The sequence below is a fragment of the Somniosus microcephalus genome, unplaced genomic scaffold (genome assembly GCF_052327205.1).
Source record: "Somniosus microcephalus isolate GS21.2 unplaced genomic scaffold, FLI_Smic_1.0 unresolved_chr2, whole genome shotgun sequence".
Lineage (NCBI taxonomy): Eukaryota > Metazoa > Chordata > Chondrichthyes > Squaliformes > Somniosidae > Somniosus > Somniosus microcephalus.
In genome coordinates, this window is record NW_028225180.1 from 15,293,767 (window position 1) to 15,365,577 (window position 71,811).

The 71,811-nt window shown below is 49.4% G+C and overlaps 1 protein-coding gene across 4 annotated transcripts; it reads left to right on the top strand.

Moving 5' to 3' along the window:
- Nucleotides 1–4,638: 4,638 nt before the first annotated feature.
- Nucleotides 4,639–27,293, top strand: LOC147092178 (serine protease FAM111A-like). Of its 4 annotated transcripts, none has more exons than XM_085975859.1 (4): nt 4,639–4,736; nt 6,975–7,083; nt 14,179–14,328; nt 24,904–27,293. In XM_085975859.1, exon 4 carries the CDS (start codon nt 25,325–25,327, stop codon nt 26,036–26,038), a length of 714 nt encoding a protein of 237 aa, XP_085831985.1. In that variant the 5' UTR covers nt 4,639–4,736; nt 6,975–7,083; nt 14,179–14,328; nt 24,904–25,324; the 3' UTR covers nt 26,039–27,293. The 4 variants fall into 4 exon arrangements, with proteins under 4 accessions (XP_085831985.1, XP_085831986.1, XP_085831987.1 ...); XM_085975860.1 differs by lacking the exon at nt 4,639–4,736 and adding an exon at nt 4,772–5,178; XM_085975861.1 differs by lacking the exons at nt 4,639–4,736; nt 6,975–7,083; nt 14,179–14,328 and adding an exon at nt 17,279–17,724.
- Nucleotides 27,294–71,811: the final 44,518 nt, after the last annotated feature.

Below are 71,811 nucleotides of genomic sequence, written 5' to 3' on the forward strand. Positions count from 1 at the left end.
GATTGATCCATCGCCCTTAGCCAAATATCCGGAGCCGATGCTACCCCGAACACCAGCCGGTTGTATTGATAAAGACCTTTATGAGTGTTGATCGTAAGGTATTGTTTTGAGGCTTCTGCTACCTCCATTTGCAAGTACGCCTGGGCTAGATCAATTTTGGTGAAGCGTTTACCTCCAGATAGCGAGGCGAAAATATCCTCAATTCGTGGAAGCGGATATTGTACCGTGTGAAGGATTGGGTTCACTGTCACCTTAAAATCCCCACAGATGCGGAACTTCTTTGGTTCCCCAGGCGTATTACTCAATGACCTCTTCATTACAGGAATGATGGGTGTAGCCCACTCGTTCCAGTCTACTTTGGACAGTACTCCTGAACGTTCTAACCCTTCCAGCTCTGCTTCGACAGCTGGTCTGATCGCATAAGGCACTGGTCTGGCCTTAAGAAACTTTGGGCTTACATTTTCCTCTATTTTAATCGTTGCTGTTATGCCTTTTAGTGTTCCGAGTCCCTCCTGGAACACTTCTTTTGCGTCAGTTAGCATTTTTGACAGTCGTCCAGGTGTGACGTCGTCATCCTTTTTGGCCTCAACCTTCAGTGCCTGTATGGAATGCCAATCTAATTGTATCTTCCGGATCCATTCACGTCCTAGCAGTGGTGGTCCTCCATCTGGCAATACATATATATCCATTTTAGGTATTTCCTGGCCTTTATATATCACCTTCACCCTTATTTTTCCTTTGGGGTAGACTTTTTGCCCCGTGTACGTCTTCAAGACAATCTCTGTAGCTTTCAAGGATATGTGTGAAAATAGCCGCTTGTAGTCCCTTTGGTTTATTACTGTTCGGGCTGATCCTGTGTCCAATTCCATTTTCACTTGGACTCCGTCTATCTTGAGTGTAACCCAGATAGTCTGGTGATCCTCCATTTTCGTTACCTTATGTAGTTTCAGTCAACCCAGCTCCTTGCTTCCGGAGTCTGTGTCACTTTTCTGTTCGTCTGAACTACTGTCAATCACCTGGTGTACCTTTTTGTACTTCTCCTGTGGAGATTTTTTACTGTTGGTTTTCTTCCCAGACCTGCAGACTCTTGCTATGTGTCCTGCTTTTCCACACTGTCTGCACACTTGGTCCTTGAACCAACAATCCTTCTGGTCATGTGTTGTTCTGCCGCAGCGATAGCACTTCCCTGTTCCATAGGACATTTCTTGGTGCCATATTCTTGCGGTCTCCGTTGTATCTCTGCAGCGCCCCTTGCGGCTGCTTCATGTGATACTGCCATACTGAAAGCCTTGTCCAGCGTAAGATCCTTTTCTGATGGAAGCCGTTTCTGGGTTCCTTCACTTTGCAGCCCACACACAAACTTGTCCCTTAACGTATCTGCTAGTCCCGCTCCAAACTGGCAGTGTTTCGATAGCTTGCGCAGTTCCGTTAGGTACTCAGCATTGCTTTCGTCTTTGTGTTGGTTCCTTTTATGGAACTTAAATCGTACTGCTATCAGCAGCAGTGTGAGGTTTAAGTGGTCCTGTAGGATTTCTACTATGCTTTCGAAATTCTTGTTCACCGGCTTCTCTGGGGTTATTAGATTTCGCAGTAACCCATAAGTTTTTGCACCCATGGAATTTAACAAAACCAGTGCTTTCTTAGCATCTGGCACTTGATTCGCCCTGCAGTACACCTCAATACGTTCCACATATGTCGCCCAATCTTCGACTTCATTGTCGAACGTAGAGATACTGCCACTCTTCGGCATCCCTGGGTGTGATTGAACTGTCAAAAATGGTGTCTCCCGCGCTTCCCCTTCTTCTCCGCTGGCACAAAATGGCATCTCCCGCGCTTTCCTTCCTTCCCGCGCTCGCCCTTCTTCTCCGCTGCGGCTTCTAAAAATGGCGTCTCCCGCGCTCTCCCTTCTGCTCCCCGCGGACACTGTTCAGCCCTTGAGCCCTGGCTGTGCTCTGCGCATTCTTTTTTTTTGTGCGCCTTTCCCGTTTCGTCCGCTCGGTCCTGAACCCGGCTGCTGCTTTACCCTCTCTCTCCCCGTTTTGTTTTTCCTCGACGCCGCTCGGTTTTCAACCCCCGGCTGCGCCCTGTGCGCTTCACCCTCTGTCTTACCCCGTTGATGCTGCTCGGCTTTCTCTCCGCCGTCGGTCGGCTCCAGCCGCCGCTGTCCGGGAAGGGTCTGCGCTGTACCTGTCGTCAGTCTATTGCTGATCGTCATGGCTGGGGAACCAAGCCCGGCTCTCCACAGCCTCCCCTGCAATGTTCACTCTCTGCCGGACGACTGGGCGGTTGCTCGTGGTCGACGCCCGTGTTTCTGGCCTCGACTTTCTTCCACCGCCCTCCCGGAGCGAATCCTCGAAGGGAAATGCAGAGTTGCAGGTAGATTCGAATCGACACTCGTCGCCACTTTTAGATCCGTGATTCTGAGAGTATGATGTTTTTCAATAACCACATGGATGCTGTAACTTAACAATCAACAGGTGTTTACTGGAGGAGGGTAGTCTCAAGACTGGGGTACAGAGGCATGCGCAAGGCTTATATACCGGTGTGGTCACTGCCGGTACTACAGTATACAGGAGCTGTAAAAGTAGTTCTCTCTTAAAGGTACATACACTACACCTGCGACCTCTTCCACTTAGAAGAATAAGGGGCAGAAAGTGCATGGGACCACCACCACCTCCAAGTTCCCCTCTACGTCAGACACCATCCTGACTTAGAAGTATATCTCCGATCCTTCATCGTCGCTGGGTCAAAATCCTGGAACTCCCTCCCTTACAGCACTGTGGGAGTACCTTCACCATACGGACTGCAGTGGTTCAAGAAGGCAGCTCACCACCACCTTCTCAAGGGCAATTACAGATTGGCAATAAATACTGGCCTTGCCAGCGAGACCCACATCCCATAAACAAATTTTTTTTAAATGAGGAAAATGTGCATTTTTGTTTCACGCTCCCTACGACCTTTCTCCGGGGCGTCGATCGCAGCAGCGTTCCAATAAAGAAAGGCACTCTGGTTTGCTTTATTCACCAGAAATCAGTGCCAAGGATGCGGCTACCGTCTGACAAGGAGGGGTGGGATCTGACGCTGGGGCATGTTGCTGCCTTTGCCAAAGAGGGGGGAGTGAGATGGCAGTGCTGCCGTTAGCCCAGATTTTGCGTCCAGATTCATGGTGAGGCTATCAGCGCTCACCGCTGTTACGGTGCTGACCGTGCCGCCACACCTCGGAATTCGCGAAAGCGCAATAAAAGGTGGCGGTCTGGAAGTTGCTGCTCCTCCACGAGCTTCGCGACACGGGCAGCTCGCCGACCGCACTTTAATCAGCAGGAAAGTTTAGGGCTGGTGCATTCAGGAGCAAGTGATTTTTTAACGCCGTGGTCAGTCACGGTTACTGCCACACAACCGCGCTGGCACTGAAATGTTAATTTTACAAGTGTGGAGTCTCATTCCCTCAGAAGTTAGTTATTGCTGGAGATTTAAAAAACAATAACAATTTAAAATATTTTTCTTTTTACTTGTTCTTTCTGTCTCTTTTATCTCTCTCTCTTAATCCCATCTTTCTTTCCTTTCCGCCTTCTGTGCATGAGCTTACAATGAAATAAATCTGATTTACACTTCCTGGTTTGCACTTCCTTGTCTCACGCAGAGAGGATTCTTCAATCTGATTGGTTGAGGAGACGCGCTCTTGCTTGCCCGGCTCACACAGGCCACAGGTCCCCTGTAGAGGGTGCCATGCTGAAATGGGTCTCTGATTACGGCGAGTTGGCCCTCAAATGCCCACGAAAAGCCTGTGGGCAGCTGTAGGCGTAATGAATGGAAAGCGCCGTCCCTTCGCCACTGGCCACAAAATCCAGACCATTATTGTAGGCGGCTCTGTGTCCCCATAGGCCCAGAACGCCTTCAGACTCTTTGTGCACTGCACAAACCTGGCACTAAGCTCATGGTCTACAGGGCAGCAGTGATACCCGCCCTGCTGTATGCCTCAGAGACATGGACCATGTACAGCAGGCACCTCAAAGCACTGGAGAGGTACCACCAATGCTGCCTCCGCAAGATCCCGCAAATCCATTGGCAGGATAGGCGCACCAACGTCAGTGTTCTCGCTCAGGCCAACATCCCCAGCATCGAAGCTCTGACCACGCTCGATCAGCTCCGATGGACAGGTCATAATGTCCGCATGCCCGATACGGGACTCCCAAAACAAGCGCTCTACTCGGAGCTCCGGCACGGCAAGAGGGCCCCAGGTGGGCAGAGGAAACGCTTCAAGGACACCCTCAAAGCCTCCTTGAAAAATTGCAACATCCAACACCGACACCTGGGAATCCCTGGCCCAAGACTGCACAAAGTGGAGGAGAAGCATCCGGGAAGGCGCCGAACACCTCGAGTCTCTTCGCCGGGAGCAAGCAGAAGCCAAGCGCAGGCAGCGCAAGGAGTGCACGTCAACCCAAGCACCCCACCCACCCGCCCCTTCAACCACCGTGTGCCCCACGTGTGACGGAGACTGGAGGTCCCGCATTGGACTCATCAGTCACCTGAGAACTCATTTTTAATGTGGAAGCAAGTCATCCTCGTTTCTGAGGGATTGCCTAAGAGAGAGAGAGAAGCACTGCGCACACAATGATATCATCGTCAGAAACCAAACTGACACACAGGAAATAGCCTGTTTCCTTCCTGCCATGTCCCCTGACCAGCGGAATCAGTCAAAGTCCAGCTGTCGAGGCATTCTGAAGTGCTTTTTGTCTGTAAGTTACTGAACATGTATCCTTTTTTTTTACTCGACACTATCTTAAAGATATCGCGAGTTAGAGTTGTTTGCTATTTATGATTCGCTGGGTCGGATGAGGCCGGGCTCCGAAGCAAAATTCATTTCTCGGTGCTAGATTTCGGGTGGGGGAAGGGGTGCCATGCCTTTGATCGTTTAACCCTTGATCGCCACCCTTCCCACTCCCTACTCCGAGTTGTGTCGTTGTGGCTTTTGGCTATTGACATACCCGTGTGTAGGACCGAGGTGTATTCGGCAGGACAACACCCAGGCTGAAAGTAAAAGAGGCCGAAGTAAGTGAGTACGAAAACTACGGGAGGGGCAACCGAGAGAAAGAGTTAGAATAAAAACAGGCGTGACAACCATCTGAGGGGACCAGTACGTCCTGTGGGACGGGGATCAGTGCAACTACAGCACAACAGGTAGGGCCCGATAAATTTCAAGTTCCCTGTTTTTAAAAGTCTATTGCAGTTATAATTAACCCCATGAAATCATACAGCACAGGAGGAGGCCATTCGGCCCATCGTGCCTGTGCCGGCTCTTTGAAAGAGTTATCCCATTAATCCCACTCCCCTGCCCTTTCCCCGTGAATTTTTCCACTTCAAGTATTTATCCAATTCCGTTTTGAAAGTTAACATTGAATCGTTTCAGGCAGTGTATTCCAGATCGTAACAACTCGCTGCGTAAAAAAAACTCTGCATTAACCCCCTCTGGTTCTTTTGTCAATGATCTTCAATCTGTGTCCTCTGGTTACTGACCCTACTGCCAGTGGAAACAGTTTCTCCCTATTTACTCGATCAAAACCCCTCATATTTTTCAACACCTCTGGTCAATCTCCCCTTAACCTTCTCTGTTCTAAGGAGAACAATCCCAGCTTCTCCAGTCTCTCCACATCACTGAAGTCCCTCATCCCTGGTCCCATTCTGGTCAATCTCCCCTTAACCTTCTCTGCTCTAAGGAGAACAATCCCAGCTTCTCCAGTCTCTCCACATAACTGAAGTCCCTCATCCCTGGTACCATTCTGGTCAATCTCCCCTTAACCTTCTCTGCTCTAAGGAGAACAATCCCAGCTTCTCCAGTCTCTCCACATCACTGAAGTCCCTCATCCCTGGTCCCATTCTGGTCAATCTCCCCTTAACCTTCTCTGCTCTAAGGAGAACAATCCCAGCTTCTCCAGTCTCTCCAGATAACTGAAGTCCCTCATCCCTGGTACCATTCTGGTCAATCTCCCCTTAACCTTCTCTGCTCTAAGGAGAACAATCCCAGCTTCTCCAGTCTCTCCACGTAATTACAGCATATTTAAAGCACCGTGTCAGTCACCCATCTCCCCTGTGCTCGCTGACCTACATTGGCTCCCAGTCAAGCAACGCCTCAATTTCAAAATTCTCATCCTTGTTTTCAAATCCCTCCATGGCCTCACCCCTCCCGATCTCTAACCTCCTTCAGCCCCGCAACCACCCCGCTCCAAGATTTCTGCGCTCCTCCAATTCCGGCCTCTTGATCATCCCCGATTTCCATCACTCCACCATTGGTGGCCGTGCCTTCAGCTGCCTGGGCCCTAAGCTCTGGAATTCCCTCCCTAAACCTCTCCGCCTTTCTCTCCTCCTTAAAGACGCTCCTTAAAACCTGCCTCTTTGACCAAGCTTTTGGTCACCTGTCCTAATATCTCCTTATCCGGCTCGGTGTCAAATTTTGTTTGATAATCGCTCCTGTGAACCGTCTTACATAGAAACATAGAAGATAGGAACAGGAGTAGGCCATTCGGCCCTTCGAGCCTGCTCCGCCATTCAACGAGATCATGGCTGATCATCCAAACCCTAGCACCCGGTCCCTACACCGACAGCCATCCCACCCAAACCCTATCCCCGTAACCCCACATATTTAATCCCCCCTAACACTAAGGGCCAATTTTTATCATGGCCAATCAACCTAACCCGCACATCTTTGGACTGTGGGAGGAAACCGGAGCACCCGGAGGAAACCCACGCAAACACGGGGAGAATGTGCAAACGCCACACAGACAGTCACCCGAGGCCAGATTTGAACCCGGGTCCCTGGCGCTGTGAGGCAACAGTGCTAACCACTATGCCACCGTTTTACTAGGTTACAGGGGCTATATAAATGCAAGATGTTGTTGGTGTCTTGCTTCTGTGTTGAAACCAACTTAAAAGTCATGATTGCTTCTTGGATTAGACAGTTTTGCTATTTTTTTTCAAAGACCTAGCATTGCTCACGATAACGGAAGAATGTTCTTCCCAAGTGATGGAGACCAGCAGTCGATTTCTCAATGTTCCACTTCCACAAGTGAATCAATCCAGGAGATGAAGGTAACAAGCTTATGCAAATCTGGTTCTTTTGCCAATGACCTTAAATCTGTGCCCTCTGGTTATCGACCCCTCAGCCGCTGGAAACAGTTTTTCTTTATTTCCTCTATCTAAACCCTTCCTGATTTTGTACACGTCTATTAAATCTCCTCTTAGCATTCCCTGCTCCAAGGAGAACAACCCCAGCTTCTCCAGTCTATCCATGTAACTGTAATCCCTCATCCCTGGAACCATTCTAGTAAATCTTTTCTGCACCCTAGTCATAGAGTCATAACAGCACAGAAGGAGGCCATTCGGCCCATCGAGTCCATGCCGGCTCTCTGTGGAGCAATCCAGTTAGTTCCATTCCCCCGCTCTTTCCCCGTAGCCCTGCAAGTTTATTTCCCTCAAGTGTCTATCCAGTCTCCCCTTGAAAACATCGAGTGTCTCCGCTTCCACCACTTCCATCAGCAGCGAGTTCCAGGTCCTCACCACTCACTGCGTAAAAAAGTTTTTCCTCACATCCCGCTGTATCTCTTGCCCTTAAACCTTAAATCTGTGTCCCCCTAGTCCTTGTACCATCAACTAGTGGGAACAGCCTTTCCCCGTCTAGCCTATCCAAACCCGTCATAATCTTGTACACCTCGAATAAATCACCCCTCAACCTCCTTCGCTCTAATGAAAACAAATCCAGCTTCTCCAACCTGTCCTTGAGGCTAAGATCCCCCATCCCCGGAACCATTCTGGTAAATCTCCTCTGCACCCTCTCCAGGGCCTTCACATCCTTCCTAAAGTGTGATGACCAGAACTGGACGCAATACCCCAGTTGTGGCCTAACCAGCGCTTTATAAAGGTTCAGCATAACTTCTCTACTTTTGTACTCAATACCTCTATTTATGAAGCCCAAGATCCCATATGCTTTACTAACCACTCTCTCAATATGTCCTGTCACCTTCAGGGACCTATGCACATTAACTCCCAGGTCCCTCTGTCCCTGCACACTCTTTAAAACTGTGCCATTAAGTGTATTTTGCCTCTCCCTGTTCCTTCTGCCAAAATGCATCACCTCACACTTCTCTGTATTAAATTCCATCTGCCACTTGTCTGCCCATTCTGCTAGCCTTTCTATGTCCTGTTGCAATCGATTGGTATCATCCTCACTGTTTGCCACACCCCCAAGTTTGGTGTCATCGGCAAATGTAGAAATTCTACTCTGTATTCCAATATCCAGGTCATTTATATATATCAAAAAAAGCAGTGGCCCCAGCACTGACCCTTGGGGAACACCACTGTCTACCATTCTCCAGTCTGAAAAACAGCCATTTACCACAACTCGCTGTTTTCTGTCCTTAAGCCAATTCCTTATCCAAGCTGCCACTGACCCACCTATTCCATGAGCCTCAATTGTGTTAACCAGCCTTCTATGTGGTACTTTGTCAAAAGCCTTCCTAAAATCCATGTAGACAACATCCATTGCATTCCCTTCATCAATCCTCTCTGTTACTTCATCAAAAAATTCAATTAGATTAGTCAAACACGATCTGCCTTTTACAAATCTGTGTTGGTTCTCCTTAATTGGCTTAAATCTCTCCAATTGCCCGTTAATTTTTTCCTTGATTATTGTTTCTAAAACTTTACCCACCACCGATGTTAAACTGACCAGCCTGTAGTTACTAGGATTGTCCTTACACCCTTTCTTGAACAATGGTGTCACATTTGACACTTTCCAATCCTCAGGCACCTCCCCTGCATCTAGGGAAGATTGGAAAATTATGGCAAGCCCTTCCGCTATCTCCTCCCCCAATTCCCTTAGCAACCTGGGATGCAAGCCATCTGGACCAGGCGACTTGTCCACTCTAAGCATACCCAGCCTTTCTAGTACATCCTGTCTATCAATTTTCACCCCTTCCATTGCTTCTACCTTTTCCACTTCTACTGATATTTTGTCAGCATCCACCTCCTTAGTAAACACCGATACAAAGTACTCACTGAGTATTCTAACCTTGCCCTGCGCCTCTAAGCATATATCACCTTCTTTGTCCCTGAGAGACCCCACCCTACCTCTTACTACCCGCTTACATGCTGGTAGAAGATTTTTGGGTTCCCTTTTATGTTAACCACCATTCTACTCTCATATTCTCTCTTTGCCAATCATATTTTCATCTTCACATCCCCTCTCAACTTATTGTATTTGGTCTGGTGAAGAATTCACCTGACATGCATCATACACCCTCTTTTTTTGTTTCATCATCTTCTCTATCTCCCTCGTCATCCAAGGAGCCCTTGCTTTGATTCCCTTACCCTTCCCTCTTGTTGGAATGTACCTAGCCTGTACTTGGAACATCTCCTCCTCAGAGGTCACCCATTGTTCCGTTACAGTTTTTCCTGTCAGTCTTTGGTTCCATTTTACCCTGGCTAGATCCTTTCGCATCCCATTGAAGTTAGCCCTATTCCAGTTTAGAAGTTCCACTCTAGATTGTTCCTTGCTCCTCTCCATTGCTAATCTAAATCTTATGATACGATGATCACTCGTACCCAAGTGTTCTCCCATAGACACTTGGTCGACCTGGCCCCTAACTAATGAATTCATATCATTATTGTTCTTCCACTATTTTCCTCCCCCACTGTGCAGCTGAGCCACCCGTGGTACCGTGGCCTCGGCTCTGGCTGCTCTCACCAGTGGAGCCATCGCCCCCACCAGTTTCCAGAACTGTGAACCGGTTAGCGAGCGAGAGGCACTCTGGGGGTTCCTGCCCTACCTGCCTGGTCCTCCTCCTCTGTCTGGCACTCACCCATTCCCTCTCTGCCTGCACATTCTGAGGCTGCGGGGTGGCCACCTCTAGCAATGTGCTATCCACAAAGTTCTCGGTCTCGCGGATGCACTGTCATGACTCCAGCCGCCGCTCAAGCTCCGAAACCCAGAGCTCTAGTTGCTGCAGTTGGTGACACTTCCTGCACACGTGGTCGTCCAGGCCGCAGGAAGCATCCAGGACTTACCACAGGGCACAGGATGGGCAAATCACAGGACTGAGCTGCCCTGTCATGCCTCTATATACCAGAAATAAACTTAAAACTTAACATTAAACACTCAACAGCTATCCACCAAGCAGCACTTCCTTCTATTAGATAGGCTATGAACTCAGAACAGAACAAAAAAACTTATCACAAATACTCACCCGATACTCACCTCTCAGCTACCTTTTGAATTCTGATGTCACTCCTTTGTTGAGTCGCTCGCCAACTCTGCACTTCTTGTTGGTTCACTCCCGATCTGAACTCATGTCTTAGCTCCTTTTATCCCCGCTCTCAGCTCCAGTCCCACTCCGGTCCTGCTCCCGCTGTGATCTCGAGCCTCGAGTCACCTCTCCTTTTATCCCGACTCTCAGCTCCGGTCCCACGCTGGTTCTGCTCCTGTGCGCAGTAACTCCAAGTGTGAAATGGAGACCAGAACTGTGCACAGTAACTCCAATTGTGAAATGGAGACCAGAACTGTGCACAGTAACTCCAATTGTGAAATGGAGACCAGAACTGTGCACAGTAACTCCAAGTGTGAAATGGAGACCAGAACTGTGCACAGTGCTCCAAGTGTGATATGGAGACCAGGGCTCTGCACAGTGCTCCAAGTGTGATATGGAGACCAGAACTGTGCACAGTGCTCCAAGTGTGATATGGAGACCAGAACTGTGCACAGTAACTCCAAGTGTGATATGGAGACCAGAACTGTGCACAGTGCTCCAAGTGTGATATGGAGACCAGGGCTCTGCACAGTTCTCCAAGTGTGATATGGAGACCAGAACTGTGCACAATGCTCCAAGTGTGATATGGAGACCAGAACTGTGCACAGTACTCCAAGTGTGATATGGAGACCAGAACTGTGCACAGTGCTCCAAGTGTGATATGGAGACCAGAACTGTGCAGGACAATCCAAGTATCTTTCGAGCACACTCTGACAAACTGTTGAAAACTGTGCTTCTTTATACACCATATTTTACTACGTCAAAGGAAAATATCAAAGTGACGTATTGTAAGATTTAGCATCACAGGCTCACACACAGATTACCCAACAGGGCTTTAGAAGTTCTAAGGCTTTTACTAAACAGCTACAGTTTTAAAGCATAATCAGATATTACATATGGTTTAAGCCGAGTATAATAGACCTACAACCCGTGACAGTCGGAGTGATCTACGACTCCCGAAGCGGAAAGCCAAGACGGGATGGACGGGGAGGCAGTACGGGGGTTTCGGATTAGATGGATTCCTGCAGTCTGCTGCAGTGGTCACTTCCGTTGGGTCATCTCTCAAGCTGTTGGAGGTATGAGGCCATCAGCCACCTCAGAGGCTAAACTTAACCAAGGTGTTAGGCCGTAGCCACCTTGGGGAAGCCTTCGCCCCGACTGCCTGATTTCCTCTCTCGGTCGTCTATATTTATAGTTATTTCGATGGGCTGGTATTCACCTGGTGTCAATGATTTGATCCCCCATCCTGTTGTCCAATTGTGAAGCGGGAAGGCAACCCTCGCCGTCCCTTTCTGCATGGCTGACAAGACCTCCCTATTATCTTTCTGAGGAATCACAGAATCACAGAAACCCCACAGTGCAGATAGAGGCCATTTCGGCCCATCGAGCCTGCACCGACACATATCCCACCCGATCCCCGTAACCCCTACACCAACACACGTCCCACCCTATCCCCGTAACCCCACGTATTTAATCCCCCTAACACTAAGGGTCAATTTATCATAGCCAATCAACCTAACCCGCACATCTTTGGGCTGTGGGAGGAAACCGGAGCACCCGGAGGAAACCCACGCAAACACGGGGAGAATGTGCAAACTCCACACAGACAGTCGCCCGAGGCTGAATTCGAACCCGGGTCCCTGGCGCTGTGAGGCAACAGTGCTAACCACTATGCCACCGTGCTGCTTTGTTTTGTTTTGTTTTGTTATGTTTCTTTAAGGACATTTTATGACTTACCGGCTCCATTTTTGTCTATTATCCCACCACCCTGTGATGTTTTGCATTTTACGACTGTCCTCAGCAATCCAAGTCTGATATGGAGACCAGAACTATGCAACAGTCCTCCAAGTGTGATATGGAGACCAGAACTGTGCACAGGGCTCCAAGTGTAATATAGAGACCAGAACTATGCACAGTGCTCCAAGTGTGATATGGAGACCAGAACTGTGCACAGTGTGATATTGACACCAGAACTGTGCAGAGTGCTCCAAGTGTAATATACAGACCAGGACTGTGCACAGTGCTCCAAGTGTGATATGGAGACCAGAACTGTGCACAGTGCTCCAAGCATGATATGGAGACCAGAACTGTTCACAGTAACTCCCAGTGTGATATGGAGACCAGAATTGTGCACATTATTCCAAGTGTGATAAGGAGATCAGAACTGTGCACACTACTCCAAGTGTGATATGGAGACCAGAACTGTGCACAATGCTCCAAGTGTAATATAGAGATCAGAACTGTGCACAGTGCTCCAAGTGTGATATGGAGACCAGAACTGTACGCAGTGCTCCAAGTGTGATATGGAGACCAGAACTGTGCACAGTGCTCCAAGTGTGATATGGAGACCAGAACTGTGCACAGTGCTCCAAGCATGATATGGAGACCAGAACTGTTCACAGTAACTCCAAGTGTGATATGGAGACCAGAATTGTGCACATTATTCCAAGTGTGTTAGGGAGATCAGAACTGTGCACAGTGCTCCAAGTGTGATATGGAGACCAGAACTGTGCACAGTGCTCCAAGTGTAATATAGAGACCAGAACTGTACACAGTGCTCCAAGTGTGATATGGAGACCAGAACTGTGCACATTGCTCCAAGTGTGATATGGAGACCAGAACTGTACACCGTGCTCCAAGTGTAATATAGAGACCAGAACTGTGCACAGTGCTCCAAGTGTGATATGGACACCAGAACTGTGCACAGAACTCCAAGTGTGATATGGAGACCAGAACTGTGCACAGTGCTCCAAGTGTGATATGGAGACCAGAACTGTGCAGAACAATCCAAGTATATTTTGAGCACACTCTGGTAAACTGTTGAAAACCGTGCTCCTTCATCCACCATATATTTTACTATATCAAAGGAAAATGTCAAAGTGACGTATCTATTTCCCAAATCCTTTGAAAACAGATTATCTATGTAAACAGAACCACTTCCCTAAACAAGGCTTCCTTTACCTATTGTTATCTTTAGCAAAAGGCCTCGCTACTCCTGTTTTAATACCCTAAAATTAACCATTCATGGGTGATGCCATTACTAACACTTATTCCCTTACAAGTCGTCAAGGGGTATGGGGAGAGAGTGGGGAAATGATATTGAGATAGAGGATCAGCCATGGTCATATTGAATGGCGGAGCAGGCTCAAAGGGCTGAATGGCCGACTCCTGCTCCTATTTTTCTATCTTTTTATGTTGCATATCAGAAAACAAGCAATGCCTTCTCCTCACGGCACTTCACAATCACCCTGTTTATATCGGAGAAAGCCTGACAATCCATTCCTTTTTCCACACTTCAATGTCAGCCGGTTTATATCTTGGATAGCCAGGAAAACCTGTTGCTCTAAGATACAAAGAAGTCCCGGTTGTTAACCCTTACCTCCCCAAGATGTCCAACCTACATCTCTCCAGGACATCTAACACATTCCTCTGAGATGTGACTGTACTCTGGAGAAAACTATCCAGAGATTACTAACACCCCGTATGTGTCGGAGTGTCTCTAGCTCATGTTCCAGCTCAACGACTCTTAGCTGAAGTGTCTCGAGGCAGAGGCATTTCCTGTAGATGTGGCAATCCAAGACAGTCTTGCTGTTCCCAAACTCCCACATACTGCAGTCCCAACACAAAATGCCTGTGCTGACATTGCTAATCTTTATTTATTTATTGTTAGCAGTGGCTTATCTCTAGAGGTAATAGGATCACTAGAGTTCTAGATTGCATTTAGTACATGGAAGAGCTCCGCCTTCTGCTCTTACTTCACTTTGAGATTCAGAATTTTATTTTCAGGCTTTTCTGTGTGTTTGTTTTACTGAGCTCTGCTCAGCCGCTTCTCCTACATGCAAAAGAGTGACTCAAACTGACATTAAATGCCTTTTTTTTATAGCCTGGTCAAGTGGAGCCCTTTGGTAATTGCACCAAATTTCAGGACATGCAAATAGTGTCACAGGAGAGTGAGCAACTGCCTGCGGTTCAACAATACCAGGATGGAGAAGACCAGAGCCTCCAACACACATTCAGTGGTATATCTCCAGAGGTAATGGAATCACTGGAGCATCAAACTTTTCCGTGCGTTTGTTTTCCTGAGCTCTACTCAGCCACTTGTCCCGCAAGCAAAGGGGTGAATCAAACTGATATTAAGTCACGCCCAGAAAGCTCGCTTTGTTCTGTTCCATACGTGCATTTACAAAGCCGACTGCACTCTGTCCTCAACCGACTGACTTTACCAGTTCCCATCAATATCAATCCCAGCTGTGATGTCTTTCCCATTTCTCAAGTCCTTGGCCTAGAAATTCAGTGGATAGCGCCAGCCGTTAACGCCATAAGAGGGGTCTACTTCCAGCGCTAGGCACTTTGCGCCCGGGCGCAGCGCGATCCGCGCCGACGCCCAAATTCAGTTGATATTTAGCGCCGGCGCAAAGTGTTTGCGCCCGCTCAGGTGCGCGCGCAGCTTATGACGTCATATCGTCGCGCAACGCTGTTTGTGCGCCCCAAACCGGAAATTCAGTGGCGCCCGCCCAATGTGGGCGTGGCGCTGCTAAGAACTGTGAAGTGGAACGCAACAGAGGCCCTGTGGGCCTCGGGGAGCGCTAATTAAAGGGCACTTACACTGACCTATAAAGCCCAGCCATTTTGCTGCAATGATTTTACTGCTTTGGATTTCTGGACAGAGACCAAGGGACAGAGCTAACTGATTTGGGACAACATAGGAGAGGTATTTTTGGCTTCTGGCCAGTGCTTTGACATTTGACTCATTGTGATTTCACTGTTTTCAACTTCATTATGGGGGCTGTATGGGGGTGCAACCCTGAGTTGCAGCATTATGTGCGAAGGGCTCGCAGATGCTGTGAGAGAGGGCCAGCCGTGCCTAGACGCAGAGGGGCCATCAGGCGTCGGCAACGTAGGCCTTACCCACTCAGGCAATACCGGTGCAGGTGTCCTATCTCACCATGACTGCGGCGCATTGTGTTAAGAGGCTGCGCTTCAGAAGGGAGGTGGTTGCAGAGACCTGCCAGCTGCTTCACAGAGATCTGCATCCACAGCTGATGTGCAGGACGTCTCTCTCGGTGGAAGTGAAGGTCACGGTGGCTCTGAGCTTTTATGCAAGCGGCTCCTTCCAAGCCGCTGCTGGGGACATAGCGAACATCTCCCAGTTTGCCGCGCATCGCTGCATCCGGCAGGTCACCGAGGCACTTTTCGCGAGGAGACACCAATTCATCTCCTTCCCCATGACCCGACAGAGGCAGGAGCAGCGTGCAGTCAGATTTGGCAGGTTCGCGGGCTTCCCCATGGTGCAGGGCGCCATTGACTGCACGCATGTGGCTATGCGGGCACCTATCCACAATGCCGAGGATTACCGCAACCGGAAGGGCTACCATTCCCTCAATGTACAGCTGGTGTGTGACCACAGGCAGCGCATCCTAGCTGTCAATGCCCGCTTCCCAGGAAGCAGCCACGATGCATTCATCCTGCGCCAGACTACTGTGGCTGACATGTTCGAGGCACAGCCTCCACCAAGGGGATGGCTTATTGGGGACAAGGGCTACCCTTTGTGTACATGGCTCATGACCCCGCTCCGCGCGCCCAGGACCCCAGCGGAGGAGGCATACAACGAAAGCCATCAAGCCACAAGGAACATCATAGAGCAAACGATAGGCGTCCTCAAGCAATGGTTCCGCTGCCTGGATCATTCCGGCGGCTCTCTACAGTACTCGCCGGATAGAGTCTCCCAGTTCGTCGTCGTGTGCTGCATGCTGCACAACCGGGCTATCCGCAGGACTCAGGCACTGCCACCTGACATTGCACCACCACCTCAGGAGGACGAGCAGGAGGACCATGAGGAGGAGGAGGAGGAGTACCAGCCCAGGAGGGAGCCACAAGGTCCAAGGGCCGTCCGCCGGGGGCTTATTGCTCGACACTTCTAGGCCCCCTGTCAGGGAATGGGCTGTGGAAATGTACGCACCTGAAGGCAGCCGCTCCGCAAGCCCTCAGCCGGTTAACGCAACAACCACTTGAAACATGACACCTGGACATGCTGAATAAATAAAACGCTTTATTTCACAAAATCAGGGCCCTTCCCACATGAAACAGAAAAACAGACAAGAGCCCCAAAAAACAGTCAAAAACATCTGTTGCTCCCAAAACCTGGGGAGGACTTACAAAACTTGGCCATCCAAATGGCCTTCAACATCGGCCTTACAAAAATAAGGGCCCCCCTCCACAACACAAACACCCCCATAAAAACAAACAAGGCCTTGATCTTCGGCCTTCCCAAAATAATCCCCCCAGCGGGTGGAGGCGGAGCTGAGCGGCAGAGCGACTACAAGAGGCTCCAGAGGCCCAGGTAGGCCCCAGTGCGGCATCGGCAGCGGGTGGAGGCGGAGCTGAGCGGCAGAGCGACTACAAGAGGCTCCAGAGGCCCAGGTAGGCCCCAGTGCGGCATCGGCAGCGGGTGGAGGCGGAGCTGAGCGGCAGAGCGACTACAAGAGGCTCCAGAGGCCCAGGTAGGCCCCAGTGCGGCATCGGCAGCGGGTGGAGGCGGAGCTGAGCGGCAGAGCGACTACAAGAGGCTCCAGAGGCCCAGGTAGGCCCCAGTGCGGCATCGGCAGCGGGTGGAGGCGGAGCTGAGCGGCAGAGCGACTACAAGAGGCTCCAGAGGCCCAGGTAGGCCCCAGTGCGGCATCGGCAGCGGGTGGAGGCGGAGCTGAGCGGCAGAGCGACTACAAGAGGCTCCAGAGGCCCAGGTAGGCCCCAGTGCGGCATCGGCAGCGGGTGGAGGCGGAGCTGAGCGGCAGAGCGACTACAAGAGGCTCCAGAGGCCCAGGTAGGCCCCAGTGCGGCATCGGCAGCGGGTGGAGGCGGAGCTGAGCGGCAGAGCGACTACAAGAGGCTCCAGAGGCCCAGGTAGGCCCCAGTGCGGCATCGGCAGCGGGTGGAGGCGGAGCTGAGCGGCAGAGCGACTACAAGAGGCTCCAGAGGCCCAGGTAGGCCCCAGTGCGGCATCGGCAGCGGGTGGAGGCGGAGCTGAGCGGCAGAGCGACTACAAGAGGCTCCAGAGGCCCAGGTAGGCCTCACCAATCTCCAATCTCAGGGAAGGAGAGAGTTAAAAAGCCATTTAAAAAAACAGCTGAGGCGGAAGTCCAGCTCGTGAGCTTTTTTTTCAGAAGCGGACCTGGTGGGAAGCACCCAGGTGAAAGGTATTTAAGGAGGGTGGTGGCTTAAACCCGAGTTCCTACAGAGTAGGAAACCCCACCCACCCTCCTCCTCTAACCTAGTAGTCTTTTAGCAGCTGTCTAAAAACAGAGGTCACAAATTTTTTGGTCTCAGTTTCTTTTCAGCAGGGCAGGAACCGGGAGGAGCGGGAAGTCGGCGTAGGACCAAGGGGACACAAGACCGGGAAGTCAGCGAAAGACCAGGGAGGTAAGACTAACTGGTAAGTACTTTCCTCAAACCTTCCTAGAAAGTAAAACCAAAACTAGTGGGATTTGGTTAGTTTAAAAAGGAATAAGAGGAGTACAGTATACATTGGTCTAAGTAAGCTTCGGGAAAACAAAAGTCGATAAATAAACTAAAACTAGAAAATTAAAAAGTAATATAAGGGTTAAGTCATGGCAGTAGAGCTCGGACCTGTGTCATGCTCCTCCTGTAACATGTGGGAAATCAGGGACGCTTCCTGTGTCCCTGACGACTATGTGTGCGGGAAGTGTGTCCAGCTGCAGCTCATGTGGGACCGCATGACGGCCCTTGAGCTGCAGATGGACTCACTTTGGAGCATCCACGATTCTGAGAGGGGTGTGGATAGCACATTTAGTGAGTTGGTCACACCGCAGGTTAAGGCCAGCGTAGACAGTACATGGGTGACCAAAAGGCAGAGCAAGGGCAGGAAGGTAGTGCAGAAATCCCCTGGGGTTGTCTCCCTTAGCAACAGGTTCACCGTCTTAGGTACTGTTGTCGGGGGGGGTGACGCATCGGGGGAAGGCACCAGCAGCCAGGCTCATGGCACCATGACTGGCTCTGTTGCAAAGAAGGGAGGGAAAAAGAGTGGCAGGGCTATAGTAATAGGGGATTCGATTGTAAGGGGAATAGATAGGGGTTTCTGTGGTCGCGACCGAGACTCCAGGATGGTATGTTGCCTCCCTGGTGCAAGGGTCAAGGATGTCTCGGCGCGGGTGCAGAACATTCTGGAGGGGGAGGGGGAACAGCCAGTTGTCGTGATACATGTTGGTACCAACGACGTAGCTAAAAAAAGGGAAGAGGTCCTACAAGTAGAATTTAGGGAGTTAGGAGCCAAGCTAAAAAGTAGGACCTCGAAGGTAGTAATCTCTGGATTACTACCAGTGCCACGTGCTAGTAAGAGTACAGAGAACAGGATAGTTAGGCTAAATACGTGGCTTGAGCAGTGGTGTAAGAGGGAGGGTTTTAAATTTTTGAGGCATTGGAACCAGTTTTGTGGTAGGTGTGACCTATACAAAAGGGACGGTCTACACCTGTGCAGAGATGGAACTGATGTTCTCGGGGTAATTTTTGATAAAGCAGTTCGGGAGCATTTAAACTAGTATGGCAGGGGGCTAGAAACCTATGTAGTGAAATAGAGGAAAGTGAAAGGCAGACAGAAATAAATGGTAAAAGGGTGAGGAACAAAAAACAAAGGGCCAAACTAATTCATAAAAAATGTGAGCATAAAAAAAGCCTGAGGGTTTTATACCTTAATGCGAGAAGCATCAGGAACAAGGTAGATGAATTAGCTGTGGAAATAGAGGTTAATAATTATGATCTAATTGGGATTACGGAAACATGGTTGCAGGGTGAGCAGGGCTGGGAGCTTAACATACAGGGGTATTCAGTATTTAGGAAGGATCGACAAAAAAGAAAGGGAGGAGGGGTAGCATTGCTAGTAAAAGAGGGGATAAATGCAATTGAAAGGAAGGATATTAACTCAGTTAATACAGAATCTATATGGGTGGAGCTAAGAAATAGCGAGGGGCGAAAAACATTAATAGGAGTGGTATATAGGCCTCCAAATAGTAAAATAGAGGTTAGGGAGGGCATCACGAGGGAAATTAGAGAAGCGTGCAATAAGAGCACAGCTGTCATCATAGGTGACTTTAACTTACATATAGATTGGACTAGCCTAATCAGTAAAAATAATGAGGAGGAGGAATTCCTTGAGTGTTTAAGGGATGGTTATCTGGATCAATATGTCGAGGAACCAACTCGGGAACAGGCTATATTGGACTGGGTACTGTGCAATGAGAAGGGACTAATCAGTAATCTTGTTGTACGGGGACCCTTGGGTCAGAGCGATCATAACATGATCGATTTCTCACTCGAAATGGAGAGCGAAGAAATTGACTCAGAGACTAAGGTCCTGAATTTAAACAAGGGGAATTATGATGCCATGAGACGGGAACTGAGTAGGTCTGATTGGACAACGTTCCTGAGAGGACTGGAGGTAGATAAACAATGGCAAACATTTAAAGATAGAATGACAAAATTGCAAAAATTGTTTATACCAATCTGGCATAAAAGGAAATCTAAAAAGGTGACTCAACCGTGGATAACAGGGGAAATTAGAGACAGCATAAAATCCAAAGATAGGGCGTATAAAATAGCCAAAAAAAGCGCCAGAGCGGAAGATTGGGAACAGTTTAGGATAGAGCAAAGGAGGGCAAAGGGCATGATCAAGAGGGGCAAAATAGCTTACGAAAACAAGCTGGCGGAAAATATAAAAACTAACTCCAAAAGCTTTTATAAATATATCAAAAGGAAAAGACTGGTGAAAACCAAAGTTGGTCCATTGCAGTCAGATACGGGGGAATATATAATGGGAAATAAGGAAATGGCAGATCAACTAAATGCATACTTTGGGTCAGTCTTTACGAAGGAAGACACAAAAAACCTCCCTGGGATATCGGGAAAAATAGGGACATTGGCAAAGGAGGAACTGACGCAAATCAATATCTCTAAGGATATGGTGTTAAGGAAGCTAAAGGGATTGAAGGTGGACAAATCCCCAGGGCCTGATAACATGCATCCTAGGGTACTGAAGGAGGTGGCCCTAGAGATAGCGGATGCACTAAGGATGATTTTTCAGAATTCATTAGACTCGGGAACAGTGCCGATGGATTGGAGGGTAGCTAACGTTACCCCACTATTCAAAAAGAGGGGTAGGGAAAAAGCAGGTAATTACAGACCTGTAAGCCTTACATCAGTTGTGGGCAAAATGCTGGAGTCCATCATTAAGGATGAAATAGCGGAGCACTTAGCAAATGGGGACAGGATAGGACAGAGTCAACATGGATTTACAAAGGGTAAATCGTGCTTGACTAATCTATTGGAATTTTTTGAGGGAGTAACTGGTAGAATAGATGGGGGAGAGCCAGTAGATGTGGTGTACCTGGACTTCCAAAAGGCCTTCGATAAGGTCCCACATAAAAGATTAGCATGGAAAATTGAGGCTCATGGGATAAAGGGGAAAGTTTTGGCGTGGATAGGGAACTGGCTGTCAGATAGAAAACAGAGAGTTGGAATAAACGGCTCATTTTCTGAATGGCAGGCAGTAACAAGTGGGGTACCACAGGGATCTGTCCTGGGCCCCCAGCTGTTCACAATTTACATTAATGACCTGGATCAGGGAGTCGGATGCAGCATTTCCAAATTTGCAGACGACACTAAACTAGGAGGTGGGGTGGGCTCAGAGGAAGAGACCAGGAAGCTCCAGAGCGATTTGGACAGACTGGGCGATTGGGCGGATAAATGGCAGATGCACTATAATGTGGACAAGTGCGAAGTTATCCACCTTGGGTGCAGGAACGGGAGGGCAAATTATTATTTAAATGGCAATAGATTGGGAGAGGGGGAAGTACAGAGAGACCTGGGTGTTCTTGTACACCAGTCACTGAAGGCGAGCATGCAGGTGCAACAGGCGGTCAAGAAGGCAAACGGTATGCTGGCCTTCATAGCAAAAGGGTTAGAATACAGGAACAGGGATACCTTGCTGCAGCTGTACAGGGCACTGGTGAGACCACACCTCGAGTACTGTGTACAGTTTTGGTCGCCTCATCTGAGGAAGGATGTTCTTGCCATGGAGGGGGTGCAGCGGCGATTCACCAGGCTGATACCAGGAATGGCGGGAATGACCTATGAGGAGAGACTATGTAGTTTAGGGATGTACACACTGGAGTTTAGAAGATTGAGAGGGGACCTCATAGAAGTGTATAAAATTCTGACAGGTCTAGACAGACTGGATGCAGAAGGAATGTTTCCCTTGGCGGGTGAGAACAGAACTAGAGGACATAATTTAAGGATAAGGGCTAAACCATTTAGGACAGAGATGAGGGGGAATTTCTTCACTCAGAGAGTGGTGAACCTGTGGAACTCATTGCCACAGAGGGCAGTGTACGCCAGCTCATTAAATATATTTAAGAGGGAATTAGATATATTTCTACGGGCAAAAGGGGTTAAGGGTTACGGAGAGAAGGCGGGGACGGGATACTGAATTAAAGGATCAGCCATGATCTCATTAAATGGCGGAGCAGGCACGAAGGGCCGAATGGCCTACTCCTGCTCCTATCTTCTATGTATCTATGTATCTATGTAAAACACAAGCCCCCCCATATATAAAAAACCGCTCTCACCACACTCTAGTGGGTGTGCCGAGAGGGCGAGTCCTTAGACAGCCTTCCCCGGCCCCTGCCCGACCTGCTGCTCCGCCTCAACCTGGGCCCTGTGGCTGGGACAAGGCTGGGGGAAGGCTCATGAGGGCCCCGAGGCGTGTCGGCAGATGCCCTTGGGGGTCGGCCTAGACGACGCACGTCCCGGGGGGGGCCGGCTGCTGACTGCTGCAGCTGTCGCTGGCCAGCATCAGTGCCAGCAGCAGCTCGTCGCACCTTGGCTGGGGGAGTGGCAGTGTCGGCTGCACCAAGGGGGGCAAGCTGGCTGATGGCAGGCGCGCGATGTTCGCCAGAGACACTGGCACTCGGCCGGCCTGGCAGTGCAGCAGGCGCAGCTATTTGGTGGAGGCCAGACCGCTGTGCTGCAGCAGGGCGACGGGTGCCGTGGCGAAGCCTCTGCGCCACAGCGAGTGTGGCAGAAGTGAGTGCCCGAACTGCCCTGGTATGTGGCCGCATCAGCTGTGCCAGTGTCTGGACGGCACCACTCATCTCGCGAGTCGCGTCCTGCACTGCTGCGAGATGCTGGACACCCCTGTCATGGGCTGCCGCGAGTTGTTCCACCCCCCTGGCCTGTGATTCCCCGAATGCGACCACACTCTGAGCCAGGGACTGAATGGCCTGAGGCATCTGGTCCACAACCCCCATGAACTCCTGGTGGCGCCACTCAGAGGCCGCCGAGATCTCTTCGAGGAGGCGCACCTCCTGGGTGAGGACCCTCTCCGGACTGGAGGGAGGACTCTCCCTCTGGGGAGAAGGCGGCCGAGCTGGCCGAACCCTCCCGCCTGCCTCAACCCCACTGGGCCCAGGATCTGCCCTCCCCTGCAACACTTCCCCCTGGCTCTCCTGCAGGCCAGACATCCTCCCTCCATTGCCATCCCCTGGCGCGGCTGAGGGTTCCCCCGATGTGCCGCCTTCCTCCTGGTCCTCGTCGTCCTCCTCCTCCAAGGGCCTGGCACTCGGAGCTTCAGGGACCATCTCCTCCTCAGCAGCTGAAAGCAGGAAGGCATAAGAGTAGCTTTAGAGTGAGGACACGGCGTCAGCGAGGGAGGCCTGAGTGGTGGCATTATGCGCATTTGTCGGTCAGTGGGAAAGGATCTAGATCTGAAGCGCTAGGGCAACGAGAGAGGTCCAACCGGTCATGTCCTTACCAGTGTGTTCCAGTACAGGGTCCGCATCTCCGATCGCAACAGGGCCAGTCACCCGGGAACGCATGAGTCCAGCCACGCTCTCCTCCAGATCAGTGAGCGCCTGGTACTGGGGACGGCCTCCACCGGTGACAGTCTGGCTCCTCAAATTCCTTGCCAGCTTGGCCTGCAAGAGAAAGGACGGACTCTAAGTACAGTGTGGTACCCTGTTGCTGTGTGCACTGCCTCCCATGGTGGAATAGCTTGGCCAGTGTGGTGCCCTGTTGCTGTGTGCACTGCCTCCCATGGTGGAATAGCTTGGCCAGTGTGGTGCCCTGTTACTGTGTGCACTGCCTCCCATGGTGGAATAGCTTGGCCAGTGTGGTGCCCTGTTGCTGTGTGCACTGCCTCCCATGGTGGAACAGCTTGGCCAGTGTGGTAAGTGCAGAAAGTGCTATTGATGATCATGCCAGTGCCATTGCTGCGGGAGGAGGGCTGCCCATTAGGCCTTTGAGGTCCCTTTGCCCATAATGTGAGGTTCACATGCAAGGATGAGGAGGACACTGGAAAGGGTACTCACCTTCACCAACCGAGTGAGGTCGTTGAACTTCTTGCGGCATTGGTCCGCACTCCTGGGGACATCGCAGGTGGATGACACCCTGCGGGCGATTCTCCTCCAGGCTTTCCTGTACTGGCTCCTGGGAGCCTTGTTGCCACTGTCCGGGCACAAGATCTGTCTTTTGTCCTCCACACCATTAATCAGCACCCTCAGAGCATGCTCGGAGAAGCGCTGCGCTCGTTCACGGGCCCTCTCCATGTCTCCTGGCGCTATTTTGGCCCACCAGCAGTGTTGAGGCCTAGCTGCAGGGCTCCAGTATGCAGGGCGTGGCAGCAGTCAAAGTCGACCCTTCCCCCTTTAAGATCAGGCCGGCGTCAGGGTGTCTGCTGTCAATCAAAACATGATCGCACCTGCGCTGCGCCCGGCCTCGGCGTTATCAGTCCGCATCGCTGGATTAGCGCCTGAACAGAGCATTGCAACGGCAGTTTCAGCGCTCGGCCAAACTCTTGGCCAACTCTACTGAATTTCGGCGAGGTGGCCTGCACTTTCCGGCGGGCGCTAACTTTAGCGAGCGCCCGACTTTAGCGCCCCAAAAGTGTCCAGACTGAATTTCTAGGCCCTTGTTTCTCACAAGCTGCTTCCTGGTTATCGCATTCCTTTGCTTGCTGAGCAGGTTGATGCGGTTCGTCGGATGAGCTTGTCTTTCGCTCTGGTTCACAGTCAGCACTTTTCCCACCGCTGCTGATCTCAGTTCTTGACCAACTTTCCCATCCTTCCATTGGTCTCGAGGCATAGCCCGAGCGGTTGTCCTTTCAACTGTGCTGTTAATTCTAAGCCTTAATAAATATATCCAACTCCTTCGTGAATATATTTAATGAATTGGCCTCTACTGCCTTCTGTGGTAGAGAATTCTACAGAGAGTGGTGAACCTGTGGAATTCTCTACCACAGAAGGCAGTAGAGGCCAATTCATTAAATATATTCAAGGTGGTGTTGGATATATTTCTTAAGGCTAAAGGGATCAAGGGATATGGGGAGAAGGCAAGGACCGGGTACTGAGTTTGGGTGATCAGCCACGATCTCATTGAATGGCGGAGCAGGCTCGAGGGGCCGAATGGCCTACTCCTGCTCCTATCTTCGATGTTTCTATGTTTAGTCAATTCGCTACCTCTAAAGCGAGGCCAGAGCCACATTGTAGGCAATTAGGGCCCTTCAAAGGGGTGAATCAAACTGATATTAAATGCCTTTATTTTTCAGTCTGGTCAAGTGGAGCCCTTTGCTAAATGCACCAAATTTCTGGACATGCCAGAGCAACAAGTAGAGTCACAGGAGAGTGAGCAACTGCCTGCGGTTCAACAATACCAGGATGGAGAAGACCAGAGCCTCCAGTTCACATTCAGTTTTGACGGGGACATTGACTGTGTCAGGTATACAATCTTTGGGAAGCCACGTGATAGCTTGCTTTCGGCACTGCAGTCATCACCTGACTTTCTACAAATGGAGAAACAACATAAATCCCATGAAGTTGTTACTTATGGGGCGCAGCCTCCTCAAGGAATTGTGAGTAGCAGGATTCTCTGCTGTTGCCTGCCAGCAGGAGCCCACTTTGTTCTGTCATTTGTGAAAGGTCTAACTGGAGGCATCAATGGTAGACCAGTAAGTACTGCGCGATCTCTGTATGACTTGCTTCATATTGAAAGGTGCATATATCCTCACGTGCTACCATATTGTTGAAGGGCTAGTGGCTGAATATACTACAGCTCGAAGTGAAGAAGATATAGCCGAGGTACTCAACACGAATGTGGCCGTCACATTTGAGCACGATCAAGCCAATTTTCAGGGTACAATTTACAAAGTGAAAGGGTGGTTTAAAGTGTATTCCAAAGACCTGGATTATGCAGTTTTGGAGCTGGAGGAGCGCCCGCAGAGAAATTCCGAGTCTTTGCCAGGTCTTCTTCGAAACTGCAATGTGGCACCTGAGAAGGGAGCAGTCTACATTATTGGCCATCCAAAGGGAGAAATGAAGAAGATTGACAACTGTGCTGTTTTGCCTGTTGTAACGGAAGATCGCCAGATAGCAGAGCGCCTTCTAAAACAGCTCGAAGTAGAGTATTCACTAGAGCAGATATTAAACCGAGTGTACATGATCTCACAAGGCATATTGGCAGTACGAGATAATCACCAGCATCTCAAATACGATACCTGTTTCTTCCACGGTTCTTCCGGCTCCCCGGTGATAAATTCCGATGGTGCAGTCGTTGCCATGCATTCTGCTGGCGTGGGGTATCTTCCGGGTTTGTTTGAATATGGAACCACAATTCTAGCTTTCAAACTTGATTTACAACAAGCCCATCCTTATTATGAAGCAATTCTATTTCATCAAGATGCGTGAAGAACCCGTACATGTACTGGAAGAGCAGCGACACCGCTTAATGCTTATCAAGCGGACAAACTGAAAAAAGTGACTGGCATACTGGGCATCATAGAAGATAGGAGCAGGAGTAGGCCATTCGGCCCCTCGAGCCTGCTCCGCCATTTAATGAGATCATGGCTGATCATCCAAATTCAGTACCCTGTCCCTGCCTTCTCCCCATATCCCTTGATCCCTTTAGCCTTAAGAAATATATCCAACTCCTTCTTGAATATATTTAATGAATTGGCCTCTACTGTCTACAACCCCGAAAGTTGTAGTCCCGCCCCCTACCCGACTCCGCAATGAAAATCCAGCCCAACGTTTCAGGTTTGTGACCCTTTGTCAGAACTGGACATAGTTAGCGATGTAACACATTAATACTATGGCAACAATGTACAAAAGGATGATATTTAGAGCTATTTAGTAGACGAGAATCATATATGTAGAATTCAAGTGTAGCCATTAACCAATTAATATTACCCAGAATTACTCCTGGCGAGCTAAAAAGCTGAGACTTGTTCAAAATGCAGCCTTGAGGATGGTCAAAGGCAGTTTGGACTAAGTTTTGATAAGAAACAGCCGCAGGCTGCGAGTGAAGATTAAATTGCTAAATAACATATTATGATGCTGAGTAGAAATTAGAATTCGCTTAACAAAACTAATTGCAAAGATAATTAAAAGTTCATTAGTATAAGAACCATAAAATGAGCGAGATCATGGGAGTTAAGGTAGATTGAAGTGAGATAGTCTGGATACCTCAAGATGAGTGAAACAGCGCTGATATGGGCCCTTGGTAAAGAAAGGCTGTGTATTGCTTGAGGCTATGAAATGAAAGAGATAAAGTAAATTACAATGGGGTGAAAAACTACAAACAAGATAACAGGACAGAGGTTGTGTAAAAATACTGGAAAAGGTGGGGTCAAGATGTTAACCTCAGTCTGAGTGACAATGGTATTTTAACCATTAGAACCAATTAAAGCAGGTGATTTTGTTAAAGACCATATATGGACACTGGCCAAACCAACTGTTGATAAGAAAAGGGTTAAAACCTCGATGCTCAAAGAACAACTTCACACAGACTTACTGCGAGAACAAAGGAACAGACTTAATACGACATCATCTGTGTCCGAGAGGTTCCAGAGACCAACGGCTGCGAGCTACTCGTTAGAACTATCGCCTTTTGTTAAGCATTGATTACGCTGTAAGCTTAATAAATCTTGATCTATTGCTCAAACATACTGGCTGCTGCCTATTGGTGTTTTGTCCAAGAACTCAGAGATCGTTAAGATCTTACAACAAGAGCAGGTCAGAGGCTGGGTATTCTGCGGCGAGTGTCTCACCTCCTGACTCCCCAAAGCCTTTCCACCATCTGCAAGGCACAAGTCAGGAGTGTGATGGAATACTCTCCACTTGCCTGGATGAGTGCAGCTCCAACAACACTGAAGAAGCTCAACACCATCCAGGACAAAGCAGCCCGCTTGATTGGCACCCCATCCACCACCTTAAACATTCACTCCCTCCACCACCGGCACACCGTGGCTGCAGTGTGTACCATCTACAAGATGCACTGCAGCAACTCGCCAAGGCTTCTTCGGCAGCACCTCCCAATCCTGCGACCTCTTCCACCTAGAAGGACAAGGGCAGCAGGCGCATGGGAACACCACCACCTCCAAGTTCCCCTCCAAGTCACACACCATCCTGACTTGGAAATATATCGGCTGTTCCTTCATCGTCGCTGGGTCAGAATCCTGGAACTCCCTCCCTAACAGCGCTGTGGGAGCACCTTCACCACACGGACTGCAGCGGTTCAAGAAGGCGGCTCACCACCACCTTCTCAAGGGCAACTAGGGGTGGGCAATAAATGCTGGCCTTGCCAGCAACGCCCACATCCCAGGAACGAATAAAAAAAAGGTTATAAGCAGGTGCAGAGGAAGAGGGGAGGGGAGGAATGACTAAAAGGGACGGTCGCTGATTGGATGGAAGGCCGGAGAAATTAATTGTTGCAAATGGGGATGGCAGAATCATCAACAGCTGCCATGTGAAAAAATAGGGGCAGGGTTTCGAGTCTGAAATTGTTGAACTCGATGTTAAGCCCAGAAGGCTGTAGAGTGCCGAATCAATAGATGAGGTGCTGTTCCTCAAGCTTACGATGAGTTTCGTTGGAACAGTGTAAGGGGCCGAGGACAGAGAGGTCAGAGTGGGAGTGGAGCGGAGAATTAAACTGACAGGTGACCGGGAGCTCGGGGTCACCCTTGCGGACTGAACGGAGGTGTTCCGCAAAGCGGTCGCCCAATCTGCGTTTGGTCTCCCCCGTGTAGAGGAGACCGCATCGTGAGCAGTGAATGCAGTATATACTGCTACTGATTGCTCTTCATAACGTAGAAACAGTAGCCTTTACCTTTTGCCTCTTAAATAGGGAAATACAATTCAATTTAGGTGCGGTGACCTCTGAACTAAGGTTGACCTTTAAGCAACGGTCAGTTCAGACAATCGACCTGATGAAAAGACGTTCCCTTGCAAGCTGCAGAGAACGTTAATCAGTTGCTAACACGTTCTGCAAAAGGGAAACATCTGCGAATACATCACCAGTTCAGCAGCAGGAGATTGATAGGGAACCATATCATATCATAGAATCATAGATATTTTGGGCCACCTTACCCATGCCGGCCGATAAAGAGCTATCCGCCCTAATCCCACTTCCCAGCTCTTGGTCCGTAGCCCTGTAGGTTACGGCACTTCAAGTGCATATCCAAGTACTTTTTAAATGTGACGAGGGTTCCTGCCTCTACCACCCTTTCAGGCAGTGAGTTCCAGACCCCCCACCACCCTCTGGGTGAAGAAATTTCCCCTCAAATCCCCTCTAAACCTTCCCCCAATTACTTTAAATCTGTGCCCCCTGGTTTTTGACCCTTCTGCTAAGGGAAATAGGTTCTTTCTATTCACTTTATCTAGGCCCCTCATAATTTTATACACCTCAATAAGGTCTCCCCTCAGCCTCCTCTGTTCCAAAGAAAACAGACCCTGCCTATCCAGTCTTTCCTCATAGCTAAGATTCCCCAGCCCAGGCAACATCCTTGTAAATCTCCTCTGTACCCTCTCTAGTGCAATCACATCTTTCCTGTAATGTGGTGACCAGAACTGCACGCAGTACTCTAGCTGAGGCCTAACTAGTGTTTTATACAGTTGAAGCATAACCCCCCTGCTCTTGTATTCTATGCCCTGGTTAATAAAGGCAAGCATTCCGTATGCCTTCTTAACCACCTTATCTACCTGGCCTGCTACCTTCAGGGATCTGTGGACATGCACTCCAAGGTCCCTCTGATCTCCTGCACTTCTCAGTGTCCGTACAGATTTATAATCAGCAGCTACAAACCGGCTCAGGAATCTGTAACACGAGCTGAGATAAACTGTGTTAAATATTTACAGGGCTCCTGCACCTAAACTAAGAATGTTCTTGTCCATACTTGGGTTCCAGAGAAACAAAGGTTCCCTTTAATATTTTTCCCCCCACTCATTTGTCCCTACTTATTTTTGAAGTCACTATCAACTCGCTGGGGAACAGTCCCTTGGGTGCAAATGAAAAGAAATAAGACTCCGATTGATACAGCACCTTTCAACACCACAGATCATCCCAAAGAGCTTCACAGCCAATGAAGCACTTGTTGAAGTGTGGTCACTGTTGTAATACAATGAAACGTGGCAGGCAATTTTTGCACGGCAGGCAATTTTTGCACAGCAAGCTCCCACAAACAGCAATGTCATAATGACCCGATAATCTGGTTTTCAGTGTTATTGGTTGAGGGATAAATGTTGGGTCCAGCACACGAGGGAGAACTCCCCTCATGCTCCTCTTCCACTAGTGGCCGTGGGATTTTTACCTGAGTGGACAGATGGTTTAACATCTCATCCGAAAGACGACACCTCTGACAGTGCAGCGCTCCCTCAGTACTGCCCCTCCGACAGTGCAGCGCTCCCTCAGTACTGCCCCTCCGACAGTGCAGCGCTCCCTCAGTACTGCCCCTCCGACAGTGCAGCGCTCCCTCAGTACTGCCCCTCCGACAGTGCAGCGATCCCTCAGTACTGCCCCTCCGACAGTGCAGCGCCCCCTCAGTACTGCCCCTCCGACAGTGCAGCGCTCCCTCAGTACTGCCCCTCCGACAGTGCAGCGCTCCCTCAGTACTGCCCCTCCGACAGTGCAGCGCTCCCTCAGTACTGCCCCTCCGACAGTGCAGCGCTCCCTCAGTACTGCCCCTCCGACAGTGCAGCGCTCCCTCAGTACTGCCCCTCCGACAGTGCAGCGCTCCCTCAGTACTGCCCCTCCGACAGTGCAGCGCTCCCTCAGTACTGCCCCTCCGACAGTGCAGCGCTCCCTCAGTACTGCCCCTCCGACAGTGCAGCGCTCCCTCAGTACTGCCCCTCCGACAGTGCAGCGCTCCCTCAGTACTGCCCCTCCGACAGTGCAGCGCTCCCTCAGTACTGCCCCTCCGACAGTGCAGCGCTCCCTCAGTACTGCCCCTCCGACAGTGCAGCGCTCCCTCTGTACTGCCCCTCCGACAGTGCAGCGCTCCCTCTGTACTGCCCCTCCGACAGTGCAGCACTCCCTCTGTACTGCCCCTCCGACAGTGCAGCGCTCCCTCTGTACTGCCCCTCCGACAGTGCAGCGCTCCCTCTGTACTGACCCTCCGACAGTGCAGCGCTCCCTCTGTACTGACCCTCCGACAGTGCAGCGCTCCCTCTGTACTGCCCCTCCGACAGTGCAGCGCTCCCTCTGTACTGACCCTCCGACAGTGCAGCGCTCCCTCTGTACTGACCCTCCGACAGTGCAGCGCTCCCTCTGTACTGACCCTCCGACAGTGCAGCGCTCCCTCGGTACTGGCACCAGGGAGAGTCGGCCTGGATCATGGGGCTCAATCTTTGGAGTGGGGTTTGAACGCACGACTTTCTTACTCAAGAGGTGAGAGTGCCTCTAGTGTAGAAGGAGCGGGAACGGGGCGAGAGCAGAGTCCCGAGACTAGGAGCGGGAGTTGAGACCAACTCAAACACAGACACACAAGTGAAAGTGTGTCGTCAAAATCGGCGCCGAGGGGAGGCAGTGGCAGAACCCGAGGGAACTGAGATCAGTATCAAGGACAAGTATTAGAAACATAGAAACTAGGAACAGGAGTAGGCCATTCGGCCCTGCTCCGCCATTCAACGAGATCATGGCTGATCATCCAAACCCTAGCACCCGGTCCCTACACCAACAGCCATCCCACCCAAGCCCTATCCCCGTAACCCCACATATTGAATTCCCCCTAACACTAAGGGCCAATTTTTATCATGGCCAATCAACCTAACCCACACATCTTTGGACTGTGGGAGGAAACCGGAGCACTCGGAGGAAACCAACGCAAACATGGGGAGAATGTGCAAACTCCACACAGACAGTCACCCGAGGCCGGATTTGAACCCGGGTCCCTGGCGCTGTGAGGCAACAGTGCTAACCACTATGCCACCGTAAGGTAAGGATCTGAGATAAAGGACAAAATAACCAACTCCCAGACCCGGTGGCATGAAAGGACAGCGGGTTGGTGATTGCTTTCTAAGCTCGGATAGTGGTTTCAACTCGGAACTCGGAACTCGGAACTTGCTCATACTTTACTAAATTAATAATTTAAACTAGATAAATGAGTTCATTTTTTAAATACATTAAAAACTTTAGTTAATTAAATAACAACAACTTGCATTTATATAGCACCTTTAGCGTAGTAAAACATCCCAAGGCGCTGCACAGAATTATTTCAAGACAGTAAGTTTGACACCGAGCCACATAAGGATAAATTAGGGCAGGTGACCAAAAGCTTGGTCAAAGAGGTAGGTTTTAAGGAGCGTCTTAAAGGAGGAAAGAGAGGTAGCGAGGCGGAGATGTTTAGGGAGGGAATTCCAGAGCCTAGGGCCCAGGCAACAGAAGGCACGGCCACCAATGGTGGAGCGATTATAATCGGGGATGCTCAAGAGGGCAGAATTAGAGGAGCGCAGATATCTCCGGGGGTTGTGGGGCTGGAGGAGTGTTAGGGAATATATATATTTTAATAACATAGATTTTAATAGGTTTAAACTAATTACCTAAAGTAACTTGAGAACATCTGGTTTCAATTACTGTGTACGTGTGGGTCAGCAGGTTTCAAATTGCTTAAGAGAACAAAGGAATGATAGACAGCACCAGAGATCCAATCACAGTGTAGCTACCGAGCCAATGGTAGCAAGGGGAATGGTGCATTTGCTTACTGTGAGCTGTAGTATAAAGTAGCAGCCATTTTCAAAGCATGCTTAGTACACAAAGGAACTGGAACAGTGCCAAGATATGCTACAATAAAACCAATTACTGAAACTACCAACAGACTCGAAATTTTATTTGGAAGCATTCCATTAAAATTAAGAAATCTAACTGTGATGAAATAACTCTGTGTTCTGGCATTTGTATTTGTTGTTGTACTTGTTAATGTCTGGAATGTTTTACAGGTGTAACCACTAATGCTCCTCCCTAGCCCCGCCTTTATGGATCCTCCTGATTGGTGTGAGTCTTGCTTTTTAGAGCTGGGTCTTGCTCATAAGGGCTGGGTCGGTGATGAATGATGGTTGCCCTGTGTTAACTTAATGCCATGATTCTTACTTAATAAAAGCCTTTAGTTTTAAGTTTTAACCTCATGGATTCAGGCAGTTATTTGGCACATCACTAACAAGGAGATTACAGAGATAGGGAGGGGCGAGGCCATGGAGGGATTTGAAAACAAGGATGAGAATTTTGAAATCGAGGCTTTGCTTAACCGGGAGCCAATGTAGGTCAGCGAGCACAGGGAGTGATGGGCGAATGGGACTCGGTGCGAGTTAGGACACGGGCAGCCGAGTTTTGGATGACCTCAAATTTACGTAGGGTGGAATGTGGGAGACCAGCCAGGAGTGCATTGGAATAGTTGAGTCTGGAGGTAACAAAGGCAAGGATGAGGGTTTCAGCAGCGGATGAGCTGAGGCGGGGGCGGAGACGGGCGATGTTACAGAGGTGGAAGTAGGCGGTCTTTGCTATGCTGCGGATAAGTAAAACAAGGTTAGGTAGAGATAGCAGTGCAGGAGGTGTGCAGCAGTTGCAGGATGTGGGAGTTTGTGGAGGGCAGGGTGATCCCAAGCAACCGCATCTGCGGGAAGTGTCTGCAACTCAAGGAACTTCGGCTCAGGGTTGTTGAGCTGGAGTCCGAGGTGCAGGCATTGTGGGGCATCGGGGAGCGGGAGAGTCATCTGGAAGTTTTGACCCAGGAGGCAGTCACACCCCTTAGGTTAGGTAGTGGTTTAGATTTGGTTAGTGGCCAGGAACAGGAGGGAATGACTGCAACTCAGGCAGGTAAGGGGACCTCGGATGCAGTGCTGGAGGAGCCTCAGCCTTTGCCCTTGTCCAACGGGTACCAGGTACTTGCTACAGGTGTGGATGAGAACAAAGACTGCAGGGAAGATGGGCAAATGGACCATGGCACTGTGGTACAGGAGACCATTTAAGTGGGGGGAGCGAAAAGATATGTGGTCGTGGTAGTGGACAGTATAGTCAGGGGGATAGATACTGTTCTCTGCAGCCACGACCGGGAGTCCCGAAGGCTGTGTTGCTAAGGTTAAGGACATCTCCTCGCGGCTGGGGAAGAACTTGGATCGAGAGGGGGAGGCTCCAGTTGTCGTGGTCCAACGACATAGGCAGAATGAGGGATGAGGTTCTGCTGAGGGTGTTAGAGGAGCTCGGGTCCAGATGCAAAAGCAGAACGTCGAGGGCAATAATCTCTGGACTACTAACTGAGCCACGAGCAAATTGGCATTGGGACAAACAGATTAGAGGATTAAACGCGGGATTGAAAGAGTGGTGTGAGGGGCAGGTATTTCAACTCATGGGGCACTGGCACCAGTCCTGGGGGAAGAGGGAGCTGTTCCGTTGGAATGGACTCCACCTAAACCGGGTGGGACCAGCGTCCTGGTGAATTGAATAACTAGGGCAGTAGACAGGGCGGGAGGGAGGGTTCAGCTAAGGGTAAATTTATAAGCCTGAAGAGATAAGTCAAGGCTGTCGAGCAGAGTAGCGATCCGGGTAAAATCAAGCAGAGTGTGTCAGGAAGGGACAGAGGGGGAGAAAATCCCCTCCTTTTCGACAGGCCGTGGCACTGACCCCGCCTCCTGCCAAATTCCACGGGAGGTGAGCAGTGGCGATACTGCCTTGCACCCCGGTCTTTTTCGGGTTGGCAGGCTGTAACTGGTGGGGTACCACAAGGGGGTGTGTCAAACAGTGAGGATGATACCAATCGACTGCACCAGGACATAGAAAAAGGCTAGCAGAATGGGCAGACAAGTGGCAGATGGAATTTAATACAGAGAAGTGTGAGGTGATGCATTTTGGCAGAAGGAACAGGGAGAGGCAATATACACTTAATGGCACAGTTTTAAAGAGTGTGCAGGGACAGAGGGACCTGGGAGTTAATGTGCGTAGGTCCCTGAAGGTGGCAGGACATATTGAGAGAGTGTTTAACAAAGCATATGGGATCTTGGGTGTTAAATCCGTGGTTCGGTGGAATAATAATCACACGGATGCTTTACATTAACAAATAACAGGTCTTTACTGGAGGAGGGTAATCTCTAGACTGGGGTACAGAGGCATGCGCAAAGCTTATATACCGTTGTGGTCACTGCCAGTACTACAGTATACAGGAGCTGTAAAAAGTAGTTCTGACTTAAAGGCACATACACTACAATTCCTCCCTTTTTAGATTAATAATACCCCCTTAATATTCAAATAACAATTATATTTTTACATGTACATTCAATAACAAAAGTCCATTTATAGATTCAGTCTTTGGGGCGGCTTCCTGACCCTTTCGGGATAGCGCCTTTCCAGAGGTTCTTGTTCTTGGTGCAGAGGTGATTCTGACCCCTTTTCATCGGGTAGTTCATCGGGTTCCACTGCTACTGGGTCTGAAGTAGATGCTAGCGGTATGTCGGATTCATCCCCAGGTACTCGAGACATGGGGTTAACGCATTCCTGTGACGCTAAGATCTGATCGACGTGGCATCTCACAATGTTCTCCCCGACATCCACTGTGTACATTAATGGCCCCTGCCTTGTACATATCGTTCCGGGTTGCCACTTCTCTGTTCGATAGTCCCGAGCCAAGACTGGTTCCCCTACATGGAAGCTCCTTGTCGGCTTCTCGTTAATGTGCTGGAATTGTTTGTCCTCAACATTTCTTCGCACATTTGGTCTGAGCAAGTCCAGGTGAGATCTCAACCTTCGGTTACAGAACATCATGGCCGGGGTCTGGTTGGTAACTGCATGTGTCGCGTTTCGGTAGGCTAATAAGAAATTGTCCATCTTATGCTGTAGTGGAATTTCCTCATCGCACATGGCCTTTATCGCCTTCTTAAAGGTTTGTACGAACCTCTCAGCCAATCCATTGGTGGCTGGATGATACGGGGCGGATGTGTAATGCCTTACCCCATTCCTTTTCATGAATTTATGGAACTCGTCGGACACAAACTGTAGTCCATTATCAGAGCAGAACTGCTCTGGCAAACCGTTTCTGGCAAATATGGTCCGTAGGACTGCAATCGTTTTCTCTGTAGTGGTTGAAGACATCTTTATCACCTCAGGCCACTTTGAATGAGCATCCACTGCTATTAAGAACATTGAGTCCATGAATGGACCAGCGAAATCAATGTGCACCCATTGCCATGGAGAGGAGGGCCACTCCCATGGGTGTAGAGGGGCATGTGGTGGTGCATTTTGGACCTTCTGGCATCCTAAGCAGCTCTTAGTTAGGTCTTCGATTTGTTGATCGATTCCCGGCCACCACACATAAACCCTAGCAAGGCTTTTCATTTTCACTCCCCCCAGATGACCTTCATGTAGCTCATTTAGCACACTCTCCCTTAACTTGGGTGGAATCACCACTCTGGATCCACACATCACTGTCCCCTGGCATACTGACAGCTGTTCTCTTCTGGATGAGAATGCTGGCAACAGTGAGTCGCCATGTGTTGGCCATCCCCTCACCGTCAATTCATATACCCGTGACAGCGTCGGATCATTGCGGGTCTCCTTCTCCATATCCGCGTTTGTTACTGGCAATCGTTCAATTATCGACAAATAAAATATCTCGATAGGGTCCACTGCTGGTGCTTCCTCCACAGCAGGCAGTGGCAGGCGCGAAAGCCCATCAGCGTTCCCATGCTGTTTCGTGCCTTTATATTCTATTTCATATTGATTCGCCCCTAGAAACAGGGACCATCTTTGTAACCGTTGTGCAGTCATTACTGGCACGCCCTTCTTAGGATTAAAGATGGAGACAAGTGGTTGGTGGTCAGTCAGCAAGGTGAACTTCTGTCCATGCAGATAGTGGTTGAATTTTTTTACTCCCCATACAAGGCTGAGGGCCTCCCTGTCAATCTGGGCGTAGTTGCGCTCGGCTGAGGTTAGTGACCGAGACGCAAAGGCTGCTGGCCTCTCTAACCCGTCTGGGAATTTGTGCGACAGCACCGCTCCAATGCCGTAGGGTGATGCATCACATGCCAAATGAATTGGTAGTGCTGGGTTGAAATGGGCCAACACCTCTTTTGATGTGATCAATTCTTTACACTTCTGGAAAGCTCATCTGCGTTCGTCATCCCACTTCCATGGTACCCCTGTTTGCAGTAGGGTGTTCAGCGGGTGTAATACCGTAGACAAATTTGGTAAGAACTTGTGGTAATAGTTTACCAGCCCGAGGAACGACCTCAGTTGTGACACATTTTCCATTGCTGGAGCCTTGACTACTGCCTCAATCTTGGCAGGGGACTTATGTAACCCCTCTTCATCGATGACTTGGCCGCAATACGAGATCTGTTTCTGGAAAAACTCGCACTTGTGGCGATTAGCTCGTAGCCCATATTCCTTTAATCTGGCGAGCACCTTCTCCAAGTTAGCGAGGTGATCACCGTCATTTTCGCCCGTGACCAAGATGTCGTCCAAATAACACTGGGTCCCTGGAATCCCTTGCAGGACCTGATCCATCGTCCTTTGCCAGATAGCCGGAGCCGAGGCTACACCAAACACCAGCCGGTTGTATTGATAGGGACCATTATGAGTGTTGATCGTAAGGTAATGTTGCGAAGCTTCTTCTACCTCCATTTGCAAGTACGCCTGGGCTCGATCAATTTTGGTGAAGCATTTACCACCAGATAGCGAGGCGAAAATATCCTCAATTCGTGGAAGTGGATATTGCACCGTGTGAAGGATTGGGTTCACTGTCACCTTAAAATCCCCACAGATGCGGACCTTCTTTGGTTCCCCAGGCGTATTACTCAACGACCTCTTCATTACAGGAACGATGGGTGTAGCCCACTCACTCCAGTCCACTTTGGACAGTACTCCTGAACGTTCCAACCCTTCCAGCTCTGCTTCAACCGCTGGTCTGATCGCATAAGGCACTGGTCTGGCCTTCAGAAACTTTGGGCTTGCATTTTCCTCTATTTTAATTGTTGCTGTTATTCCTTTTAGTGTTCCTAGTCCCTCCTGGAACACTTCTTTTGCGTCAGTTAGCATTTTTGACAGTCGTCCAGGTGTGACGTCGTCATCCTTTTTGGCCTCCACCTTCAGTGCCTGTATGGAATGCCAATCTAATTGTATCTTCCGGATCCATTCACATCCTAGCAGTGGTGGTCCTCCATTTGGCAGTACATATATATCCATTTTAGGTATTTCCTGACCTTTATATGTCACTTTCACCCTTATTTTTCCTTTGGGGTAGACTTTTTGCCCCGTATACGTCTTCAAGGCAATCTCTGTAGCTTTCAAGGGTATATGTGAAAATAGCTGCTTGTAGTCTCTTTGATCTATGACTGTTAGAGCTCACCCTGTGTCCAATTCCATTTCCACTTTGACTCCATCTATCTTGAGTGTAACCCAGATAGTCTGGTGATCCTCCATTTCGGTTACATTAAGTCGTTTCAGACAACCCAGCTCCTTGCTTCCGGAGTCTATGTCACTTTTCTGTTCATCTGCACCACTGTCCATCACCTGGTGTACCTTTTTGTACTTCTCCTGTGGAGATTTCTTACTGTTGGTTTTCTTCCCAGACCTGCAGACTCTTGCTATGTGTCTTGCTTTCCCACACTGTCTGCACACTTGGTCCTTGAACCAACAATCTTTCTGGTCATGTGTTGTTCTGCCGCAGCGATAGCACTTCCCTGTTCCATAGGTCATTTCGTTGGTGCCATTTTCTTGCAGTCTCCATTGTATCTCTGCAGCGCCCCTTGCGGCTGCTTCGTGTGATACTGCCATACTGAAAGCTTTGTCCAGCGTGTAATGATATCAGCAAATAGTGATGTTATTTGCCTGTTTGATTATGATGCCTTATCAGCATGTTTGCATGTATTGATTGCTTGTGCCTGACCAGCAGAGGGCATGTGACCGAGACAAGCAAGGCAGTTTAGTTTTAGTTTCAGTTTCATTCTAGATGCATCACTAGCATCGTGTCTCCTGTAAATGCTGTTAAAAGAGTTGAATAAACTTTAGATTAAAAGACATTCTCTTTCATAAATGTCTCGTCATTGAACTCACAAAGAAATCAATACACAGCGTAAGGTCCTTTTCTGATAGAAGCCGTTTCTGGGTTCCTTCACTTTGTAGCCCACACACAAACTTGTCCCTTAACGTGTCTGCTAGTCCCGCTCCAAACTGGCAGTATTTTGATAGCTTGCGCAGTTCCGTTAGGTACTCAGCATTGCTTTCGTCTTTGTGTTGGTTCCGTTTATGGAACTTAAATCGTTCTGCTATCAGCAGCGGTGTGGGGTTTAAGTGGTCCTGTAGGATTTCTACTATGCTTTCAAAATTCTTGTTTACCGGCTTCTCTGGGGTTATTAGATTTCGCAGTAACCCATAAGTTTTTGCACCCATGGAATTTAACAGAACCAGTGCTTTATTAGCATCTGGCACTTCATTCGCCCTGCAGTACACCTCAATACGTTCCACATATGTCGCCCAATCTTCGACTTCATTGTCGAACGTAGAGATACTGCCACTCTTCGGCATCCTTGGTTGTGCGTTAACTATCACCAATGGCGCCTCCCACGCTTCCCCTTCTTCTCCGCTGGCACAAAATGGTGTCTCCCGCGCTTTCCTTCCTTCCCGCGCTCGCCCGTCTTCTCCGCTGCGGCTTCGCAAAATGGCGTCTCCCACGCTCTTCCTTCTCCGCGGCTCAATGGCGCCTCCCGCGCTCTCCCTGCTTCTCCGCGGCTCAATGGCGTCTCCCGCGCTCTCCCTGCTTCTCCGCGGCTCAATGGTGTCTCCCCTTGCTTCACCACGTGGACCCTGATCAGCCCGTGATCCCTGGCTGTGCTCTGCGCGTTCTTCTCTTGATATTTGTCGACGCCGCTCAGTCTAGAACCCGGCTGTTTCTTACCCTCTCTCTCTCCGGTTTGCAGTATTTTTCCTCGACGCCGCTCGGTGTTCAACCCCCGGCTGCGCCCTGCTCTCTTCACCCTCTTCTTACCCCGTCGAAGCTGCTCGGCTCTCTCTCTGCCGTCGGTTGGCTCCAGCCGCCGCTGCTCGGGAAGGGTCTGCTCTGGACTTGTCGTCGGTCTCTTACTGCTCGTTGTGGCTGGGGAACCAAGCCCGGCTCTCCACAGCCTCCCCAGCAAAGTTGGATCTCTGCCTGACTGCTGGGCGGTTGCTCGCGGTCGACGCCCGTGTTCCTGGACTCGACTTTTTTTTATGTTGCAGGTGCATTCGAATCGACACTCGTCGCCACTGTTAGATCCGTGGTTCGGTGGATAAATAATCACACAGATGCTGTACATTAACAAACAACATGTCTTTACTGGAGGAGGGTAATCTCTAGACTGGGGTACAGAGGCATGCGCAAAGCTTATATACCGGTGTGGTCACTGCCGATACTACAGTATACAGGAGCTGTAAAAATTAGTTCTGACTTAAAGGCACATACACTACATTGGGCTTCATAAATAGAGGTATTGAGTACAAAAGTAGAGAAGTTATGCTGAACCTTTATAAAGCGCTGGTTAGGCCACAACTGGAGTATTGCGTCCAGTTCTGGTCACCACACTTTAGGAAGGATGTGAAGGCCCTTGAGAGGGTGCGGAGGAGATTTACCAGAATGGTTCCGGGGATGGGGGATCTTAGCTACAAGGACAGGTTGGAGAAGCTGGATTTGTTTTCATTAGAGCAAAGGAGGTTGAGGGGTGATTTGATCGAGGTGTACAAGATTATGATGGGATGGATAGGCTAGACGGGGAAAGGCTGTTCCCACTAGTTGATGGTACAAGGACTAGGGGACACAGATTTAAGGTTTAAGGGTGAGAGATACAGGGGGGGACGTGAGGAAAAACTTTTTTACGCAGCGAGTGGTGAGGACCTGGAACTGGCTGCCGACGGAAGTGGTGGAAGCGGAGACACTCGATGTTTTCAAGGGGAGACTGGATAGACACTTGAGGGAAATAAACTTGCAGGGCTACGGGGATAGAGCGGGGGAATGGGACTGACTGGATTGTTCTACAGAGCGCCGGCACGGACTCGATGGGCCGAATGGCCTCCTTCTGTGTTGTTATGACTCTATAAGGATCAGTGCTTTGTCCTCAGCTATTTACAATCTACATCAATGACTTGGATGAGGGGACCGAGTGTTTGTATCCAAGTTTGCTGATGATACAAAGCTGGGTGGGACAGTAAGTTCGGAGGAGAACACAACGAGTCTGCAAAGGGATATAGACAGGTTAACTGAGTGGGAAAGAACATGGCAAATGGAGTATAATGTGGGGAAATGTGAAGTTATCCACTTTAGTAGGAAGAATAGAAAAGCAGAGTATTTTTTAAATGGTGAGAGATTGGGAAATGTTGGTGTTCAGAGGAACCTGGGTGTCCTTGTACACGAATCACTGAAAGTTAACATGCAGGTACAGCAAGCAATTAGGAAAGCAAATGGTATGTTGGCCTTTATTACAAGAGGGGGTTGGAGTATAAGAGTAAAGACGTCTTACTGCAATTATATAGAGCTTGGGTGAGACCACACCTGGAGTATTGTGTACAGTTTTGGTCTCCGTATCTCAGGAAGGATATAGTTGCCATAGAGGGAGTGCAACGTAGGTTCACCAGACTGGTTCCTGGGATGACAGGGTTGTCCTATGAGATGAGTTTGAATAGAATGAGTCGATATTCGCTGGAGTTTCGAAGAATGGGAGCTGATCTCATTGAAACGTATAAAATTCTTACAGAGTCGATGCTGAGAGGCTGTTTCCCCTGGCTGGAGAGACGAGAACTTGGGGATATTGGGGGTAAAATGTGTGTTCACCAGCAAAGCAGCCAGTGTCACTGACAACTGCAGTTAATGGCCGCTGGAAATGGTCGCAATGCTAACTGAGTGAAATTGGTCTGGGGGTGCATGGAGATAGGTGGTGCAGCGCTCACCTTCCGTGCAATGCTGTCCTGGAGGCCTTGCTGGAGGGATCGGGATGAAGTTCCTGTCCAGGTTCGGCGTTGCAGCTTCCCATAGCCTCTGGGAATGAGGCTGTGGCACTCGCATTGAATTGTGGGCAATGAAGAGGCCTGAGAATTAAAGGGGCCATGCACAAAATAAAATGCAGTGAATCGATACATTTTTCAGCCCTTTCTGCCTTTTTTAGAAATATTCAATATTTAAAAAAAGTTTCAAATATGAACATTCAGCTGTTCAAGCTGAACTACCTTCCTAACGGGGGAGTCCAGAACCAGGGATCACAGTCTAAGGATAAGGGGTAAGCCATTTAGGACTGAGATGAGGAGGAATTTCTTCACCCAGAGAGTGGTGAACCTGTGGAAAGGCAGTTGAGGCCAATTCATTAAATATATTCAAGAAGGAGTTGGATATATTTCTTAAGGCTAAAGGGATCAAGGGGTATGGGGAGAAAGCAGGGACCGGGTACTGAATTTGGATGATCAGCCATGATCGCACTGAATGGCAGAGCAGGCTCGAGGGGCCGAATGGCCTACTCCTGCTCCTATCTTCTATGTTTCTAACCTCAGCAAATGGGAAAACTGCCTCAGCACTAACACCAATGTCTCAGCAAGCCAGGGAAGGGGCACCCAGGGTCTCGCACGCAGCACTCCAGCTTTGTGCAGGGGGTCAACAGTGCAAGAGTGGAGCCTCTACCCACAGGGGCCAGGAGGCCCTCCAGAAAGAGCGACGTGGGAGTACATCACTAAGGCCGTCACTGACAGCAGTGTCGCCCCCACCACTACTTTTGAAGTGGAGTCACTGTTGTAATGTAGGAAACGCGGCAGCCAATTTGCGCACAGCAAGCTCCCACAAACAGCGATGTGATGACGACCAGATAATGTTGCCGTGGTAATAACAATAGAAAACGCTGCAAAAACTCAGCATGCCAGGCAGTATCCGTTCAGTCCGTAAGGAAGATCCCGAGCTTCTGGTGGCCTGTCACTTTAATTCACCGCTCCATTCACACTCAGACCTCACCATCCTCGGCCTCTTGCATTGTTCCACGGAAGCTCAGCGTAAGCTCGAGGAACAGCACCTCATCTTCCGATTAGGCACTTTGCAGCCCTCTGGACTTAACATAGAGTTCAACCATTTTAGATCATAACCTCGGCCCCCATCACATATATATTTTTTCTTTTTTTTATCCACACTTTTTGTTTGGCCCTTTTCTTCTTCCCTCCCAGCGCAATCCACACCTCATCTAGAGCCACCCTTTGTTCCTTTACCTGTCCCATTACCACCTCCTCTCGCCTTGAATATCTCTTCATGTCTCTCAATGTCTCTCAATCTCTCCTGCTTTCTATCCTATCACTGACCTTCCCTTTTGTTCTTTCATCCCCTCCCCCTTTTCCCAGCCCCTAAACTTGCTTTCCATTTCCTGCTTTTTGTCCAGTTCTGACAAAGGGTCACAGACCTGAAACGTTGGGCTGGATTTTCATTCAGAAGTCGGGAAGGAGGCAGGACTACAACTTTCGGGGTTGAAGTCCCGCCTCCATCGAGATGTGGCCAATCCACGCGATTTTCCCTTGATTGACCTTGAGCGGGCTCAGCAGGCCAATTAAGGGCCACCCGGCAACAGGTGCCGTCACAGACTGAAATTTCATCTGTCAAGACGTTTTGACAGATGAAATATCAGTGTTTCACAGCTGTTTGAAGCTGTCAAACACTGACAGTCTGACTTCCAACCTGAGTCCTTCTACGCAGACTCAGTTAGAAATCTCACCGGCACAGAAAGCTGAAGGCTGTCACTTTTGACAGATCGCAGCCATTCTGCTTTCTGTGCCGGCTGAGTGATGGACTCCCGAAGCCTAGTGGAAGGAAGGCTGTAAAGGTAAGTACAGGTAATTTAAACTTCTTTACACACTTTAGACACACCAAACACACTTACCTTTGCACTCATGCACCCATCACTCACCCGAACACCGACATCTCGACCCCTCCAAGCCCTTCAACCCGACGGCCCGCCTCCTCTAACCTGGCGTGGCTTGGAGCCGTCGGGAACCCCACACGACACCCCTCAAAATAGGGATTAGGCTCAAAACTGCCTGTTAACTACTGCCTGTTAACTACCCGTTAACAGGCAGTTAATTGGCACTAATCCCTTCCCGCCTCGGGTCAGCGGGTCCCAGTGTGGGGCGGGTACCCGCCTCCTCTGAAACTTACGTGGAGGCGGGTTTTGGGCAGGATGGTGTCGGGACCCCCGAATTCGGGATTTTAGCCCCCTGCACACCTAAAAGCCCGCCTCACGGCACACTGAAAATCGACCCCTTTGACTCTATTTCACTCTCCACAGATGTTGCCTGGCCTGCTGAGTTTTTCCAGCATTTTCTGTTGTTATTTTGGATTTCCAGCATCTGCAGTATTTTGCTATCGTATTAATGTTTTAGTGATGTGGGGTAAGGGATAAATATTGGCCAGGACACCGGGGAGAATTCCTGTATCCACTAATTGACCTGAGGAGGGCACAGCAATTGCACCTTGTTAGATACAGCTGCACTTTAGAATATCGTGCATTACGTGGTATAATGCTCCTGACCTTATTAAACCCTAAACTGACATGAGCAGCGCATCTCATTTATTTTAATAATCAACAGGTAATAACGGTCACAGGCTTTGGTTAGTAAGGCACGTTCTAAATCACTTGTGTAGCCGTCAGGACAATAATCAAGTAGACAAGGTGGTTAAGAAGGCATACGGAATGCTTGCCTTTATTAGCCGTGGCATAGCATACAAGAGCAGGGGGGTTATACTTCAACTGTATAAAACACTAGTTAGGCCTCAGCTAGAGTACTGTGTGCAGTTCTGGTCACCACATTACAGGAAAGATGTGATTGCACTAGAAAGGGTACAGAGGAGATTTACAAGGATGTTGCTGGGAGTAGAGAATCTTAGCTATGAGGAAAGACTGGATAGGCTGGGTCTGTTTTCCTTGGAGCAGAGGAGGCTGAGGGGAGACCTTATTGAGGTGTGTAAAATTATGATAAAATGGATAGAAAGGACCTATTTCCCTTAGCAGAGGGGTCAAAAACCAGGGGGCACAGATTTAAAGTAATTGGTGGAAGGTTTAGAGGGGATTTGAGGGAAAATTTCTTCACCCAGAGGGTTGTGGGGGTCTGGAACTCACTGCCTGAAAGGGTGGTAGAGGCAGGAACCCTAACCACATTTAAAAAGTACTTGGATGTGCACTTGGGATGCTCTAACCTGCAGGGCTACGGACCAAGAGCTGGGAAGTGGGATTAGGCCGGAAAGCTCTTTGTTGGCCGGTGCGGACACGATGGGCCGAAATGGCCTCCTTTCGCGCTGTAACTTTCTATGTTTCTTCTATGATTCTATCTACCACCTGGCTTCAGTGTCCAGAGAAGATTCGTGACCTCAGACCACTGGTCAAGGTCAGTGAATGCATCTTCAAAAAGCACCACTCGCCTCACACACTGCTCAATACAGAACAGAAATCACTCACCGACCAACAATCTGCACCAATCACAAGGCACATCTCCCATTCCTAGCCTCACCTCACCCCCTTGGAGGAGACGGTGCAGGCCATTCTTGGCAGGGGCATGGTTGAGTTCTTGGCCAACGGCGGGGCTGAAAGGATACGAGATGCTGGTATCCTCATACGTTACCCTTCTTCTGGCCTGCACCTCTTCACTTACCACCCTCCCATCAGCACAACTCCACCCTTGTGAACTTCCTCATTTCACACACCCAAGAAATGCAGCCTGCCCAGCCAATGGGTCAACAAGAAGAGGCAGCCTGCCCAGCCAGTGGGACTGCAGGCGGATGATTGCATCCCGGATATCCCAGCCACAAAGGGGCTGTCTGGGATTCATCCTTCCTTCCGATTCCTCCTCTTCTGCATCTTCTTCTTCTGCGTCTTCCTCTTCCCTCTGCAAGCGGATGCTGTAAATGTAAAACGACAGCATAAAATGCTGGAAATACTCAGTTGGTCAGGCAGCATGTCGACCTGAGATGTGAACTCTTTTTCTCTCTCCACGGATGTTGCCTGACCTGCTGAGTATTCGCAGCATGTTCTGTCTTCTCAGAGGCCTTCATTTACCATCCAAGCCCTTGCAAGCGTCCAGCAGCACTCCCTTCACACTTATAAAAACTTTTCACATCTATTGCAGCAAGCCACCACTTCAATAAAATTTAAAAAATCAAGGGCAAACCCTTAAATCCAAGCTTACCTGAATGATGTGTGTGTCCATTTAAGAGCTGAAGACATCGCCATTGTCAGCCTGCCTGCGCGCTGGGTTAACCCGGCGTGCTTAGGACCCAGCGCTGAATTCAGTGCTAGGGTCGAAGTTCGCGCTGATGACATTAAGTCGGCATTGTATGCCAATAGATGTCACCACGCCGCCATATTGTTTTACAGGGCGCTGCCAGTTACCGGCAACACAGAGGTGGAGAGCAATATGGCGGCCGCCACGGGACCTGCCACAAGCTGGCGAAAGAGCGGCGGCCGCCATTTTATCGCCATTTCATGGAGCCACGGAGTGGCGGTAATTCGATGAATTTCTATCCCTTGGTCTCAGGATAAGGGGTCGCCCATTTAGGACTGAGATGAGGAGAAATTTCCTCACTCAGAGGGTGGTGAATCTTTGGAATTCTCTACCCCAGGGGGCTGTGGAGGCTCAGTCATTAAGTATATTCAAAATTGAGATCGATAGATTTTTGGAATCTAGGGGAATCAAGGGATATGCGGATAAGGGCAGGAAAGTGGAGTTGAGGTCGAAGATCAGCCATGATCTTATTGCATGGCGGAGCCGACTCGAGGGGCCGAATGGCCAACTCCTGCACCTATTTCTTATCTTCTTAAGTCTGACTTTATCTACAGGCTCCTACAAAGTGGCTGATCCTCAAGGGCGGAAGGAGGCAAGCCTGGAAGGGGGTACAAGGTGGGCCTTCTTTGAGAAGGAGAGTGAAAATGGCGGTGTTAAAGGGGAATAGGGCAGTGCCCAAGGTGAAGGAAACCATTCACAATGGAGATTAATCTTCAATTTCCGGAGACGCCAGGGAAGTCCTAAGAACAGAAGAAATAGGAGCAGGAGTCGGCCATTCAGCCCCTTGAGCCTGCTCCACCATTCAATAAGATCATGGCTGATCTGATCTTGGCCTCAACTGACTTGTGTCAGCTGTGGTTCAGTGGTAGCACACTCGCCTCTGAGTCAGAAGGTTGTGGGACTTGAGCACATAAAGCTAGGCTGACACTCCAGTACAGTCTTTCGGATGAGACGTTAAACCGAGGCCCCTTCTGCTCTCTCAGGTGGACGTAAAAGATCCCATGGCACTATTTCGAAGAAGAGCAGGGGGAGTTCTCCCCGGTGTCCTGGACAATATTTATCCTTCAATCAACATAACAAAAACAGATTATCTGGTCATTATTACATTGCTGTTTGTGGGACCTTGCTGTGCACAAATTGGCTGCTGCGTTTCCTACATTACACCAGTGACTACACTCCAAAAGTACTTCATTGGCTGTAAAGCACTTTGAGACATCCGGTGATCGTGAAAGGCGCTATATAAATGCAAGTCTTTCTTTCTTTCTTTCTACTCCACTTTCCTGTCTGCTCCCCATAACCCTTGACTCCCTTATCATTCAAAAATCTGTCTATCTCCACCTTGAATGTATTCAATGACCCGGCCTCCACAGCTCTCTGGGGTAGAGAATTCCAAAGATTTACGATCCTCTGAGAGAAGAAATTCCTCCTCATCTCCGTTTAAAATGGGCAACCCCTTATTCTGAGGAAGTAACATATAGGGTGGATAAAGGGGAACCAGTGGACGTAGTGTATTTAGACTTCCAAAAGGCATTTGACAAGGTGCCACACAAAAGATTATTGCTTAAGATAAAAAATCACGGGATTGGGGGTAATATTCTGGCATGGATAGAGGATTGGCTATCTAACAGAAGGCAGAGAGTTGGGATAAATGGTTCATTCTCAGACTGGCAATCAGTAACTAGTGGTGTTCCGCAGGGGTCAGTGCTGGGTCCCCAACTCTTTACAATCTATATTAACGATTTGGAGGAGGGGACCGAGTGTAACATATCAAAGTTTGCAGATGATACAAAGATGGGAGGGAAAGTAGTGAGTGAGGAGGACATAAAAAACCTGCAAGGGGACATAGAGAGGCTAAGTAAGTGGGCAGAGATTTGGCAGATGGAATACAATACTGGAAAGTGTGAGGTTATGCACTTTGGCAGGAAAAATCGTAGAGCAAGTCATTATCTTAATGGCAAGAAACTGGAAAGTACTGAAGTACAAAGGGATCTGGGGGTCCTGGTGCACGAAACTCAAAAGGTTAGTATGCAGGTGCAGCAAGTGATTAAGAAGGCCAATGGAATGTTGGCTTTCATTGCTAGGAGGATAGAATATAAAAATAGGGAGGTATTGCTTCAGTTGTACAAGGTATTGGTGAGACCGCACCTGGAATACTGCATACAGTTTTGGTGTCCATACTTAAGAAAGGACATACTTGCTCTCGAGTCAGTACAAAGAAGGTTCACTCGGTTAATCCCAGGGATGAGGGGATGGACATAGGAGGAGAGGTTGAGTAGATTGGGACTCTACTCATTGGAATTCAGAAGAATGAGAGGCGATCTTATTGAAACATATAAGATTGTGAAGGGGTTGGATCGGGTGGATGCGGGGAGGATGTTCCCGATGATGGGTGAAACTTGAACTAGGGGGCATAATCTTAGAATAAGGGGCTGCTCTTTCAAAACTGAGATGAGGAGGAACTACTTCACTCAGAGGGTGGTTGGTCCATGGAATATGCTGCCCCAAAAAGCTGTAGAAGCTACATCATTACATAAATTTAAAACAGAAATAGACAGTTTCCTAGAAGTAAAGGGAATTAAGGGTTACGGGGAACGGGCAGGAAGTTGGACATGAGTCTAGGTTCGGATCGGACATGGCCCTGTGGGTAGCGGAGCGGGCCCGGGGGTCGTGTAGCCTGATCCTGCTCCTATTTCGTGTGTCTAATTCTGTTAGATTCAGGAGATGGTTCTGTGATAGTAGATTGGCGGTTAGGATCAGATCAGCCATGATCTTATTGAATGGCGGAGCAGGCTCGAGGGGCCGATTGGCCTACTCCTGCTCCTATTTCTTATGTTCTTATGTTCTTATGTAACTATGCCTCCTAGTTCTAGATTCCCCAATGAGGGGAAACATCCTCCCTGCATCGACCATGTCAAGCCCCCTCAGTATCTTATATGTTTCACTAAGATCCCGACTCATTTTTCTAAACTCCAATGAGTATCGGCCCAACCTGCTCAACCTTTCCTCATAAGACAACCCCTTCATCTCCGGAATCAACCTCGTGAACCTTCTCTGAACTGCCTCCAATGCAAATATATCCTTCCTTAAATAAAGGAGACCAAAACTTTACGCAGTACTCCAGGTGTGGTCTCAGCAACGCCCTGTGCAGTTGTAGTTAAGACTTGTCGTGCCCGAGGATCAATAATACTCAGACTGCAGGAGAACAATAAAACAGGTATTTACTGAACAGAGAGTAATTCAAGACTGAAATACAGAAGCCTGCTATAGCTTTATATACAGGGGTGGTCACTGCCGGTACTGCAGTATAGAATCAGTTCTTCTCTTATGGGTACATACACAACAATTCCTCCCCTTTTAGATAAACAGTACATAACATTCATTTAACAATTAAATAATAACTAATTACAATTACAATTTTCTCGGTATTATATACATCAACTGAAATAATCATTTATAAGTTTAGTCTTTGAGGAGGCTTCCTGATCCTGACTGGATAGCGCATTTCTCGAGTATCCTGTTCTTGCGGCAGTGTTGATTCTGGCTCATTGTCATTGGTTGGTTCGTCAGCTTCCAATACCATTGCTTTTGAGGTAGACGCAATCTGTACTTCGGGTTGATTACCAGGTGCACCCGCTCGTGGTATGGGTTTGGCTTGTTCCTGTGACTCTAGAATCTGGTCAGCATGGCATCTCACGATGCTCTCTCCAACGTCCACTGTGTACATTAGTGTCCCCTGCTGTGTGCATATCGTTCCTGGCTGCCATTTTTCTGTTCGGTAGTCGCGGGCCAAGACTGGTTGCCCTATCTTGAAGCTCCTGGTTGGCTTCTCATTTATGTGCTGGAATTGCTTATCCTCAACATCTCGTCTTATGTTTGGTTTGAGCAAATCCAAGCGACATCTTAGCCTTCGGTTGAAGAACATTATGGCTGGAGCTTGGTTGGTGACTGCATGTGTCGCATTCCAGTAAGCAAACAAGAAATTATGCAACTTGTGTTGTAGTGGTATGTCGTCATTATGCATTGCCTTTATGGCCTTTTTAAAGGTCTGATCAAACCTCTCAGCCAATCCATTTGTGGCTGGATGATATGGGGCAGATGTGTAATGCTTCACCCCATTATTCCTCAGAAACCTCCGGAAATCCTCTGACACAAACTGTGGCCCATTGTCGGAGCAAATCTGCTCTGGCAAGCCATTCCTGGCGAAGATGGTCCGTAGGACTGCAACAGTTTTCTCCATGGTGGTGGAGGACATTTTGATGACCTCTGGCCATTTCGAATGGGCGTCCACAGCGATTAGGAACATTGAGTCCATAAATGGATCAGCAAAATCAATGTGTGCCCGTTGCCATGGAGATGAGGGCCACTCCCATGGAAGTAGCGGGGCCTGTGGTGGAGCGTTTTGGACCTTCTGGCATCCTGTGCATCTCTTGGCCATATCCTCGATTTCTTTATCGATTCCCGGCCACCACACAAACGCCCTGGCTAGGCTCTTCATTTTTATCCCTCCCAGATGACCCTCATGAAGCTCATTGAGCACTCTATCTCTCAACTTGGGTGGAATTACCACTCGGGATCCACACATCAAGGTCCCCCGGCACACTGACAGCTGTTCTCTCCTTGGCGAGAATGCTGGCAACAGTGAGTCGCCATGTGCTGGCCATCCCTTCACCGTCAAATCATAGACCTGAGAGAGTGTCGGGTCATTTCTTGTTTCTGTTACATCTGTGAATTATTTAGTTAATTAAGACACAGACTAATGAGTAACAATAAAAACAGGTCTTTACTGGTTGGAGGTAGGGACTATACTGAATACAAGATTACTGCACAGTGCTTATATACCGGTGTGTTCACCCCCGGTATTACGTCTACAGCAGCCTGAGAAAGTAGTACATCTCTTAAGGTGGAACAGGCTTAAGCTCTCTTAAGGTGGAACAGGTTACATACACAACACTCCTCCCTTCTTAGGTTTATAGTCATCCCCCCCATTTAACATAACGTAATAACATATATACATATATAACTTCATGTTTAACGTAACATATCACAGATTCAGTCTCTGCGGAAAACAGTTCACAGATTCAATCTCTGTGGTGTAGTCGGTTCACGTTACTCATTCAATAGTCCTTTCATGGATTTAACAGCTTGAACTTCCGAACTGATTTGGCTCCGTTCGGAGGGACCACGTGTGTGATCTGGTAGAGGTGATAATGGTTCAGATGGGTCATCTTCTGTTTTTACTTTTCCTTTTCTGCTTCTTGGAGACTCTCTGGGCTCCATTGTCAGCTGCCACAGCTGCCAGCTGCATGCGCAGTTCCTCCTTCTCTTCCTCCTGTTTCCGTCGTAGAGCCAGCTTCTCCCGATGTTCCGTAGACTTTTGGTGCTCCTCCATGATTTCTGCACTTTGGGAGTTGAAGTTACAAGCTGGGCAGGACAGGACATCGTAATATTCGGTGTCGTCCACCAGGTCATGGTAATATTCGGTGTCGTCCTGAGCTAGACCAGTGAGAGGGTCGTCTATTTCCTCCATACCCAGCTGGACGTTAGCCAGCTCTTGTTCCAAATCCAGACATCTTTCCTGAAGAGACTTCTTCATGTGTACCTCTGCATCCAGCTTTTTCTGGGCTTTCAGCAAGTCGTTTACTAGTGACCTCATTTGTGATTTTAATACTTCAACTTCCTTTGGAGATTGATTGATCGGACTATGCAATCCCTCTACCGGAGCAGCTGTTTCAGCGGTCTGTTGTTCTACATTGACGTGAGTCAGCGTACTTTTGGCATCCAATGGCTGCTCTGTTGCAGTCGTTTCAGTCTGTGTCGTCACATCAGCCATCTCAATGACTTTTGAGAGCTCCGAACCCTTTTCCTTTGAAGATCGCAGCTCGTGTTCAAGTTTTTCCCATTTCAGAGTCTTGTCCCTCAGCATATGAAGGAGTTGGCTGACCGTTAACTCTTCTGACACCAGATTATGGCACGCACCTTCAGAACCTGAATCAGCTTTGATTCGTTCGGCCTCCTCGCGCAGATGGTTGGTGTGCTCCTGCTCCATTTTCTCCATCAGTTGCTTCTGTTGACTTTCCAGATTCTCCCACTCTGTAACAAAGAACTTTTTTATTTCATTCATCTCTTGCTCAAAACGGCGAATCATTTGTTCTAATTGCTGTTGTAGTTTGAAATGGAGTTGAGTTCGAGCCCAGTGTCCCTCAAAAATGTGCATATCAGTAGACTTGACAGACTCAGAATTCTCTGTTAAACTATGTTGTTGTTGCTCAGTGGAATTCTGTGCTGAAACTTTGTCTTTTGCACATGGGTTGGTCTTACCATCATCAGTTCTAGAGTCTGGGCTGATTATCTGCACCGAGTTCTCACTCTTTATGGCTTTTAGCGAATGCCAGTCCATATTTATGTTTCTAAACCACTCCCGGCCTAGTAGTGGTGGACCTCCCTCCGGTAGCACATATAAGTCCATTATTTGACTTCCTTCGCCCTTGTTGGCCACTGCAACCTTTATTGTCCCGATGGGGTACACTCTCTGCCCCGTGTAGGTTGTCAATATAATCTCCGTATCCTGTAGGGGAATATGTTGGAATAACCTTCTGTAATCTTCCTTATTCATGACCGACAATGCCGATCCAGTGTCCAATTCCATTTTTACTTGGACTCCTTCTATCTGAAGAGTAACCCAAATTGTCTGGAGGTCTGCACCCTTACCAACGTTGAGTACCCTTAACCTAGCCAGTTCAATACTGCTTAAGCCAGCCAGTTCATTACTGCTAGCGTCTGAATCGGACTCCTGTTCGGCCACCTTGTGTACTTTTGCGTATTTTCCTTGCGGTGACTTCTTGTTGCTGGTCTTCTTCCCTGACCTGCATACTCTAGCTATGTGTCCAAGCCTACCACAAGTTCTACATTCTTGGTTTTTAAACCAACACTGGTTCTGATCATGCGTTGTCTTTCCACAACGATAACATTTGCCAGAACTCACACCCAATTTGTGTGCACTGAGCTCCGGTGACCGTAGCTGCATTACTGCCGTGCCTCTCGCTGCGGCTTCGTGTGCTGCTGCCATAGTGACCGCCTTCTCAAGCGTCAGCTCATTCTCCTCGAGCAGTCGCTTTTGTGTATCCTGTTTAAATAAACCACACACAAATTTGTCTCGTAGTGCATCTGTCAGTCCCGTTCCAAACTGGCAATATTTCGCTAATTTACGCAATTCCAGCAAATATTCAGCATTGCTTTCATGCTGTAGCTGCCTTCTGTCATAAAATTTAAATCGTTCCGCTAGCATCAGCGGCGTGGGGTTTAGATGATCTTTCAGGACAGTAACAATCTCATCGAACGTCTTATCCGCCGGTTCATCTGGTGATAACAGGTGTTTCAATTGCCCGTATGTCTTCGCACCCATTAAATTTAATAATGTTAGAGCTTTATCTTGGTCACGAATTTTATTGGCCTTACAATAATTTTTTACTCTTTCAACATATATGGCCCAATCTTCGAGGTCACTATCAAAGGTACTAATATTCCCGTGTTTAGGCATTGTAGATTTGCAATTTCTCAGATTTTATTTTCTTTACTTGTTATCAAAGATGGCGGCTTCCCGCTCTTGCCGTCGTCCTCCGCCCACAAAATGGCGGTTTTCCCGCGCTTGGCGGTCTTCACCCGTCCCCCGACGCCGTCTCCCTTCAGCCCCCGAGTGCGGCCCTTATCTTCGCCGCGATCGCCCGAGTGCGGCCCTTATCAGCGGATGCGATCGATGGCCCAGCTGCGCCTCGCACTTGAAAGCGGCCCGGCCCTTATCAGTGCTTGCGATCGATGGCCCGGCTGCGCCTCGCACTCCAAAGCCCTTATCTCCCGATCGCGATCGATGGCCCGTGCTGTGCACCGCGGCTCTCGTGCCTTCAATTTCTGCAGCCGCTGCCCTTTCAGCCCGAGTGCGGCCCTTATCGGTGGTTGCGATCGATGGCCCGGCTGCGCCCCTCACTTCAAAACGGCCCGGCCCTTATCTGCCGATCGCTATCGCCCTGTACCTCTGTCTTCCCCAGCCCCGTCTTCTACTCCGGTTCACAAGCTGATGGAGGCTTCAGGGTCCTAATGCCTGTCGCTTACAGTGGGGTGGTGTGGTTTGAAACCTCTCTTCAACCGCCATGGAATAACTGCCGCAGGGTAAGAACCTGACTCGGCGCCAGTGTTACGTCTGTGAATTATTTAGTTAATTAAGACACAGACTAATGAGTAACAATAAAAACAGGTCTTTACTGGTTGGAGGTAGGGACTATACTGAATACAAGATTACTGCACAGTGCTTATATACCGGTGTGTTCACCCCCGGTATTACGTCTACAGCAGCCTGAGAAAGTAGTACATCTCTTAAGGTGGAACAGGCTTAAGCTCTCTTAAGGTGGAACAGGTTACATACACAACACTCCTCCCTTCTTAGGTTTATAGTCATCCCCCCCATTTAACATAACGTAATAACATATATACATATATAACTTCATGTTTAACGTAACATATCACAGATTCAGTCTCTGCGGAAAACAGTTCACAGATTCAATCTCTGTGGTGTAGTCGGTTCACGTTACTCATTCAATAGTCCTTTCATGGATTTAACAGCTTGAACTTCCGAACTGATTTGGCTCCGTTCGGAGGGACCACGTGTGTGATCTGGTAGAGGTGATAATGGTTCAGATGGGTCATCTTCTGTTTTTACTTTTCCTTTTCTGCTTCTTGGAGACTCTCTGGGCTCCATTGTCAGCTGCCACAGCTGCCAGCTGCATGCGCAGTTCCTCCTTCTCTTCCTCCTGTTTCCGTCGTAGAGCCAGCTTCTCCCGATGTTCCGTAGACTTTTGGTGCTCCTCCATGATTTCTGCACTTTGGGAGTTGAAGTTACAAGCTGGGCAGGACAGGACATCGTAATATTCGGTGTCGTCCACCAGGTCATGGTAATATTCGGTGTCGTCCTGAGCTAGACCAGTGAGAGGGTCGTCTATTTCCTCCATACCCAGCTGGACGTTAGCCAGCTCTTGTTCCAAATCCAGACATCTTTCCTGAAGAGACTTCTTCATGTGTACCTCTGCATCCAGCTTTTTCTGGGCTTTCAGCAAGTCGTTTACTAGTGACCTCATTTGTGATTTTAATACTTCAACTTCCTTTGGAGATTGATTGATCGGACTATGCAATCCCTCTACCGGAGCAGCTGTTTCAGCGGTCTGTTGTTCTACATTGACGTGAGTCAGCGTACTTTTGGCATCCAATGGCTGCTCTGTTGCAGTCGTTTCAGTCTGTGTCGTCACATCAGCCATCTCAATGACTTTTGAGAGCTCCGAACCCTTTTCCTTTGAAGATCGCAGCTCGTGTTCAAGTTTTTCCCATTTCAGAGTCTTGTCCCTCAGCATATGAAGGAGTTGGCTGACCGTTAACTCTTCTGACACCAGATTATGGCACGCACCTTCAGAACCTGAATCAGCTTTGATTCGTTCGGCCTCCTCGCGCAGATGGTTGGTGTGCTCCTGCTCCATTTTCTCCATCAGTTGCTTCTGTTGACTTTCCAGATTCTCCCACTCTGTAACAAAGAACTTTTTTATTTCATTCATCTCTTGCTCAAAACGGCGAATCATTTGTTCTAATTGCTGTTGTAGTTTGAAATGGAGTTGAGTTCGAGCCCAGTGTCCCTCAAAAATGTGCATATCAGTAGACTTGACAGACTCAGAATTCTCTGTTAAACTATGTTGTTGTTGCTCAGTGGAATTCTGTGCTGAAACTTTGTCTTTTGCACATGGGTTGGTCTTACCATCATCAGTTCTAGAGTCTGGGCTGATTATCTGCACCGAGTTCTCACTCTTTATGGCTTTTAGCGAATGCCAGTCCATATTTATGTTTCTAAACCACTCCCGGCCTAGTAGTGGTGGACCTCCCTCCGGTAGCACATATAAGTCCATTATTTGACTTCCTTCGCCCTTGTTGGCCACTGCAACCTTTATTGTCCCGATGGGGTACACTCTCTGCCCCGTGTAGGTTGTCAATATAATCTCCGTATCCTGTAGGGGAATATGTTGGAATAACCTTCTGTAATCTTCCTTATTCATGACCGACAATGCCGATCCAGTGTCCAATTCCATTTTTACTTGGACTCCTTCTATCTGAAGAGTAACCCAAATTGTCTGGAGGTCTGCACCCTTACCAACGTTGAGTACCCTTAACCTAGCCAGTTCAATACTGCTTAAGCCAGCCAGTTCATTACTGCTAGCGTCTGAATCGGACTCCTGTTCGGCCACCTTGTGTACTTTTGCGTATTTTCCTTGCGGTGACTTCTTGTTGCTGGTCTTCTTCCCTGACCTGCATACTCTAGCTATGTGTCCAAGCCTACCACAAGTTCTACATTCTTGGTTTTTAAACCAACACTGGTTCTGATCATGCGTTGTCTTTCCACAACGATAACATTTGCCAGAACTCACACCCAATTTGTGTGCACTGAGCTCCGGTGACCGTAGCTGCATTACTGCCGTGCCTCTCGCTGCGGCTTCGTGTGCTGCTGCCATAGTGACCGCCTTCTCAAGCGTCAGCTCATTCTCCTCGAGCAGTCGCTTTTGTGTATCCTGTTTAAATAAACCACACACAAATTTGTCTCGTAGTGCATCTGTCAGTCCCGTTCCAAACTGGCAATATTTCGCTAATTTACGCAATTCCAGCAAATATTCAGCATTGCTTTCATGCTGTAGCTGCCTTCTGTCGTAAAATTTAAATCGTTCCGCTAGCATCAGCGGCGTGGGGTTTAGATGATCTTTCAGGACAGTAACAATCTCATCGAACGTCTTATCCGCCGGTTCATCTGGTGATAACAGGTGTTTCAATTGCCCGTATGTCTTCGCACCCATTAAATTTAATAATGTTAGAGCTTTATCTTGGTCACGAATTTTATTGGCCTTACAATAATTTTTTACTCTTTCAACATATATGGCCCAATCTTCGAGGTCACTATCAAAGGTACTAATATTCCCGTGTTTAGGCATTGTAGATTTGCAATTTCTCAGATTTTATTTTCTTTACTTGTTATCAAAGATGGCGGCTTCCCGCTCTTGCCGTCGTCCTCCGCCCACAAAATGGCGGTTTTCCCGCGCTTGGCGGTCTTCACCCGTCCCCCGACGCCGTCTCCCTTCAGCCCCCGAGTGCGGCCCTTATCTTCGCCGCGATCGCCCGAGTGCGGCCCTTATCAGCGGATGCGATCGATGGCCCAGCTGCGCCTCGCACTTGAAAGCGGCCCGGCCCTTATCAGTGCTTGCGATCGATGGCCCGGCTGCGCCTCGCACTCCAAAGCCCTTATCTCCCGATCGCGATCGATGGCCCGTGCTGTGCACCGCGGCTCTCGTGCCTTCAATTTCTGCAGCCGCTGCCCTTTCAGCCCGAGTGCGGCCCTTATCGGTGGTTGCGATCGATGGCCCGGCTGCGCCCCTCACTTCAAAACGGCCCGGCCCTTATCTGCCGATCGCTATCGCCCTGTACCTCTGTCTTCCCCAGCCCCGTCTTCTACTCCGGTTCACAAGCTGATGGAGGCTTCAGGGTCCTAATGCCTGTCGCTTACAGTGGGGTGGTGTGGTTTGAAACCTCTCTTCAACCGCCATGGAATAACTGCCGCAGGGTAAGAACCTGACTCGGCGCCAGTGTTACGTCTGTGAATTATTTAGTTAATTAAGACACAGACTAATGAGTAACAATAAAAACAGGTCTTTACTGGTTGGAGGTAGGGACTATACTGAATACAAGATTACTGCACAGTGCTTATATACCGGTGTGTTCACCCCCGGTATTACGTCTACAGCAGCCTGAGAAAGTAGTACATCTCTTAAGGTGGAACAGGCTTAAGCTCTCTTAAGGTGGAACAGGTTACATACACAACAGTTTCCTTCTCTATACTTGAGTTTGTAACAGGTAGGCATTCGACTATGGTCGCATGGAATATCTCAACAGGGTCCACTGCAGGTGCTTCCTCTACCGTAGGCAACAGTAGGCGCGACAGCCCATCAGCGTTTCCATGCTGTTTCGTACCCTTGTACTCTATGTCATACTGATGTGCCCCTAGAAAAAGTGACCATCTTTGCAGCCGTTGCGCCGTCATCACCGGAACGCCCTTCTTTGGGTTAAAAATGGAGACCAGGGGCTGATGATCAGTCAGTAGGGTGAATTTCTGCCCGTGCAGATAGTGATTGAACTTCTTCACCCCCCACACCAGGCTGAGGGCCTCCCTGTCAATCTGGGCGTAGTTACGCTCGGCTGAGGTTAACGAGCACGACGCAAAGGTTATTGGCCTCTCTGAACCGTCAGGGAATTTGTGTGACAGCACCGCTCCGATGCCATAGGGAGCCACATCACATGCTAACCGAATCGGTAGTGTTGGATTGTAGTGGGCCAATACTTCTTTTGAAGTGATTAGGCATTTACATTTCTGAAAGGCACGCTTACACTCATCACTCCATTTCCATGTTACTCCAGTTTGCAGTAGGGCGTTCAGTGGGTGCAGAATTGTGGATAAATTCGGCAAGAACTTATGGCAGTAGTTCACCAACCCGAGGAACGACCTCAGTTGCGACACATTTTCCAGTGCTGGAGCCTTGACTACAGCCTCAATCTTGTCCGGCGACTTATGCAACCCTTCCTCATCAATCATGTGGCCACAATACGAGATTTGTCTCCTGAAGAACTCGCATTTGGGGCGGTTGGCTCGTAGCCCATATTCCTGTAATCTCGTGAGTACCTGCTCCAGGTTGGCAAGGTGTTCACTGTCATTTTCGCCCGTAACCAGGATGTTGTCCAAATAACACTGGGTCCCCGGGATCCCTTGCAGGACTTGTTCCATCGCCCCCTGCCAAATAGCCGGGGCTGATGCTACCCCGAATACCAGTCGATTGTACTGGTAAAGGCCTTTGTGAGTGTTTATCGTGAGGTATTTCCTAGACGCTTCTTCCACCTCCATTTGTAGATACGCTTGGGCCAGATCAATCTTCGTAAAGCGTTTCCCTCCAGATAGTGAGGCGAAAATATCTTCTATCCGTGGAAGTGGATATTGTACTGTGTGCAGGACTGGGTTCACAGTTACCTTGAAGCCCCCACAGATGCGAACCTTCTTCGGTTCCCCAGGCGTGCTGCTCAATGATTTCTTCATTACAGGAACGATGGGTGTGGCCCACTTGCTCCAGTCCAACTTGGACAGCACACCCGAATGCTCCAGACTCTCCAGTTCTGCTTCAACGGCTGGGCAGATCGCGTAAGGTACCGGTCTGGCCTTAAAAAATTTTGGGTTTGCGTTATCTTCGATTTTTATCGTTGCCGTTACTCCTTTTAGAGTCCCAAGTCCTTGTTGGAACACCTCTTTCGCGTCAGTTAGAATTTTTGACAGACGTCCAGGTGTGACATCATCATCCTTTTTATCAGTCACAGTTAGCGCCTGAATGGAATGCCAATCCAATTGTATTTTTCGGATCCATTCATGTCCCAATAATGGTGGTCCTCCATCTGGTAGTATATATAGATACAAATTCTGTGTTTCCTTGCTGTTGTATTCAACTGGCACCCTTATTTTTCCTCTGGGGTAGACTTTTTGCCCCGATAATGTCTTCAATACAAAGGACGTGTCCTTCAAGGGTATGTGTGAGAATAGCCACTCATAGTCTCGTCGATTCATGACAGTTAGGGCTGATCCCGTGTCCAATTCCATCTTTACTGGGGACCCTGCTATCATGAGGGTGACCCAAATGGTTCGGTGATCCTCCTTTGCGATCATGTTGTGTAACTTTAGACAACTTAGTCTCCTGCTCCCGGAGTCCTTATCACTCTCCTGATCTTCCGAACTACTGTCTATCAATTTCTTTACTTTCTTGTACTTTTCCTTAATAGTTCTTGTAGTGTTGGTTTTCTTTCCCGACCTGCAGACTCTTGCTATGTGTCCCATTTTCCCACATTGCCTGCATACTTTGTCCTTAACCCAGCAGTCCTTCTGATCATGGGTTGTTCTGCCGCAGCGATAGCACTTTTCTGCTCCATACGCCATTTCGTTAGCGCTGTATTCCTGTGGTTTCTGTTGTATTTCCGCAGCTCCCCGTGCTGCTGCTTCGTAGGATACTGCCATGCTGAAAGCCTGTTCTAGCGTCAGGTCCCTTTCCGAAAGTAGTCGTTTCTGGGTTCCTTCACTCTGGAGCCCGCAGACAAACTTATCCCGTAAGGTATCTGCCAGTCCTGCTCCGAACTGGCAGTGCTTCGATAACTTGCGTAGTTCCGTAAGATAGTCAGCATTGTTCTCATCTTTGTGCTGGTTTCTTTTATGGAACTTGAAGCTTTCTGCTATCAGCAGCGGTGTAGGGTTTAGGTGTTCCTGTAAGATATTAACAATCTCTTCAAAACTTTTCTCCATTGGTTTAGCTGGGGTAATTAAATTCCGCAATAGGCCGTACGTTCTTGCGCCCATCAAATTTAACAATACCGACGCCTTCTTTCCATTGGCCACCTCATTGGCATTGTAGTACACTTCAATTCTTTCCACATACGTGGTCCAGTCTTCTACCTCGTTGTCGAAAGCAGTGATACTGCCACTCTTCGGCATCTTCGGTGATTTAAAATGGCGCCTCCCGTGCTTTTCCTTCTTCCCCAATGGAATAAAATGGCGCCTCCCGCGCTTTTCCTTCCTACCCTTGCTGCCACGCTGCTCCTAGCATTCTACAGGGTAATGGCAGCGACCCGCGGTTTGGCGCATCTCACTTTTCCTTCCCCGCGTTCTATCCTCTCCACGCTGCCCTGTTCTTGAGCACCGACCGCGCCCTGTGCACTCCATCCTCTCTCTCTCTCCTCCTCCCAACGACGCTGCACGGCCCCTTTGCAGAGCCGCTCGATCGAGCCCGAGCCCGCCGCAGTCCGGAAGGGTCAGCGCACTACCTGCTACCAGCACGACTTGCTGGAACACCTCGACTGGGGAGCCAGGCCCATCTCTCCACAGCCTCCCCTGCAACTCTCCAATGGATCCCTGGGCGGTTGCCCGCGGTCGACGCCCGCCGTTCTGACTTCGACCTCCAAGAAGCTTCTCTTCAGGGAAAAGATCCCCGTGAGGTGATGCAGTGCTGCAGGTGAGTTCGAACCTGCCCGTCGCCAGTGTAGTGTCTGAGGATCAATAATACTCAGACTGCAGGAGAACAATAAAACAGGTATTTACTGAACAGAGAGAAATTCAAGACTGAAATACAGAAGCCTGCTATGGCTTTATATATAGGGGTGGTCACTGCCGGTACTGCAGTATAGAATCAGTTCTTCTCTTAAAGGCACATACACAACAGGACTTCCCTACTTTTATACTCCATACCCCTTTGCAATAAAGGCCAACGTTCCAATTGCCTTCCTAATTACTTGCTGTACCTGCATGCTAACTTTTTGTGTTTCATGTACAAGGACCCCCAGGACCCTCTGTACCGCAGCATTTTGTAATCTCTCTCCATTTAAATAATAATTTGCTTTTTTATTTTTTCTATCAAAGTGGATAACCTTACATTTTCCCACATTATACGCCCTCTGCCAAATTTTTGCCCACTCACTTAACCTATCTATATCCCTTTGCAGATTCTTTGTGTCCTCACAACCTGCTTTCCCACCTATCCTTGTATCATCAGCAAATTTGGATACATTACACTCGGTCCCTTCATCCAAGTCATTAAAATGGAATCCGATTCACTCCACCTGATATCAAGAAACGGCTGAGCGCACTGGATACAGCAAAGGCTATGGGCCCTGACAACATCCCGGCTATCGTGCTGAAGACTTGTGCTCCAGAACTAGCCGTGCCTCTAGACAAGCTGTTCCAGTACAGCTACAACACTAGCATCTATCCAACAATGTGGAAAACTGCCCAGGTAAGTCCTGTTCACAAAAAGCAGGACAAGTCCAATCTGGCCAATTACCGCCCCATCAGTCTACTCTCAATCATCAGCAAAGTGATGGAAGGTGTCATCGACAGTGCTATCAAGCAGCACTTACTCACCAATAACCTGCTCACTGATGCCCAGTTTGGGTTCCACCAAGACCACTCGGCTCCCGACTTCATTACAACTTGGTCCAAACATGGACAAAGGAGCTGAATTCCAGAGGTGAGGTGAGAGTGACTGCCCTTGTCATAAAGGCAGCATTTGACCGAGTCTGGCATCAAGGAGCCCTAGCAAAACTGAAGTCAATGGGAATCAGGGGGAAAACGCTCCACTGGCTGGAGTCATACCTAGCACAAAGGAAGATGGTTGTGATGGTCGAAGGTTAATCATCACAGCCCCAGGACATTGCTGCAGGATTTCCTCAGGGCAGTGTACTAGGCCCAACCATCTTCAGCTGCTTCATCAATGACCTTCCCTCCAACATAAGGTCAGAAATGGGGATGTTCGCTGATGGCTGTACAGTGTTCAGTGCCATTCACAACTCCTCAGATAATGAAGCAGTCCATGCCCGCATGCAACAAGACCTGGATGACGTTCAGGCTTGGGCTGATAAGTGGCAGGTAACATTCGCGCCACACAAGTGCCAGGCAATGACTATCTCCAACAAGCGAGAGTCTAACCACCTCCCCTTGACATTCAACGGCATTACCATCGCTGAATCCCCCACCATCAATATCCCGGGGGTCACCATTGACCAGAAACTTAACTGAACCAGCCACATAAATACTGTGGCAACAAGAGCAGGTCAGAGGCTAGGTATTCTGCGGCGAGTGTCTCACCTCCTGACTCCCCAAAGCCTTTCCACCATCTGCGAGGCACAAGTCAGGAGTGTGATGGAATACTCTCCACTTGCCTGGATGAGTGCAGCTCCAACAACACTCAAGAAGCTCGACACCATCCAGAACAAAGCAGCCTGCTTGATTGGCACCCCCTCTACCACCTTAAACATTCACTCCCTCCACCACCGGCGCACCGTGGCTGCAGTGTGTACCATCTACAAGATGCACTGCAGCAACTGGCCAAGGCTTCTTCGGCAGCACCTCCCAAACCCGCGACCTCTACCACCTTGAAGGACAAGGGCAGCAGGCGCATGGGAACACCACCACCTCCAAGTTCCCCTCCAAGTCACACACCATCCTGACTTAGAAATAGATCGCCGATCCTTCATCGTCACTGGGTCAAAATCCTGGAACTCCCTCCCTAACAGCACTGTGGGAGTACCTTCACCACACGGACTGCAGCGGTTCAAGAAGGTGGCTCACCACCACCTTCTCGAGGGCAACTAGGGATGGGCAATAAATGCTGGCCTTGCCAGCGACGCCCACATCCCATAAAAACGAATCATTGTTTTTTTCAATCCTGGAGCATGGGCTACCCTCGCTGTAGCCACCTGTTGGGTAGCATGCTGCCAGAGCTGGTGTCATTCATGGGCGGGGAGGGGGTTGGGTTCCAATAAAGTTCACGAGGGAAAAACATTTACGCAGCGAGTTGTTACGCTTTGGAATGCGCTGCGGGGAAGGGCGGTGGAAGCAGATTCAATAGTAACTTCCAAAAGGGTAACTGGATAAATACTTGAAGGGGCAACTTTGCAGGGCTACGGGGCAAGAGCAGGGGCGGGGGCTGGAGTCGGACTACTTGGATCGAGCTGGCACAGGCACGGCGGGCCGAATGGCCTCCATCTGTGCTGTATCGTTCTGTGAGTCTAAAGAAAAGGCACTCTGCTTTATTATTAACCACAAACCATTGGCAAGGATTGAGCCACTGTCTGCCAAGTGGGATCTGGGATCAGACACTGGTACAGGAAACTCTCGATTTACCGGGACCTAAATTATCGGAAATCTCTGTTTACCGGCAAAATTCAGGAGTAGGTTCAGGTAAGTTTTACATCATATTAGTGGCCGTTGCTGGATCTGTGGCCGTGTAACCGAAGTTCCTGCACCTGTTGCTATGCAACAGGGACGCCTGGATCTGTGGCCGTGTACGGGGATCTCGTGCCTTTTACTATACCTCTCTGTAATCTGGACTTTTTGATAAACCGGCCCCACGCCGGTCCCGTCGGTGCCAGATAAAAAAAGAGTTTCCTGTACGTAGTTCCTGTGTTTGTCAAAGGGCGGGGCGAGATGCCGACAGATGATTGTTTCCGTTCTGTGTCTCCGTTGGCCTGACATGTTTTCAGACTCGGAGTGCAGGGCGCATGCACTGATATCCTCATCAACGGCCAATCGCTGTGGAGCAGGCTGCAACACCGGAAGAGTTTGAATTACCCGCCGTCTTGCCCTTCAGTGAAATCCTGCCCAGTCCAGCGGCAGAAACTTTCCTTGCGGGCTTTTTGTGCGTAAGTTATGAAAAATGTCTCACTCTTTTTTTGCTCGACACAATCTTAAAGGTATTGTAAGTGCCAGTTGTTCATTGATTTTCCCTACTGGGGAGCTAGGTTCCTGTTGTTTTAGTGTTAGATTTCAGGCTGGAGCAGGGAGGGGTAAAGCACGGCCTTGATATTTTAACCGTTGAGCTCCACTCTTCTCCCTGTCTACTCCACGTTGTGTCGCCCCGACTTTTGGTTAATGATCAAACCAGGGTGAAGGGTCAAGGGCCATATGGCGGGGACACCCACCCAGGGTGAAACTAAAAGAGGGCCGAGGTCAATGAGGAATTAAAGTCTGGCAGGGAAGAGTTAAAAAGAAATACTTGGTCAGCAGTCCTACATCCTGTGGGACTTGGCAATGCCTCTGTGAATCATCACAACTACAGCACAACAGACAGGAAGATAAGTGACACCATCTGCAATATCAGTGTCTCTGTTTTTAAGTCTATTTTGCGATCTAGCTGTTATAATTTATGATACTGGGGCAAAAAGGGTTAAATTACAAGGACTGATTGCATGGACTAGGCTTGTAGTCACTTGAATAAGGGGGTGAATGGCTTCCTCCTGTTCCTGTGTAACAGGCTCGAGGGGCTGAATGGCTTCCTCCTGTTCCTGTGTAACAGGCTCGAGGGGCTGAATGGCCTCCTCCTGTTCCTGTGTAACAGGCTCGAGGGGATGAATGGCCTCCTCCTTTTCCTGTGTAACAGGCTCGAGGGGATGAATGGCCTCATCCTGTTCCTGTGTAACAGACGCGAGGTGCTGAATGGCTTCCTCCTGTTCCTGTGTAACAGGCTCGAGGGGCTGAGTGTCATCCTCCTGTTCCTGTGTAACAGGCTCGAGGGGATGAGTGTCATCCTCCTGTTCCTGTGTAACAGGCTCGAGGGGATGAATGGACTCATCCTGTTCCTGTGTAACAGGCTCGAGGTGCTGAATGGCCTCCTCCTGTTCCTATGCAAAAGGCTCGAGGGAGCTGAATGGGCTTCCTTCTGTTCCTGTGTAACAAGCTCAACGGGCTGAATGGTTTACTCCCGTTATTTCTGTGACAGGATTGAGGGAGCTCAATTGCCTCCTCTTGTTCCTGTGTAACAGTCTCGAGGGGCTGAATGGCCTCCTCCTGCTCCTATTTAACTGGCTCGAGGGAGATGAATGGCCTCCTCCTGTGCCTATGTAAAAGGGACGAGGCGGCTGAATGGCCTCCTCCTGTTCTTATGTAACAGTCTTGAGGGGCTGAATGGCCTCCTCCTGTTATTATGTAACAGCCTCGAGGGGCTGAATGGCCTCCTCCTGTTCATGTGTAACATGCTCGAGGGGCTGAATGGCCTCCTCCTGTTCCTCTGTAATAGGCTCGAGGGGCTGAATGGCCTCCTCCTGATCCCGTGTAACAGGCTTGAGGGGCTGAATGGCCTCCTCCTGTTCCTGTGTAACAAGCTCGAGGGGCTGAATGGCCTCCTCCTGTTCCTGTGTAACAGGCTCGAGGGGCTGAATGGCCTCCTCCTGTTCCTGTGTAACAGGCTCGAGGGGCTGAATGGACCTCCTCCTGTTCCCGTGTAACAAGCTCGAGGGGCTGAATGGCCTCCTCCTGTTCCTGTGTAACAGGCTCGAGGGGCTGAATGGCCTCCTCCTGTTCCTGTGTAACAGGCTCGAGGGGCTGAATGGGCCTCTTCCTGTTCCTGTGTAACAGGCTCGAGGGGCTGAATGGGCCTGTTCCTGTTCCTGTGTAACAGGCTCGAGGGGCTGAATGGGCCTCCTCCTGTTCCTGTGTAACAGGCTCGAGGGGCTGAATGGCTTCCTCCTGTTCCTGTGCAACAGGCTCGAGGGGCTGAATGTCATCCTCCTGTTCCTGTGTAACAGGCTCGAGGGGCTGAATGGCCTCCTCCTGTTCCTGTGTAACAGGCTCGAGAGGCTGAATGGGCCTCCTCCTGTTCCTGTGTAACAGGCTCGAGAGGCTGAATGGGCCTCCTCCTGTTCCTCTGTATCAGGCTCGAGGGGCTGAATGGGCCTCCTCCTGTTCCTGTGTAACAGCCTCGAGGGGCTGAATGGCCTCCTCCTGTGCCTATGTAACAGGCTCGAGGGGGCTGAATGGGCCTCTTCCTGTTCCTGTGTTCCTTCCTATAAGGTCTACATAAGTTCATCTCTGACCACCATCTCACTGTATATTATCCATGCTTATTAATCATTGTCTTTCAGGGATATTACAGTCTATTCCAGAAAGAACCACAGAAACAGAATCATGCCTTCGAAACAACGCAGGAAATCCAAAATGGGTTTGAAACCACTAGGAAAAGAGAATATCAGTTGCTTTCTGAAGGTGAGTCCATGATCAAAAGACACCTTCACTGCAGTTACTTGTCTTCTTCTTCTTCTTAGGCAGTCCCTCGGAACTGAGGATGACTTGCTTCCACATTAAGAATGAGTTCTCAGGTGACTGATGAGTCCAATGCGAGACCTACAGTCTCTGTCACAGGTGGGGCAGACGGTGGTTGAAGGGGCGGGTGGGTGGGGTGCTTGGGTTGACGTGCGCTCCTTGCGCTGCCTGCGCTTGGCTTCCGCTTGCTCCCGGAGAAGAGACTCGAGGTATTCGGCGCCTTCCCGGATGCTTCTCCTCCACTTTGTGCGGTCTTGGGCCAGGGATTCCCAGGTGTCGGTGGGGATGTTACACTTTTTCAAGGAGGCTTTGAGGGTGTCCTTGAAGCGTTTCCTCTGCCCACCTGGGACTCTCTTGCCGTGCCGGAGCTCCGAGTAGAGCGCTTGTTTTGGGAGTCTCGTATCGGGCATGCGGACAATGTGACCCGTCCATCGGAGCTGATCGAGCGTGGTCAAAGCTTCGATGCTGGGGATGTTGGCCTGAGCGAGAACACTGACGTTGGTGTGCCTATCCTGCCAATGGATTTGCAGAATCTTGCGGAGGCAGCGTTGGTGGTACCTCTCCAGTGCTTTGAGGTGCCTGCTGTACATGGTCCATGTCTCTGAGGCATACAGCAGGGCGGGTATCACTACTGCCCTGTAGACCATGAGCTTAGTGCTGGGTTTGAGGTCCTGGCCTTCAAACACTCTCTCCCTCAGGCGACCGAAGGCTGCACTGGCACACTGAAGGCGGTGTTGGACTTCGTCGTCGACATCTGCCCTTGTTGACAGTAGGCTCCCGAGGTATGGAAAGTGGTCCACATTGTCCAAGGCCTTGTCGTGGATTTTGATAATCGGGGGGCAGTACTGTGTGGTGGGGGCAGATTGGTAGAGGACGTTTGTATTACAGATGTTTAGTGTAAGGCCCATGCTCTCGTACGCTTCGGTGAAGGTGTTGATGATGGTTTGGAGTTCGACCTCTGAGTGAGCGCAGATGCAAGCATCGTCGGCATACTGTCGTGCGACGACAGAGGATGGGACGACCTTGGATCTGGACTGGAGGCGACGGAGGTTGAACAGTTTCCCGTTTGTTCTGTAGATTAGCTCCACTCCAGTGGGGAGCTTACTGAGGGTGAGATGGAGCATTGCAGCAAGGAAGATCGAGAAGAGCGTTGGTGCGATGACACAGCCTTGCTTGACCCCGGTTCGTACGTGAATTGGGTCTGTGGTGGAACCGTTGGTCAGGATCACGGCTTGCATGTCGTCGTGAAGCAGGCGGAGGATAGTGACAAACTTTTGAGGGCAGCCGAATTTGAGGAGGACACTCCAAAATCCCTCATGGTTGACAGTGTCGAAGGCCTTTGTCAGATCAAAGAAGGCCATGTACAGCGGTTGGTGCTGTTCCCTGCATTTCTCTTGTAATTGACGTGTGGTGAAGATCATGTCCATTGTGCCTCTTAGTGGGCGGAATCCGCATTGCGACTCTCAGAGGAGCTCTTCGGCCACTGGGAGAAGGCGATTGAGGAGGATTCTTGCGATGACTTTCCCTGTGGCAGATAGCAGGGAAACTCCTCTGTAATTACCGCAATCGGACTTGTCATCTTTCTTGAAGATGGTCACAATTACGGCGTCTCTGAGATCCCCTGGCATGCTCTCCTCTGTCCAGAAAAGAGAAATGAGTTCATGAATTCGCGCCAGTGGTGCTTCTCCGCCATGCTTTAGTGCCTCGGCGGGGATTCCATCTGCTCAAAAAAATGAACTGGTCGGGCGTCTCAGAGACTCCCCTAGTGGTATAAACGAGCGCCCCATGACTCTTCGACTCACCCTAGCCCAAAACCAGAGCGCTACGGTCATCAGCGCGTACGCCCCAACACTGGAAGCCACAGACGAGACCAAAGAGGTATTCTACTCCAGCCTCGAACAATCCCTGTCCCGAGTCCCAAAGGGCGACAAGCTGATCCTCCTTGGCGACTTCAACGCCAGAGTTGGAAAGGACACAGACCTCTGGGGAGGTGTGATCGGCAGGGAGGGGGTAGGGAAAGCCAACTCCAACGGTACCCTCCTCCTGTCGAAATGCTTAGAACATGGCCTCGTCATAATCAACACCTTGTTCCGTCAGAGAGACAAGTACAAGGCTTCATGGCAGCACCCTCGCTCCGAGCACTGGCATCTGCTGGACTACGTCATCGTCCGAGTGAGGGACCGCAAGGACGTCCGCATCACCTGCGCCAGTTGCTTGTAAATACTCATTGGCCACAATACTCCATGGGGACCAGCCAGTGTTTTATAAAGGTTTAGCATAACTTCCTTGCTTTTGTACTCTAAGCCTTTGTTTATGAAGCCAAGAATCCTGTATGTCTTTTGAACAGTCTTCTCAACTTATCCTGCCACCGTCAAAGACTTGTGTGCATATATTTATTACAAGAGGATTTGAGTATAAGAGTAAGTCTTACTGCAATTATATAGGGCCCTGGTGAGACCACACCTGGAGTATTGTGTACAGTTTTGGTCTCCTTACCTAAGGAAGGATATACTTGCCATAGAGGGAGTGCAACGAAGGTTCACCAGACTGGTTCCTGGGATGGGGGGATTGTCCTATGAGGAGAGATTGAGCAGACTAGGCCTATATTCTCAAGAGTTCAGAAGAATGAGAGATGATCTCATTGAAACAACAACATTCTTACAGGGCTTGACAGGGTAGATGCAGGGAGGGTGTTTCCCCTGGCTGGGGAGTCTAGAACCAGGGGTCACAGTCTCAGAATAAGGGGTCGGCCATTTAGGACTGAGATGAGGAGAAATTTCTTCACTCAGAGGGTGGTGAATCTTTGGAATTTTCTACCCCAGAGGGCTGTGGAGGCTCAGTCGTTGAGTATATTCAAGACAGAGATCGATAGATTTTTGGATATTATGGGAATCAAGGGATATGGGGATCGGGCAGGAAGGTGGAGTTGAGGTAGAAGATGATGTTACTGAATGGTGGAGCAGGCTCGAGGGGCCGAATGGCCGACTCCTGCTCCTATTTCTTATGTTCAAGGTATTGGTGAGACCGCACCTGGAATACTGCATACAGTTTTGGTGTCCATACTTAAGAAAGGACATACTTGCTCTCGAGTCAGTACAAAGAAGGTTCACTCGGTTAATCCCGGGGATGAGGGGATGGACATATGCGGAGAGGTTGAGTAGATTGGGACTCTACTCATTGGAGTTCAGAAGAATGAGAGGCGATCTTATTGAAACATATAAGATTGTGAAGGTGTTGGATCGGGTAGATGCGGGGAAGATGTTCCCGATGATGGGTGAAACTAGAACTAGGGGGCATAGTCTTAGAATAAGGGGCTGCTCTTTCAAAACTGAGATGAGGAGGAACTACTTCACTCGGAGGGTGGTAGGTCCATGGAATATGCTGCCCCAAAAAGCTGTAGAAGCTACATCATTACATAAATTTAAAACAGAAATAGACAGTTTCCTAGAAGTAAAGGGAATTAAGGGTTACGGGGAGCGGGCAGGAATTTGGACATGAGTCTAGGTTCGGATCGGTCATGGCCCTGTGGGTAGCGGAGCGGGCCCAGGGGCCGTGTAGCCTGATCCTGCTCCTATTTCGTGTGTCTAATTCTGTTAGATTCAGGAGATGGTTCTGTGATAGTGGATTGGCGGTTAGGATCAGATCAGCCATGATCTTATTGAATGGCGGAGCAGGCTCGAGGGGCCGATTGGCCTACTCCTACTCCTATTTCTTATGTTCTTATGTTCTTATACACCCCGGGTCTCTCTGTTCCTGCACTCCCTTTAAAATTGCACTATTTAGTTTATATTGCCTCTCCTCATTTTTCCTACCAAAATAAATCACTTCATGCTTCTCTGTTGTGGCGGAGCCACTGAATGACTCTGGGCAACTGCATATAATTCCCTTTAACGATGTCTAACACCAACCTAAGCCTGTACCAGTCTGTTAGTTATTTCTGTGTTTGTACACACTGTTTGCATGTACGGGGCGTGGTCCCTTTAAGACCGCAGTAAAACGCGGGCAAACGCGATGACGTCATGACGCTAATCACGTGACCTCCCAAGCGCGGGGAAAATGTGATGACGTCATGACGCCATCCACGGGACCGCCCTGGCAGTCCTCGTGGAAGCCCCATCTTGTAAAGACCTGTTTTCGTGGTTCTCCTGTATCGGTCTCAACAAACTGTTTGAACTCGTTTAGTTTTACATTAAAAACCTGTTTGTTTGATCGCCTGAGTCGACCTCAGTTATCAGTTGGGAATTCGTCAATTCCCACATTGGTGACCCCGTCTTTTTTGAACGTTTTTCGCAAAAAGAACACAACATGGAAGCCAACGCCGTTTCGTTGAAGCTACCGCAGTTCTGGGAGCAGCGAGCGACCTCGTGGTTCATCCAGGTCGAAGCCCAGTTCGCCCTGAGAGGCATCATTGCAGATCAGACTAAATATCTCTCTGTGGTCTCCGCCTCGACGGCTCTACCGCCTCGCGGATCATCAGCCTCCTCGAGAATCCTCCAATGGAGCGCAGGTATGACACCATCAAGGCGCGGTTGCTACAAGTCTTCGGCCTCACTAAATCGGAGCGCGCCCGTCGACTGCTCGCTATGCCCGGGCTCGGGGACTCCAAGCCTTCGGAGTTAATGAGCCAAATGCTCGCTCTCCTTGGCTCCGAACCGGAATGCTTCCTATTCCGGGAATTATTCCTCAGCCAGCTACCGGAACAGGTGCAAGCCGCCCTGGCCAGATCCGAGGTTGAGGACTGCGCAGCACTCGCGGCAGAGGCAGACAAAATTTTCGCCATTACTCAGCTGTTCTGCGCCGCCACGAGGCGCCCATCCCCCACAGACACCACCCCAGCTCGTCAACCTGCTGGGCTGTGTTCCTACCACGCGCAGTTCGGCGCGAAAGTGAGACGTTGCCGCCCTCCCTGCAGTTTCCCCCCCTAAAAAAACAAAACAGCTACGACCACCGAGGAATGGGTCTAACGGGCGCCCCGCGGCCGCAATGGCAATCGGCAACGCGGGCAAGTTGCTGTTCATCACCGATACTCTCTCTGGTCGTCGTTTTCTGTGCGACACCGGGGCGCAGTGCAGCATATTACCCGCGTCCGCCCTTGATGTACAGACCGGGATTCACAGCCTCGCCCTTGAAGCGGCCAATGGCGGAGCAATTCAGACCTTCGGCAGACGACGGGTGCAGTTGTGTTTTGGGGGCCAACGTTTCCACTGGGAGTTTGTGACGGCCAAGGTTTCGCAACCCATCCTCGGCGTGGAT

Bases quoted from the DNA above. Each gene is read 5' to 3' on its own strand.
- LOC147092178 (XM_085975859.1), top strand. From the start codon at position 25,325: ATGACTTGCTTCATATTGAAAGGTGCATATATCCTCACGTGCTACCAT.